General features: G+C 41.6%; 2 protein-coding genes across 3 annotated transcripts in view; both read right to left on the bottom strand.

The window, feature by feature from the left end:
• Window positions 1–19,362: 19,362 nt before the first annotated feature.
• Window positions 19,363–62,887, bottom strand: BTNL9 (butyrophilin like 9). 2 transcript variants are annotated; one of them, XM_025446698.3, is made up of 11 exons: window positions 62,652–62,887; window positions 58,020–58,154; window positions 55,837–56,184; window positions 54,283–54,564; window positions 47,754–47,882; window positions 47,503–47,535; window positions 47,185–47,205; window positions 29,069–29,089; window positions 28,810–28,836; window positions 26,076–26,102; window positions 19,363–25,056 (listed from the first exon to the last, which is right to left on the bottom strand). In XM_025446698.3, the coding sequence occupies exons 2-11, from the start codon at window positions 58,129–58,131 to the stop codon at window positions 24,431–24,433; spliced, it is 1,626 nt and encodes a 541-aa protein (XP_025302483.3). In that variant the 5' UTR covers window positions 58,132–58,154; window positions 62,652–62,887; the 3' UTR covers window positions 19,363–24,430. The 2 variants fall into 2 exon arrangements, with proteins under 2 accessions (XP_025302483.3, XP_048971911.1); XM_049115954.1 differs by lacking the exon at window positions 28,810–28,836 and having other exon boundaries at window positions 62,652–62,868.
• An 8,777-nt stretch (window positions 62,888–71,664) lies between these two features.
• The window catches only part of LOC112659690 (10 kDa heat shock protein, mitochondrial-like), a 9,804-nt gene continuing 9,379 nt past the window's right edge, over window positions 71,665–72,089 (bottom strand). The window contains exon 3 of the mRNA XM_035696973.2: window positions 71,665–72,089. This exon is cut by the window's right edge and continues 358 nt beyond it. Within this exon, the coding sequence (XP_035552866.1) occupies window positions 71,779–72,087 (309 nt within the window). The 5' untranslated portion in view covers window positions 72,088–72,089 and the 3' untranslated portion in view covers window positions 71,665–71,778.

The following is a 72,089-nucleotide window of genomic DNA, read 5'->3' as shown; positions in this document are numbered from 1 at the left end:
TTCTTGTTGTGATTTAGTTCTAATTTCAAGGCATTATGGTCTGAAAATATGCAGGGGACGATCCCAATCTTTTGGTATTGGTTGAGACCTGATTTGTGACCAATACGTGTTCTATTCTGGGGAAAGTTTCATGTGCACTTGAGAAGAATGTGTATTCAGTTGCAGGTGGATGTGAAATTATGTAAATATCTGTGAAATCCATCTGGTCCAGTTCTCTTGTTTCTCTGGAAATGTTGTCCTTAGAAAATCTGTCATTTACAGAAAGTGCCGTGTTTAAGTCTCCCAGTATAAGTGTATTATTATCTATGTCTTAACTTTGGTTATCAATTGATATCCTTGGCAGCTCCCACATTTGGTGCATAAATATTCATGATTGTTAGATCCTTTAAGTATGGTATAGTGTCCCTCTTCATCTCTTACTACAGACTTTGGGATAAACATAAATTTATCTGATATGAGGATTGCTACCTCTCCTTTCTTTTGAGGACCTTTTGAATCGTAAATGGTTCTCCAACCTTTCATTTTCAGCCTTGAGGTGTCCTTAGGTCTAAAATGGGTCTCGAAAGATGGCGGAAGAGTAGGGTCTCCAAGTCACCTGTCCCCACCAAATTACCTAGATAACCTTCAAATCATCCTGAAAATCTATGAATTTGGCCTGAGATTTTAAGAGAGAACAGCTGGAATGCTACAGTGAGAAGAGTTCACGCTTCTATCAAGTTAGGAAGACGGGGAAAAAGAAATAAAGAAACAAAAGGCATCCAAGGGGAGGGGCCCCGCGAGGGGCCAGGCTAAGGCTGGGGCGAGTGCCCCCAGGAGAGGAAAGCACCGCCCCGGAGAAGCAGGAGCTTCACCAATCTTCCAGGGCAGAAAGGCGCTCGCAGGGAGTTAGAGCAGGACCCCAGGAGGACGGGGATGCCCTCAGGTTCCCAGGGTCACTAACAGAGCACCTGTGCCCCGGGGAGAGTGTGCCACACGCCGCAGCCGAGCTCCCTAAAGGGCTGCAGCCGGCGAACAGCTGGACCGGGAACAACTCGGAGGGGCTTGGGCGAAGGCTCCACGTGGAGGGGTCTGCGTGCCCCGGGAGCAGCTCAGAGGTGGCTCCCGCAGAGGAAGAGGCTCCGCGCGGAGAGGGCTGCCCAGCCAGGAGCTCGAATCCAACAGCTCTGCTGGGGAGCACAGGGCACCGGGGACACAGCCCAGGATCCGGCCTCCCCCCCGAGACAGGCAGAGGCCAAGAGGACACAGGACAGCAAGGATGCTGCTGCCCCAAGCTGAGCAGATCAGCCGCCCGCCCCCGGAGCATCCAGGACCCTGCAGACAGAGAGCTCCGTAGTTACTGTGGGAGCTGAATCCAAGGCCCCAGAGCTGGCCACCGCCACTGTGGTTGTTCCTCCTGGGACCTCACAGGGTAAACAACCCCCACTGAGCCTCATAGTGGCCTCACCAGATAAACAGGATAAACATCACTCACTGAGCCCTGCACCAGGCAGGGGGCAGAGTAGCTCCCCCAAGTGCTAACACCTGAAAATAGCACAACAGGCCCCTCCCCCAAAAGACCAGCTGGGTGGAAGTTCCAAGGGAAGTCAAGGGACTTACAGTATAATCAGTATAATCAGAGGATACATCCCCTTGTTCTTTTTTGTTTTTGTTTTGTTTTGTTTTGTTTTGTTTTTATTTGCTTTTTGATTTCTGTTTGCTTCCCACACCCCTTTTTTCTTTTCTTTCCTTCTCTCTCTTCTCTCTTTTTCTCCTTTTCCCAGTACAACTTGTTTTTGGCCACTCTGCACTGAGCAAAATGACTAGAAGGAAAACCTCACCTCAAAAGAAAGAATCAGAAACAGTCCTCTCTCGCACAGAGTTACAAAATCTGGATTACAATTCAATGTAAGAAAGCCAATTCAGAAGCACTATTATACAGCTACTGGTGGCTCTAGATAAAAGTATAAAGGACTCAAGAGACTTCATGACTGCAGAATTTAGATCCAATCAGGCAGAAATTAAAAATCAATTGAATGAAATGCAATCCAAACTAGATGTCCTAACGACAAGGGTTAACGAGGTGGAAGAATGAGTGAGTGACATAGAAGACAAGTTGATGGCAAAGAGGGAAGCTGAGGAAAAAAGAGACAGACAATTAAAAGACCATGAAGACAGATTAAGGGAAATAAACGACAGCCTGAGGAAGAAAAACCTACGTTTAATTGGGGTTCCCGAGGGCGCCGAAAGGGACAGAGGGCCAGAATATGTATTTGAACAATCATAGCTGGAAACTTTCCTAATCTGGGAAGGGAAACGGGCATTCAGATCCAGGAAATAGAGAGATCCCCCCCTAAAATCAATAAAAACCATTCAACACCTCGACATTTAATAGTGAAGCTTGCAAATTCCAAAGATAAAGAGAAGATCCTTAAAGCAGCAAGAGACAAGAAATCCCTGACCTTTAAGGGGAGGAGTATTAGGGTAACAGCAGACCTCTCCACAGAGACCTGGCAGGCCAGAAAGGACTGGCAGGATATATTCAGCGTCCTAAATGAGAAGAACATGCAACCAAGAATACTTTATCCAGCAAGGCTCTCATTCAAAATGGAAGGAGAGATAAAGAGCTTCCAAGACAGGCAGGAACTGAAAGAATATGTGACCTCCAAACCAGCTCTGCAAGAAATTTTAAGGGGGACTCTTAAAATTCCCCTTTAAGAAGAAGTTCAGTGGAACAATCCACAAAAACAAGAACTGAATAGATATCATGATGACCCTAAACTCATATCTGTCAATAGTAACTCTGAACGTGAAGAGGGCTTAATAACCCCATCAAAAGGCGCAGGGTTTCAGACTGGATAAAAAAGCAGGACCCATCTATTTGCTGTCTACAAGAGACTCATTTTAGACAGAAGGACACCTACAGCCTGAAAATAAAAGGTTGGAGAACCATTTACCATTCGAATGTTCCTCAAAAGAAAGCAGGGGTAGCCATCCTTATAGAAGATAAACTAAAATTTACCCCGAAGACTGTAGTGAGAGATGAAGAGGGACACTATATCATAATCAAAGGATCTATCCAACAAGAGAGCTTAAGAATCCTCAATATATATGCCTCGAATGTGGGAGCTGCCAAACATATCAATCAATTATCAATCAATATCAATATCGACATATCAATCAGTTATCAATCAATAACCAAAGTTAAGACATACATAGATAATAATACACTTTTACTTGGTGACTTCAATCTAGCGCTTTCTACACTAAATAGGTCTTCTAAACACAACATCTCCAAAGAAACGAGAGCTTTAAATCATACACTGGACCACATGGATTTCACAGATATCTACAGAACTTTACATCAAACTCAACTGAATACATATTCTTCTCAAGTGCACATGGAACTTTCCCCAGAATACACCACATACTGGGACATAAATCAGGTCTGAACCGATACCAAAAGATTGGGATCGTCCCCTGAATATTCTCAGACCATAATGCCTTGAAATTAGAACTAAATCACAACAAGAAGTTTGGAAGGACCTCAAACACGTGGAGGTTAAGGACCATCCTGCTAAAAGATGAAAGGGTCAACCAGGAAATTAAGGAAGAATTTAAACATTCATGGAAACTAATGAGAATGAAGATATAACCGTTCAAAATCTTTGGGATGCAGCAAAAGCAGTCCTGAGGGGGAAATACATCACAATACAAGCATCCATCCAAAAACTGGAAAGAACTCAAATACAAAAGCTAACCTTACACCTAAAGGAGCTAGAGAAAAAAAAAAAAAAAGCAAAGAGATCCTACACCCAGCAGAAGAAGAGAGTTAATAAAGATTCGAGCAGAACTCAACGAAATTGAGACCAGAAGAACTGTGGAACAGATCAACAAACCAGGAGTTGGTTGTCTGAAAGAATTAATAAGATAGATAAACCATTAGCCAGTCTTATTAAAAAGAAGAGAGAGAAGACTCAAATTTATGAAATCATGAATGAGAAAGGAGAGATCACTACCAACACCAAGGAAATACAAAAGATTTTAAAAACATAGTAAGAACAGCTATATGCCAATAAATTAGGCAATCTAGAAGAAATGGACGCATTCTTGGAAGAAATGGACCCACAAACTGCCAAAACTGGAACAGGAAGAAATAGAAAACCTGAACAGGCCAATAACCAGGGAGGAAATAGAAGCAGTCATCAAAAACCTCCCAAGACACGAGTCCAGGGCCAGATGGCTTCCCAGGGGAATTCTATCAAACGTTTGAAGAAGAAACCATACCTATTCTACTAAAGCTGTTGGAAAGATAGAAAGAGATGGAGTACTTCCAAACTCGTTCTATGAGGCCAGCATCATGTTTGTTCCAAAACCAGACAAAGACCCCATGAAAAAGGAGAATTATAGACCAATATCCCTGATGAATATGGATGCAAAAAATCTCAACAAGATACTAGCCAATAGAATCCAACAACACATTAAGAAAATTATTCATCATGACCAAGTAGGATTTATTCCCGGGGCACAAGGCTCATAAAACAATCAATGTGATTCATTATATCAGCAAGAGAAAAATCAAGAACCATATGATCCTCTCATTAGATGCAGAGAAAGCATTTGACAAAATACAGCATCCATTCCTGATCAAAACTCTTCAGAGTGTAGGGATAGAGGGAACATTCCTCGACATCTTAAAAGCCATCTATGAAAAGCCCACAGCAAATATCATTCTCAATGGGGAAGCACTGGGAGCCTTTCCCCTAAGATCAGGAACAAGACAGGGATGACCACTCTCACCACTACTATTCAACATAGTGCTGGAAGTCCTAGCCTCAGCAATCAGACAACAAAAAGAAATTAAAGGCATTCAATTTGGAAAAGAAAAAGTCAAACTCTCCCTCTTCGCCGATGACATGATACTCTATGTAGAAAACCCAAAAGTCTCCACCACAAGATTGCTAGAACTCATTCAGCAATTTGGCAATGTGGCAGGATACAAAATCAATGCCCAGAAGTCAGTGGCATTTCTATACACTAACAATGAGACTGAAAAAAGAGAAATTAAGGAGTCAATCCCATTTACAATTGCACCCAAAAGCATAAGATACCTAGGAATAAGCCTACCAAAGAGGTAAAGGATCTATACCCTAAAAACTATAGAACACTTCTGAAAGAAATTGAGGAAGACACAGAGAGGTGGAAAAATATTCCATGCTCATGGATTGGCAGAATTAATCTTGTGAAAATGTCAATGTTACCCAGGGCAATTTACACGTTTAATACAATCCCTATCAAAATACCATGGACTTTTTTTCAGAGAGTTAGAACAAATTATTTTAAGATTTGTGTGGAATCAGAAAAGACCCTGAATAGCCAAGGGAATTTTCAAAAAGAAAACCATAGCTGGCGGCATCACAATACCAGTTTTCAGGTTGTACTACCAAGCTGTGGTCATCAAGACAGTGAGGTAATGGCACAAAAACAGACACATAGGGATCCCTGGGTGGCGCAGCGGTTTGGCACCTGCCTTTGGCCCAAGGCGCCATCCTGGAGACCCGGGATCGAATCCCACATCGGGCTCCCGGTGCATGGAGCCTGCTTCTCCCTCTGCCTATGTCTCTGCCTCTCTCTCTCTCTGTGACTATCATAAATAAATAAAAGTTAAAAAAAAACAGACACATAGATCAATGGAACAGAATAGAGAACCCAGAAGTGGACCCTCAACTTTATGGTCAACTAATATTCGATAAAGGAGGAAAGACTATTCACTGGAGGAAATACGGTCCCTTCAATAAATGGTGCTGGGAAAATTGGACATCCACATGCAGAAGAATGAAACTACACCACTCTCTTTCACCATACACAAAGGTAAACCAAAAATGGATGAAAGACCTAAATGTGAGACAAGATTCCATCAAAATCCTAGAGGAGAACACAGGCAACACCCTTTTGAAACTCAGCCACCTTAACTTCTTGCAAGATACATCCACGAAGGCAAAAGAAAGAAAAGCAAAAATGAACTATTAGGACTTCATCAAGATAAGAATCTTTTGCACAGCAAAGGATACAGTCAACAAAACTAAAAGACAACCTACAGAATGGAAGAAGATATTTGCAAATGATGTATCAGATAAAGGGCTAGTTTCCAGATCTATAAAGAACTTCTAAAACTCAACAGCAAAGAAACAATCCAATCATGAAATGGGCAAAAGACATGAACAGAAATCTCACAGAGGAAGACATAGATATGTCCACCACACACATGAGAAAATGCTCTGCATCACTTGCCATCAGGGAAATACAAATCAAAACCACAATGAGATACCACCTCACTCCAGTAAGAATGGGGAAAATTAACAAGGCAGGAAACCACCAATGTTGGAGAGGATGTGGAGAAAAGGGAACCCTCTTACAATGTTGGTGGGAATGTGAACTGGTGCAGCCACTCTGGAAAACTGTGTGCCGGTTTCTCAAAGAGTTAAAAATAGACCTGCCCTATGACCCAGAAATTGCACTGATGGGGATTTAGCCCAAAGATACAGATGCAGTGAAACGCCGGGACACCTGTACCCCTCTGTGTATAGCAGCAATGTCCACAATAGCCAAACTGTGGAAGGAGCCTCCATGTCCATTGAAAGATGAATGGATAAAGAAGATGTGGTTTGTGTATACAATGGAATATAACTCAGCCATTAGAAATGACAAATACCCACCATTTGCCTCAATGTGGATGGTACTGGAGGGTATTATGCTGAGTGAAGTAAGCCAATCACAGAAAGACCAACATTATAACTTCTCATTCATTTGCGGAATATAAATAATAGTGAAAGGTAATAGAAGGGAAGGGAGAAGAAATGGGTAGGACATATCAGAATGGGAGACAGAACATGAAGACTCCTAACTGTGGGAAACGAATTAGGGGTCGTGGAAGGGGAGGAGTGGGGGGCTGGGAGTGAATGGGTGATGAGCACTGAGGGGGGCACTGGACGGGTTGAGCACTGGGTGTTATTCTGTATGTTGGCAAGTTGAGCACCAATAAAAAATAAATTTATTATTTAAAAAATAGATAAAATGGGTCTCTTGTAGACAGCAAATTGATGGGTCTTGCTTTTTTATCCATCCTAAAATCCTGTGCCTTTTGAGGGAATCATTAAGCCTATTCACGTTCAGAGTTACTATCTATGATATGAATTTAGTGTCATTATAATACCTATTCAGTCCCTGTTCTGCAGATTGTTTCCTTGGACTTCCTCTCTTTTACAGAGTCCCCCTTAATATTTCCTGTAGAGCTGGTTTGGTGGTCACATATTCTTTTAGTTTTTGTCTATCTTGGAAGCTCTTTATCTCTCCTTCTATTCTGAATGAGAGCCTTGCTGGATAGAGTATTTTTGGCTGCATCTTCTTCTCATTAAGGACCCTGAATATATACTGCCCTCCCTTTCTGGCCTGCCAGGTCTCTGTGAGAAGTCTACTGTTAACCTAATACTTCTTCCCATTAGGTTAGATATTTCTTTTTTTTAATAATAAATTTATTTTTTATTGGTGTTTAATTTACCAACATACAGAATTAACACCCAGTGCTCATCCCGTCAAGTGCCCCCCTCAGTTCCCATCACCCTTTCACCCCCACCCCCCATCCTCCTCCTCTTCCAGCACTCCTAGTTAGTTTCACAGAGTTAGGAGTATTCATGTTCTGTCTCTCTTTCTGATATTTCCAACACATTTCTTCTCCCTTCCCTTATATTCCCTTTCACTATTATTTATATTCCGCAAATGAATGGGAACATACAATGTTTGTCATTCTCCGATTGACTTACTTCACTCAGCATAATACCCTCCAGTTCCATCCACGTTGAAGCAAATGGTGGGCATTTGTCGTTTCTAATGGCTGAGTAATATTCCATTGTATACATAAACCACATCTTCTTTATCCATTCATCTTTCGATGGACACCGAGGTTCCTTCCACAGTTTGGCTATTGTGGACATTGCTACTAGAAACATCGGGGTGCAGGTGTCCCGGTGTTTCAGTGCATCTGAATATTTGGGGTAAATCCCCAACAGTGCAATTGCTGGGTTATAGGGCAGGTCTATTTTTAACTCTTTGAGGAACCTCCACACAGTTTTCCAGAGTGGCTGCACCAGTTCACATTCCCACCAACATTGTAAGAGGGTTCCCTTTTCTCCGCATCCTCTCCAACATTGGTAGTTTCCTGCCTTATTAATTTTCCCCCTTCTCACTGGTGTGTGGTGGTATCTCATTGTGGTTTTGATTTGTATTTTCCTGATGGCAAGTGATGCAGAACATTTTATCATGTGCATGTTGGCCGTGTCTATGTCTTCCTCTGTGAGATTTCTCTTCATGTCTTTTGCCCATTTCATGATTGGATTGTTTGTTTCTTTGGTGTTGAGTTTAATAAGTTCTTTATAGATCTTGGAAACTAGCCCTTTATCTGATACGTCATTTGCAAATATCTTCTTCCATTCTGTAGGTTGTCTTTTAGTTTTGTTGACTGTATCCTCTGCTGTGCAAAAGCTTATCTTGATGAAGTCCCAATAGTTCATTTTTTGCTTTTGTTTCTTTTGCCTTCGTGGGTGTATCTTGCAAGAAGTTATGGTGGCTGAGTTTCAAAAGGGTGTTGCCTGTGTTCTCCTCTAGGATTTTGATGGAATCTTGTCTCACATTTAGATCTTTCATCCATTTTGAGTTCATCTTTGTGTATGGTGAAAGAGAGTGGTGTAGTTTCATTCATCTGCATTTGGATGTCCAATTTTCCCAGCACCATCTATTGAAGAGACTGTCTTTCTTCCAGTGGATAGTCTTTCCTCCTTTATCGAATATTAGTTGACCATAAAGTTGAGGGTCCACTTCTGGGTTCTCTTTTCTATTCCATTGATCTATGTGTCTGTTTTTGTGCCAGTACCACACTGTCTTGATGACCTGAGCTTTGTAATACAACCTGAAATCTGGCATTGTGATGCCCCCAGATATGGTTTTCATTTTTAAAATTCCCCTGGCTATTCGGGGTCTTTTCTGATTCCACACAAATCTTAAAATAATTTGTTCTAACTCTCTGAAGAAAGTCCATGGTATTTTGATAGGGATTGTAATAAACGTGTAAATTTCCCTGGGTAACATTGACATTTTCACAATATTAATTCTGCCAATCCATGAGCATGGAATATTTTTCCATCTCTTTGTGTCTTCCTCAATTTCTTTCAGAAGTGTTCTATAGTTTTTAGGGTATAGATACTTTACCTCCTTGGTTAGGCTTATTCCTAGGTATCTTATGCTTTTGGGTGCAATTGTAAATGGGATTGGTTAGGCTTATTCCTAGCTATCTTATGCTTTTGGGTGCAATTGTAAATGGGATTGACTCCTTAATTTCTCTTTCTTCAGTCTCATTGTTAGTGTATAGAAATGCCACTGACTTCTGGGCATTGATTTTGTATCCTGCCACGCTACTGAATTGCTGTATGAGTTCTAGCAATCTTGGGGTGGAGACTTTTGGGTTTTCTATGTAGAGTATCATGTCATCGGCCAAGAGGGAGAGTCTGACTTCTTCTTTGCCAATGTGAATGCCTTTAATGTCTTTTTGTTGTCTGATTGCTGAGGCTAGGACTTCGAGTACTATGTTGAACAGCAGTGGTGAGAGTGGACATCCCTGTCTTGTTCCTGATCTTAGGGGAAAGGCTCCCAGTGCTTCCCCATTGAAAATGATATTTGCTGTGGGCTTTTCATAGATGGCTTTTAAGATGTCGAGGAATATTCCCTCTATCCCTACACTCTGAAGAGTTTTGATCAGGAATGGATGCTGTATTTTGTCAAATGCTTTCTCTGCATCCAATGAGAGGATCATATGGTTCTTGGTTTTTCTCTTGCTGATATGATGAATCACATTGATTGTTTTACGGGTGTGTTTACGGGTGTTGAACCCGCCTTGTGTCCCAGGGATAAATCCTACTTGGTCATGGTGAATAATTTTCTTAATGTATTGTTGGATCCTATTGGCCAGTATCTTGTTGAGAATTTTTGCATCCATGTTCATCAGGGATATTGGTCTGTAATTCTCCTTTTTGGTGGGGTCTTTGTCTGGTTTTGGAATTAAGGTGATGCTGGCCTCAGAACGAATTTGGAAGTACTCCATCTCTTTCTATCTTTCCAAACAGCTTTAGGAGAATAGGTATGGTTTCTTCTTTAAACGTTTGATAAAATTCCCCTGGGAAGCCATCTGGCCCTGGACTCTTGTGTCTTGGGAGGTTTTTGATGACTGCTTCAATTTCCTCCCTGGTTATTGGCCTGTTCAGGTTTTGTATTTCTTCCTGTTCCAGTTTTGGTAGTTTGTGGCTTTCCAGGAATGCGTCCATTTCTTCTAGATTGCCTAATTTATTGGCGTATAGCTGTTCATAATATGTTTTTAAAATCGTTTGTATTTCCTTGGTGTTGGTAGTGATCTCTCCTTTCTCATTCATGATTTTATTAATTTGAATCTTCTCTCTCTTCTTTTTAATAACGCTGGCTAATGGTTTATCTATCTTATTAATTCTTTCAAAGAACCAACTCCTGGTTCTGTTGATCTGTTCCACAGTTCTTCTGGTCTCGATTTCGTTGAGTTCTGCTCGAATCTTTATTAACTCCCTTCTTTTCTTGGGTGTAGGATCTATTTGCTGTTTTTTCTCTAGCTCCTTTATGTGTAAGGTTAGCTTTTGTATTTGAGTTCTTTCCAGTTTTTGAATGGATGCTTGTATTGCGATGTATTTCCCCCTCAGGACTGCTTTTGCTGCATCCCAAAGATTTTGAATGGTTGTATCTTCATTCTCATTAGTTTCCATGAATCTTTTTAATTCTTCCTTAATTTCCTGGTTGACCCTTTTATCTTTTAGCAGGATGGTCCTTAACCTCCACGTGTTTGAGGTCCTTCCAAACTTCTTGTTGTGATTTAGTTCTAATTTCAAGGCATTATGGTCTGAGAATATGCAGGGGACAATCCGAATCTTTTGGTATCGGTTCAGACCCTATTTGTGACCCAATATGTGGTCTATTCTGGAGAAAGTTCCATGTGCGCTTGAGAAGAATGTGTATTCAGTTGAGTTTGGATGTAAAGTTCTGTAGATATCTGTGAAATCCATCTGGTCCAGTGTATCATTTAAAGCTCTCGTTTCTTTGGAGATGTTGTGCTTAGAAGACCTATCGAGTATAGAAAGAGCTAGATTGAAGTCACCAAGTATAAGTGTATTATTATCTAAGTATTTCTTCACTTTGGTTAATAATTGATTTATATATTTGGCAGCTCCCACATTCGGGGCATATATATTGAGGATTGTTAAGTCCTCTTGTTGAATAGATCCTTTAAGTATGATATAGTGTCCCTCTTCATCTCTCACTACAGTCTTTGGGGTAAATTTTAGTTTATCTGATATAAGGATGGCTACCCCTGCTTTCTTTTGAGGACCATTCGAATGGTAAATGGTTCTCCAACCTTTTATTTTCAGGCTGTAGGTGTCCTTCTGTCTAAAATGAGTCTCTTGTAGACAGCAAATAGATGGGTCCTGCTTTTTTATCCAGTCTGAAACCCTGCGCCTTTTGATGGGGTCATTAAGCTTGTTTACATTCAGAGTTACTATTGAGAGATATGAGTTTACTGTCATCATGATATCTAGTCAGTCCTTGTTTTTGTGGACTGTTCCACTGAACTTCTTCTTAAAGGGGAATTTTAAGAGTCCCCCTTAAAATTTCTTGCAGAGCTGGTTTGGAGGTCACATATTCTTTCAGTTCCTGCCTGTCTTGGAAGCTCTTTATCTCTCCTTCCATTTTGAATGAGAGCCTTGCTGGATAAAGTATTCTTGGTTGCATGTTCTTCTCATTTAGGACCCTGAATATATCCTGCCAGCCCTTTCTGGCCTGCCAGGTCTCTGTGGAGAGGTCTGCTGTTACCCTAATACTCCTCCCCATAAAGGTCAGGGATTTCTTGTCTCTTGCTGCTTTAAGGATCTTCTCTTTATCTTTGGTATTTGCAAGCTTCACTATTAAATATCGAGGTGTTGAACGGTTTTTATTGATTTTAGGGGGGGGGGATCTCTCTATTTCCTGGATCTGAATGCCTGTTTCCCTTCCCAGATTAGGAAAGTTTTCAGCTAGAATTTGTTCAAATACATATTCTGGCCCTCTGTCCCTTTCGGCGCCCTCGGGAACCCCAATTAAACGTAGGTTTTTCTTTCTCAGGCTGTCGTTTATTTCCCTTAATCTATCTTCATGGTCTTTTAATTGTTTGTCTCTTTTTTCCTCAGTTTCCCTCTTTGCTATCAACTTGTCTTCTATGTCACTCACTCGTTCTTCCACCTCGTTAACCCTCGTCGTTAGGACTTCTAGTTTGGATTGCATCTCATTGAATTGATTTTTAATTTCTGCCTGATTAGCTCTAAATTCTGCAGTCATGAAGTCTCTTGAGTCCTTTATTCTTTTTTCTAGAGCCACCAGTAGCTGTATAATAGTGCTTCTGAATTGGCTTTCTGACATTGAATTGTAATCCAGATTTTGTAACTCTGTGGGAGAGAGGACTGTTTCTGATTCTTTCTTTTGAGGTGAGGTTTTCCTTCTAGTCATTTTGCTCAGTGCAGAGTGGCCAAAAGCAAGTTGTACTCGGAAAAGGAGAAAAAGAGAGGAGAGAAAGAAGGAAAGAAAAGAAAAAGAGAAAAAAAAAGGAAGAAAAAAAAACGAAAAAAAAGAAAAAGAGAAAGAAAAAGAAAGAAAGGAGAAAAAAGGGTGGTGGGGGAAGGAAACAAATCAAAAAGGAAAACAAAACAAAAAAAGAAAAAAAAGAACCACGGGGGAGTTTCTTCTGATTCTGTGTACTTTAAGTCCCTCGGCTTCCCCTGGAAGTTGTCAGTCAGTCTAGCTGGTCTTCTGGGGGAGGGGCCTGCTGTGCTGATTTTCAGGTGTTAGCAGTTGGGGGAGCTGCTGTGGCCCTGCCTGGTGCAGGGCTCAGTGGGGGTTGTTTACTGAGTGAGGCCCCGGGAGCAACAGCCCTAGTGGCGGGGCCGCTCTGGAAACCTGGATTCAGCCCCCGCAGGAACTCCGGAGGTCTCCGTCTGCAGGGCCTGGAGGCTCCGGGGCGGGGCCGCTGATCTGCTCAGCTGGGGCAGGAGCGTCCTTGCTGTCTTGGGCCCTCCCGGCCTCTGCCTGTCCCGGGGGAGGCCGGATCCTGGGCTGTGTCCCGGCGCCCTGTGCTCCGGGACCTGCGCTGGTGGATTCGCGCTCCCGCCCCGCAGCCCCCTCCGCGGAGCTGCCGCCCGAGCCCCTCCGAGCTGCTCCTGGAACTGCGCAGCCCCCTCCGCACGGAGCCTCTTCCTCTGCCCGAGCCCCTCCGAACTGCTCCCGGGGCCGCGCAGCCCCCTCCTCGGAGCCGCCCCCGAGCCCCCCCCAGCTGCTCCGGGTCCCCCGTGCGCGCTGCAGCCCTTAGGGAGCTCGGCGCACTCTCCTGGGTGCGCAGTTGCTGTTACTGTCCCGGGGAGCCCGAGGGCATCCCCGCCCTCCTGGGTCCTGCTCCAACTCCCCGCGAGCCCCTTTCCGCCGGGGAAGGTCGGTGCAGCTCCTGCTCCTCCGGGACGGGGCTCTCCTGTCCTGGGGACACTCGCCCCGGCCTCAGCCCGGCTCCTCGCGGGCCCCTCCCCCTTGGAGGCCTTTGTTTCTTTATTTCTTTTCCCCCATCTTCCTGCCTTGATAGAAGCGCGAACTCTTCTCACTGTAGCATTCCAGCTGTTCTCTCTTAAATTCTCAGGCCGAATTCATAGATTTTCAGGATAATTTGAAGGTTTTCTAGGTATTTGGTGGAGACAGGTGATTTGGGGACCCTGCTCTTCCGCCATCTTGCCCCTCCCCCTTTGGTGAAATTTCTGTTCATGTCTTTTGCCCATTTGATGGATTGGATTGTTTGTTTCTTTGCTGTTGAGTTTAATAAGTTCTTTATAGACCTTGGAAACTAGCCCTTTATCTGATATGTCATTTGCAAATATCTTCTCCCATTCTGTAGGTTGTCTTTTAGTTTTGTTGACTCTTTCTCTTGCTTTGCAGAAGCTTCTTATCTTGATGAAGTCCCAATAATGCATTTTGCTTTTGTTTCTTTTGCCTTCATGGATGTATCTTGCAAGAAGTTGCTGTGGTTAAGTTCAAAGAGGGTGTTGTCTGTGTTCTCCTCTAGGATTTTGATGGAATCTTGTCTCACATTTAGATCTTTCATCCATTTTGAGTTTGTCTTTGTATATGGTGTAAGACAGTGGTCTAGTTTCATTCTTCTGTATGTGTGGGGCCTTGTTTCTTTAGTGATGTTCTGCTTAGGAGATCTGTCATTGGCTGACAATGCTGTGTTGAAGTTTCCTACGATTAGTGTATTATCAAAGTATCTCTTTACTTTGGTTATTAATGGATTGATATACTTGGTGGCTCCCACATTAGCAGGATAAATATTCATGATTGTTAGGTCTTCTTGTTGGATAGATTCTTTAAGTATTATATAGTGTCCCTACTCATCTCTTAGTACAGTCTTTGGTTTGAACTCTAATTTATCTGATATGAGGATTGCTATACCAGCTTTCTTTTGAGTACCATTTGAATGGTAAATCATTCTCCACCCATTCATTTTCTGGCTGGAGGTGTCCTTATGTCTAAAATAAGTCTCTTTTAGACAGCATACGGATGGGTCTTGCTTTTTTTTCCAGTCCAATACCCTGCATCTTTTGATGGTATTATTTAGTTCATTCACATTCAGCGCAACTATTGAAAGTTATGAATTTAGTGACATTGTATTATCTATCCAGCCCCTGTGCTTGTGGATTGTTTCTATGGGCTCCCTCTTTCTTTTACAGGATCCCTCTTAATATTTCTTGCATAGGTGGCTTGGTGGTCACATATTCTTTAAGTTTCTGTCTCTGTTTGAAGCTCCTATCCCTCCTTTAATTCTGAATGACAGCCTTACTTGATAAAGGATCTTAGCAGTATGTTTTTCTCATTTCATAGACTGTATATATCATGCCTGCCCTTTCTGACCTGCCATGTCGCTGTGAAGTGGTCTGATGTTAATCAGATATTTCTCCCTCTACAAGTTAAGAATCTTGTCTCAAGCTGCTTTACAAATTTTCTCTTTATCTTTGTATTGTGCAAGTTTCACTATTAAATGTTGACGTGCAAAAAAAAATAAATAAATGTTGACGTGCTGAATGGTTTTTATTGATTTTGGGGGTGGTCCTTTCTTTCTCTTGGACCTGAATGCCTATTTCCTTCCCAAGGTTAGGGACACTCACAGCCATCATTTGTTCAAATATACCTTGTGGTGCCTCTCTTTCTCTCTCAGCCTTCTCTGGAACCCCAATTAGACATATATTCTTCCTTCTCAAGCTATCATTTATTTCCTTAAGCCTTTCCTCATGGGTTCTTAATTGTTTTTCTCTTTTTTTCTCAGCTTCCATCCTTTCCATCAACTTGTCTTATAATTTTTTAAAATTTTTATTTATTTATTTATGATAGTCACACAGAGAGAGAGAGAGAGGCAGAGACATAGGCAGAGGGAGAAGCAGGCTCCATGCACCGGGAGCCCGACGTGGGATTCGATCCTGAGTCTCCCGGAGCCCAACGTGGGATTCGATCCTGGGTCTCCAGGATTGCACCCTGGGCCAAAGGCAGGCGCTAAACCGCTGCGCCACCCAGGGATCCCTCAACTTGTCTTCTATGTCACTCACTCTCTCTTCCACCTTATCAAACCTAACAGTTAGAGCATCCAGTTTGGATTGCATCTCAGATAAAGTATTTTTAATTTCAGCCTGATTAGATTTTAATTCTGCAGTAATTAAGTCTCTAGAGTCCTTTATGCTTTTTTCCAGAGTCACCTGTGACTTTTTAATTGTACATCTGAATTGAATTTCTGATGTCATATATAAATCCACATTCTGTAACTCTGTGGCAGAGTATTGCTTCTGGTTCTTTCTTTTGTGGTGAATCCTTCCTTCTAGTCATTTTGTCCAGTGCAGAGTGGCTGTATGAGTGATCTGAGTCAAAAATATCAACCATGATATAAGTAAATTACACCCTAGATGATTCCAAAGAGGTCAGAGACCAGAAAATAAAAACAAAAGTAGCACAAAAGAAAAGGACCACTAAAGTGAAAAACAAACTTTAAAACAAAATAGTAAAAATAAACCAAAACAAAGAAGAAAAAAAAAGAAAAAAAATAAAGGGGGGAGCATGGTGGTGGTGAGGAGTGATGGTGGAGAGAGAATGTAATCTCCCTGAGAGCACCTAGAGAGGTTGATCCTCTTGGTTCTGAGTGTATTTTGTTCTTTATGTTAAGAAGATGCTCATTTTCAAATTTATATAATCCAGCAGTACTTACATTAAGACCCAACATTGACCACAAAAATATAAAAAGATAAAGTGGGCAAAATGGGAAGGAAAAGAAAATATAGTTTCACAGAATGAACCAACATGGTGTTTCACTTGGTCCTGGGTGTATTTTGGTTGTTTGTTAGAAGGTACTAACCTCCACAATTGTAAAACAATATGAGACAGAAAAAACAAAAAGCAAAAAACAAAAACACATATCTCATATATCTACAAAAATTAAAATGAATATGTTGAAGGAATCCAAAAGTGAAAAATATATCTAAGACATGTAATTGTAGAAATATGAAAGTGAAAAACGAAACAACTTAAAAACGAAGAGTTGGTAAAATATTATATGTAGTTAAGGTAGGAAAGAGAAAAAATATTGGAAAATTTTAACCCAATATAAAAATGAGTTGTAATGGAAAGAAAAAAAAAGAAAAAAGGAAAGAAAGGAAAAGACCCTCTAGTTCCATATACTATTTTCCCTCAGTCCTGGAGCTTTGCAGTGCTGCTTGTTCAGTAAACTTGCTTTTCCCTTCTACTTCCAGCTGGTCTTCTGGGGTAGGGGCCTGCTGCCCTGATCTCAGCTGTGTGTGCCTTGGGGAAATGGTTCTGCCCTCTGCCAGGTGCCGGTCTCAGTGGGAGCTGTTTATCCTGTGAGGTCTTTGTTCCCTACAGGCCCATCCTCTCCTAGGTGCAAAGTGAAAAGAGAAAAAAATGGCGGTGGCCAGATTTCCAGCTCTGGAGTGTAGCTCCCCAGGAGTATCTAGCTGCAGTCTCCCAGTCCACCCTGGCCTAGTTGCTCCTGGAGGCAGGTGCGGGTGCACTGGCCTGCACAGTTTGCAGGGCACCCAGTGGAAGAAGAGTTCTCGGTTTCCTTTGCTCTCCTACTTCCAACTGTTCCAGGGTGAATGGAGTATCTCTGGCTTTGTCCACTTCAGTGACCTCGAATCTGTGGCCTTGTGCCACTAGACCCATGCTCCCAGGCAGCTCCCATGCTGCCTCTCCCGAAGGAATAGAGGGCAGTTGCCTCCATCCGTTGCTGTACTCTAGGGTGAGGAGAGCTCTGGAGCCAGTCCACCTAACTGACTGGCTTCTCCCAAATGCCCTGGAGGGGTGTGGTGCTGTAGCCCATTTACTGAGATTGGACCATGGTTTGTGGTGAGCTTTCTCCCAGGCACCCCTAGTCTTATAGTGTCTCTGGGAATCTTGATGCTTCACTGCCCCTCCTGGGATTCTGCCTAATTTCCCTGCTAAGCCATTTTCTGTCAGGGAAAACTCAGGCACAAATTTTTAAAGTTCCCCCTTGTCCAAGGCTGAGCTTTTGTGCCCTGAAGGCTTTCACAGCTCAACTTTTGCCTGGCTTGTCATGGCTCCCTTCCCACACTTTATTTATTTATTTATTTATTTATTTATTTATTTATTTATTTCACCTTCCTACCTTCCAGCTGTTCTCTCTTTACATCTCAGGTCAAATTCATAGGTGTTCAGGATATTTTGAAAGTTTTCTAGGTCAATTTGTGGGGCTAGATGAGTTGAGGACCTTACTCTTCCACCATCTTGTCTTGACTCTGCATTGTCCTTTGAAACAACATCTACTGGGTCTCTTGTTACTGTGTATGTATGAATGAGTCTGCTTTTATGCTTGAAATTTTTGTGTTGAGTATTTATTTTGAATTTGCATGATTATGCTTTAATTCTTCATAATTTCTTATAGAATTGATTTGCATTGATCATAAACTGTAAATTCAAAAGTGTGAAATAAGTAGGTGGGCTAAAAAAGGAACTCATTTGCTTTGTGGGGGTGCAGAGAACGGGAAAGACACTGGGTGTGGTGAATGGGTCATCAAATCTTGAGAGTGGAATGTTCATGTTGAGAGACAATTCCCTGTCCTCCATGGAGAGGAGGATTGGGGTACTTGCTATTCTCCTAAGCCAACTCTAAAAGAATTATATATAATTTGGAGGGATGTCCTCCCAAAAATGTTTGACATCTTGTTTGATATGACTATTGATTTACCCAGAGAAAGAGAAAATTGAAGGTTTAGTCCTTGGAGGTAGCCTGCCTAATTCCTGCTTAACATAGCCAACACACAAGGTGTGAGTTTCCTCTGTCAAAAGAATATCTCAGAAGCTATCTAAATTGAGCCACTTTGCCACACCATCCTTCCCAAGAATGTAGTCTGCCAAGTGAGGGGACCAACATCACAGGAGCATTGGAGTGTTCTGGCATGAATAAATGGAGCAGAGGTTAGGGATTCAGCTAAAGCTGGGGAAGCTGAAGAATGGGGAGGACTCAGGGAAGATTGTACCTGCACTGCTTCCTTCATCTCTCCTTCTTGTCTTCGTGTTGCAAGAATAGCAAAAGTCTTGTGAGGGAGGAAGTGGAGGCTTCTAGGGGCAGAAAAAACCCTCCCCATAGCAAGCACATAGGCTGCCAGGTGCCAAAATTATATATGAGACCAGAGTTTGCAAACTGGACAGATCACTTAGTAATTAAAGTTATGTGGAATCTGTTACTGAGAAATAAGAAAGAAGGATCCATGTAGGCAATCAAAGGCAGTGATTTAAAAACTATGAAAGACATGAAACATGTTACTGCCTTGTAGTGTTCAATCAGATGGTTTTGATTTTCAATTATATATTTTTAAAATATTTTCTTGTGATTGTTTCTCATTGGCATGAGGCAGAAGGAAAAAACATTGGCTTCCTTTTTTATTTTTTATTTTTTTGTATATTTTTTATTAAAGCTCAATTTGCCAAAATATAGCATAACACCCAGTGCTCATCCCGTCAAGTGCCTCCCTCAGTGCCCGTCACTCAGTCATCCCAACCCCCCGCCCACCTCCCTTTCCACCACCCCTTGTTTGTTTCTCAGAGTTAGGAGTCTCTCATGTTCTGTCACTCTCACTGATATTACCACTCATTTCCTCTCCTTTTCCCTTTATCCCCTTTCACTGTTTTTTATATTCCCCAAATGAGACCATATAATGTTTGTCCTTCTCTGATTGATTTACTTCACTCAGTATAATACCCTCCAGTACCATCCACATTGAAGCAAATGGTGGGTATTTGTCACTTATAATGGCTGAATAATATTCCATTGTATACATAAACCACATCTTCTTTATCCATTCATCCATCTTTTGATGGACACCGAGGCTCCCTTCACAGTTTGGCTATTGTGGACATTGCTGCTAGAAACATCGGGGTGCAGGTGTCCTGCCATTTCATTGCTTCTGTATCTTTGGGGTAAATCCCCAGCAGTGCTGCTGGGTGGTAGGGCAGTTCTATTTTTAACTGCTTGAGGAACCTCCAAACAGTTTTCCAGAGCGGCTACAAGAGTTCACATTCCCACCAACAATGCAAGAGGGTTCCCTTTTCTCAGCATCCTCTCCAACATTTGTTGTTTCCTGCCTTGTTAATTTTCCCCATTCTCACTGGTGTGAGGTGGCATCCCATTGTGGTTTTTTTGATTTGTATTTCACTGATGGCAAGTGATGCGGAGCATTTTCTCATGTGCTTGTTGGCCATGTGTAGGTCTTCTTTGGTGAAATTTCTGTTCATGTCTTTTGCCCATTTGATGGATTGGATTGTTTGTTTCTTTGCTGTTGAGTTTAATAAGTTCTTTATAGATCTTGGATACTAGCCCTTTATCTGATATGTCATTTGCAAATATCTTCTCCCATTCTGTAGGTTGTCTCTTAGTTTTGTTGACTGTTTCTTTTGCTTTGCAGAAGCTTCTTATCTTGAGGAAGTCCCAATAATTCATTTTGCTTTTGTTTCTCTTGCCTTCGTGGATGTATCTTGCAAAAAGTTGCTGTGGCCAAGTTCAAAAAGGGTGTTGCCTGTGTTCTCCTCTAGGATTTTGATGGAATCTTGTCTCACATTTAGATCTTTCATCCATTTTGAGTTTGTCTTTGTGTATGGTGTAAGAGAATGGTCTAGTTTCATTCTTCTGCATGTGGCTGTCCAATTTTCCAGAACAATTTATTAAAGAGACTGTCCTTTGGCTTCCTTTATTTTGCTTCCTTTTTAAATTACAAAAGCAATAACACACATTCTGTGTAAAAATTTTTGGTGCCACAGTAGCCATAGTATAAATGGACTATATTTTATTTATTCTCCTAATAGCAAGTGGATGGTATTCCACCCTTGCTTTCACTGCTTAATGAATATCTTCTTATATTTTCAGGTGTTGGTATGAATATTTCTATATATCAGATTCCTGAATTTGGAACTACTGGGTCAGAGGATGCTCACATTTAGAAATTGGCAGACATTAGCAAAATTGACCTCAAAATGTGCCAATTTATAAGCTCACCAAATATGTATGGAAGTATTCAATTCATGGGAACATTTGTCTCCCCATGTAAGATTCCCATGGGGCCCATAATAACTTGATTCCCACCCACTGTTGTAGTTAAGGTCCTCTCTCAGCTCTGCCTGCCCCTGTGAGTAAGCCACCCTAAGCTGCCTCAAGCAAGCGCATCCTCACTTCACGTTGTATTCTGTACACTGGATTGGGATACACACATAAGTGCCATGTTCACCATTTCCCAGTTTTGAAGAATAGCTCTATGGAAAATGTAAACAGTGGGGAGAAATGAACATATGGTGTCCTATTTTTAGAAACTTTTAAGAGAGTAATGAGGTTTGGATGGAGGCTTGGGTTTCTACTCTGAATATTCTGGCCCTTTGAGTGGCCTCCAGCATGGCCATTATGGTTCACAAAACATGTAACCGAAAGTCTAAGATCCTTCCAGCATTAAAGCTGGGCTTCCCCATTATTTAAAATGCACAAGTACAGCTATCAGCTATTTAAAAAGAATTTAACTTGCTTTCTGTATCAGCTATATGTTTGTTTTTCTTATTTAATGCATAAAACAATCTTAAAGGAATATATAATCATTGTATACAGTCAAGGAATGTATTTTTAATGTTATCATATAACATTTGTGAGTAGAACCCCAAAATGTTTGCACATCAATGCAAATGATTATAGAAAACCAGCTTTCTCTGAATATCATGCATAGTATGTTAACAAGGCTATAATTTTTTTTTTAGTTTTTGTTTTAATTCCAGTTGTAACATAGTGTTGAGTTAGTTTAAGGTGTACAATACAGTGATTCAACAATTTATACATCAACAGGTACTCATTATGACATGTTTCCTCCATAATCCCCATCACCTTTTTCACCCATCCCACCAACTCTTTCCACTCTGGTAACCATCAGTTTTTTTCTCTATAATTAAGGTCTCTCTTTTTGCTTGTATCTCTTTATTCCCCTTTTGCTCATTTGTTTCTTAAATTCCACATATGAGTGAAATCATATGTTTTTCTCTGATGTATTTCACTTAACATTTGTAAAATTATTTTATTATTTTTAAATTTTTTTAAAGTTTTTATTTACATTCTAGTTAACATAAAGGATAATATTAGATTCAGGTGTACAATAATATAGTGATTCAATACTTCCATACAATAGCAGTACTCATTACAGCAAATGCCCTTCTTAATCCCCATCACCTGTTTAACCCATTCTCCCATCGTCTGGTAACCATCAGTTTGTTCTCTATAATTAAGAGCCTCTTCCTTGGTTTGTCTCTCTTTTTTCCCTTTGCTCATTAAAACAAATGAAATTCCTCATAAGAATGAAATTGTATGGTATTTTTCCTTCTCTGACTTATTTCCCTTAGCATTATACTCTCTAGCTCTATCCATGTCATTGCAAATGGCAAGATTTCATTTTTTCATGGCTTAGTAATATTCCTTGTACATATATACACCCTCTGATTTATCCATTCATCAATTGATGGACATTTGGGCTGCTTCCATATCTTGGCTATTGTAAATAATGCTGCAATAAACATGGAGATGCATGTAACCCTTTGAATTAGTGTTCTTGTATTATTTGGGTAAATACCCAGTAGTGCCATTGCTGGATAAGATAGTCGTATTTTTAACTTTTTGAGGAAACTTCATACTATTTTTCAGGGTGGCTGCATCAGTTTGCATTCCCCCCGAGTGTAAAAGGATTCCTTTTTCTCAACATCCTCACCAACACCTGTTGTTTCCTGTGTTCATTTTAGCCATTCTGTTAGGTGTGAAGTGATATCTCACTGTAGTTTTGACTTGCATTTCCCTGATGATGATTGATGTTGAGCATCTTTTCATTTGTCTGTTAGCCATCTGTATGTCTCCTTTGGAAAAATGTCTCTTCCTGTCTTCTGCCCATTTCCTAACTAGATTATTCGTTTCTTGGGTGTTGAGTTTGATAAGTTCTTTCTAGATTTTTGTATACTAACCCCTTTATCAGGTATGTCATCTGCAAATATCTTCTCCCATTCCATAGGTTTCCTTTTTAGTTTTGTTCACTGTATTCCTTGCTATGCAGAAGCTTTTTATCTTGAAGTCCCAGTAGTTTCTTTTTCTTGTTTCCCTTGCCTCCAGACGCATGTCTAGTAAGAAGTTGCCATGGCCAATGTCAAAGAGGTTACTGCCTGTGTTCTCCTCTAGGATTTTGATAGTTTCCTGTCTCAAATTTAGGTCTCTCATTCATTTTGAGTTTATTTTTGTGTATGGTTTAAGAAAATCATTCAGTTTCATTTTTTAATGTTGTCCAGTTTTCTCAACCCCTTATGTTGAAGGGACTGTCTTTTTTCCATTAGATATTCTTTATTGCTTTATGGAAAAATAACTGACCACATATGTGTGGGTCCAGCCTCTCTTCTCTCCCTGAGTTTAGGGATGGATGAGAGGTAGGGGAAGACTAAATTTCAACCTTTTTAATCATGTACTTGGTTCTCCTGAAAACCAGCTCCACCCTTAGAGGGCTTTCCAGAAGTCATCTTATTAACACAAATGAGATGTGGTTGAAAAGTCCTTGTTATGACTATCAAGAGACATCTTGATAGCTCTTATCGCTTAGGAAATTCTAAGAGTTTTAGGAGTTTTGTGCCAGAATCTAGGTGGAAGACCATATATTTCTTATTAATCATAATATCACACCTATCTTGTGTTCTCCCTGCCTTAGCCTTGAAGTTCACCCCTTATCTAAGGAGACTTGGTTCTTTTTATTGGAACATAGTACTAAAAACTAAGTTCTGGATGCTAGGTGTGTTCATTGGTACTGGAATGTTATTGTTCCAAAGCTGTCAAAACTGACAGAGCTAGGAACCATATGCATGCACACACAAATCTATTTACCTATTTATTGTGTGTGTATGTGTGCTCCATCTAACTGTACATTATAAAAACCATGAGTTCACAGATCTACTCTTACATTTTCTTCTTTCCTCTTTCATATCTCTGTATTTCATCTCTGACTGAAAAACCTCTCAGCACACATAAGGCATTTTCTTATTTGTGAAATATCTTGTTGAGCAATTCTTGTCATTATTCATCCTTGTCATGATTCATTTGAAAGTTCAAATCATCCCATAACTGATCAGTGGAGCCTCTTCACCCTGGTTCTTATGGCTTTATCACTTTCTGAGCACATTTGAATACAAGATATTCCAGATTCACCTGTACCTTCTCTGTTCCAACCCTGGAATCAGCCGTTTCTCCAAGTTCATTTCAGTGGGAAATGTCATTTAAAACTGGGATCTAAGCCCCAGGTAAAATCACTGTTTATGAGGTATCATTGCTTCTAGACATTTTAGAGCTAGAAAACACATACAAAAAGTATTTTTTAAAAATATGTTAATTGATACCTCTTATCCAATCCAGTAAAGTTTCCCTCTACCTTTCCCCCAGTCCTGTTTCTTTCTGATCTCCAGTGCACGCCATGGCTCCCAACAACATAAATTTATTGTTCCTCCTTTGCTTAGTCCTACCATATACACAAAGGAGCTTTGGAATTCACTCTTTTCATTAAAGAAAATCACATACATATATGCATACATCTATAGACAAAGGTTCCTCTTTTTGTTCCTCTTCTCCGTGGTGAGTCCTTAGCCTTTGCCAACATTTTGGTGATGTTTCCTCCACTCTAGAGGAAGTGGGAGAGCAAATCCCAGCCAGGTATCTAGGAAGCTGCCAAGGACTCAAACCTGTAGGCAAGAGAGTGCCTCACCACAGGCCCAGGGTGGGATCCGAGGGCCCATAGGGCTGTAACCAGGCATCTCTCTCATCCTCTTCAAGGATGCATGTTCTTCTAACAGGCAATGGGCAGATGGTGAGGGGATCTGGGTGTTCACCACCGTCGTGAGCTCTGGGCCTGAAATACGCACAGAGTGTCCCTGAGAAGGTGTCGGTGAAGGTGAAGATATGGGAGCCGTCTGACACATTGAAGAAGGACAGTTTTCCTGCCTCCCAGTCCAGGAAGATACCCACACGCCGTGGTGGCACACGCAGGGTGAGCGCGATGCGGTGCGGGTCCAGGACAAAATACTCACTGTGGTTCCACAGCCCCATCACCCAGTAGCCACTGGCCGGGCTTAGTTGTGCTGGCCCCATGCGTGGCACTGTGGCCAAACACACACCCAGGAACCAGCGGCTGCGCCTGCCAACATGCACTTCCCAGTAGTGGCGGCCACCAGAAAAATGCTGACAGCTCAGCACACACGTCTGCTCAGAGAACCGCTGGGGGTCTCCCATCACAGGGCCAGGCACTGCTGTGCAGGAGGACACACTCTTGCCATCCTCGGAGACTTCCAGGCTGTGGTGGGCGGAGGCTGGATCAAGGGTTACATCCACTGTGCAAAGGCACATGGTTAGTACCTGTGAAGGGTGGTTCTGGGCCTTGTCTGTCCCCTTTTCTGACAGGTAAACCTCCTAGTGCTCCTGGTGGTCACTCCCACCCCTGAAACCACCCCTGTGTACTGAAGCAGCTTGCAAGGCACTTCTGAGCACCTGAAAGCCATAATAAGAATCATATTTCTTTCCTAAACTGGAAGTTTCCTGAATGCCATACCAGGTGCCATGGAGATCGGGAGATAGAAAAGTTTCTAGTCTCTCCCAATTCCTCAAGGGAAAGGGACTCTGGGCTGGTTCAATTCCTCACTGACACACCATTCTGTGTGACCTTGAGATCATCATGTGAGCTCTGAGCCTCAGTTTTTTTAGAAGATTTTATTTATTTATTCATAAGAGACCCACACTGAGAGAGGCAGGCAGAGATATAGGCAGAGGGAGAAGTAGGCTCTGTGCAGGGAGCCTGATGTGGGACTCGATCCCGGGACCATGGGATCATGCTCTGAGCCAAAGGCAGATGCTCAACCACTGAGCCACCCAGGCATCCCTGAGCCTCAGTTTTATAGCAATGTTATGATTTTAAAACTGAAAGGGGCCTCTGAGATCATCCAGTCCAGTGCCTTCCACTCAAATACTCCATCCCTCAAAGCACACCCATTTGATAGATGGGAGCCCTAAGGATCTCTTCTATCTAACGAGGGGTTCCTACAAACTGGCACTAGCAGCCTTCCTGCCAGATGGAAACAAATCTAGTAAAACCCAGAAAGTAATGTGCTTTTAGGACAATATATGTGCACATAAAAAAGCGCGTGTGTGAATGTAATCAGATGTATGCATGCAAGCATGCAGGCACATGTGTCATGTTGTGTATGTGCAAAAGTAGGCTTATGTGTTTGTGTGTGTAGGCTCCATACTTGGCTCCTGGACACAGCCTTCCTCCAATCTCAGTTGTCTCCTCTTCCCTTCTGTTTAAGATCCAACCAACCCAAGTCACAAGTCACAGTCCCTTGACTTCAGTTACCTGCATATTGTTGGGCCGCTCTCCACTCTGAAAGCAAACAGAAAGGGAAAAGACTCAAAGATCTGATTCAGAACTCTGGAACCTTGAAGGGAGGCTCAAAATGCATGAGGGGGTGCCACAAACCTAATGATCTCATTCCCACCATGACAGCTAATTGGAGTCCAGACTGGTCTGGGTTCACAATAGCATTTCTCTAGGAATTTAGGATTAAGTAGGTGGCAGATGTCAGTGCTGGGTTATGCCAGATCTGCAGGCAGTCTGATCTTGTACTGAAAAAAGGCAAGAAAACAAAGCATGTGGGCAAAGAGAACCAATACAGGTGGCTAGGATGCCCTGAAGGTTACACAAGATGTTTTAATCTCTGATCAGCAGAATAAGTCCAAGGAAGTCTGGCTGAACATGGCTTCTGTCCTAAAATGTCCTTTAGATATCCTGATTTGCCTCCTTTCATAACATGAACCATCCTGAGTGGATTTCTGTTTTATTTTATCTTATTCTATTTACAACAGAGCGATCAACAAGTCACAAAATAGCAAAAGTTTATTGCTTCTATTAAGTTTTCAGAGCTCCATAAATTTACAGCAGGGGCTTTAAATCCTGGTTTTACATCAGAATCATTAGTAGACTTTTCAAAACATATAGCTCTTGCATAGTATAACTCAATTCTATAAAGATGTTTATTCTTTCTAAATTTATCTAAAAAGGAGGTGAATGGGTGACAGGCACTGAGGGGGGCACTTGACGGGATGAGCACTGGGTGTTATTCTGTATGTTGGCAAATTGAACACCAATAAAAAATAAATTTATTATTAAAAGAATAAAATAAAATTTAAAGCAATCCCATATAAAACTGCCTTGGGATTTTTAAAGGAATTTTGTAAATTAATCCTAAAATTTGAAATGGACCTAAAAAGGTCCATTCATTTTCAAAAGGAAGCATAAAGGAGGAAAACTTGTACTTTTGGGTATTATAACAGTAAAAACAATGAAGTAATAGGTGGTCAAGAGATAGACTCATCTACATATGGGAACCAAATATGAACTAAAGGCAGTACCTACATCAATAGGAAAATCATGGATGGTGTGGTAGACGTTACTAGGAAAACTCACTCACCATGTAAAGAAAAATAGCTATATCAGCTATATCCTCACATAGCACCAAATAAAATGGCAAATTTCAGGTGGATTAAAGACATACATATAACACATGTAAAGTGAATAGAAGAAAGTGGAAGAGAGTATCTTTATGACCTAAGTGTGAGGAAGGCTTTCTTCCACAAAACTTCAAAAAAGACATGCCATAAGGTACAAATTTGATGAATATATATCTGTATAAAGATATATGTGTGTACACACACACATATATGTCTTATTGATTCAATAAAAGAAAGATAGCAACCTCATACACATACATATATACACATCAACAAAGTTTCAAAACCACAAGTCATTAGGTAAAAATTTGATGACTTAGATTTTATCAAAATTAATGGTTTCTTTTCAATGGAAAACCATGGACACACACACACACACATAAACATATACATATATGTATGTGTGTGTGCTAGTGTATGTGTGATATATGTGATATACATAAGTATCAGGTTCCCTTGAATCAATAAAAGATAGCAAACTCATACTAAAAACAGCAAAGGGGACACTGAGTGGCTCAGTTAAACTTCTGATCCTTGATTTCAGCTCAGGTCTTCATTTCAGAGTCATGAGTTTGAGCCCCACGTTGGGCTCCACATTGGGCATAGAGTGTACTTTTAAAAAAATGGCCAAAGGACAGGAACTGTCAACGTTCAAAAGAGGAAGCCCCAAAAGTCAAATAGCATATGAAGGGATGCCCAAACTTCTTAGTATTCAGAGGAATGCAGACTGAAAGAACAATGAGCAATCACTCATCCCCATTGACTGGCTAACTAAGAAATCTGGCTTATATGGGATGTGGACACATGGAGCCTCCATGCACTACCAATGGCAAGATGATAACACTACCTTCGGGGGATCCCTCTATCCCACTTAGTGACATATTTCCCATTGGCCAGCAATTGCCTTCCTGGGTATACATCCCAGAGAAATCGCCACATAAGGCCAGAAGGTGACAAATTTGAGGCCATTCATTCAGCATTGTGTGCAGTGATGTGGAGTTGGAGGCAGGCTGGATATCTATTCCAAGAAGGTAGCTGACTAAAATGGAGTATACTGCAGCAAGAAGACACAGACCAGATATGGTAACAGGGGTGTATATTAAAACAGGGATGAGTAAGAAAAGCAAGGACTAGCACAAGATGGTAAACATCATTTAAAAAACTGAAATGCTTGTGCATGAAGCAGAAATTCACCCTTTGCAAGCATACAAAATAAAGATGTGCATTAGACTATTTGCTTTATGTGGGGAATGGAGGAAAGGACAGGGGAAAATATTTGCAGAGAGACTAACATGCCCACTCTAGCCCCACAGGTCAGAGTCTTTGAGGGTGGGCACAAAGATCCAGGTGATTCTGATGTGCAATCAGAATTGGCACCAATGGTTTTAATATGCTTACATCTCAGGACAAATGTAAAGTAAATAGGAAAGTAAAACTTGAATATAGCCTCTACTAAGTGACATATTTTAATACATGCCATGTGCCTGTGGAAGAAACTAGAATAAAGTTGGTTAGTCAGAGTGAGTGACTGGGATGTTGGATGTAAAGTGGACAGTGGGAAGGAGATGGACTTCACTCACCAGCCTGGCCTTCAGCCCTTCTCCAGTCTGAAGCAGCCATGGAAAAACAGAATTAAAAACACCAGGTCAATGCTGCTTCCCTGCTCACACATTGCATTTTGCACTCCCCCCGCCCTTCTCCCCTTTCTCCTGCCACCCACATGGCTAGCAGTGTTCCAACCTGGCTATCATACCTGGTTAGGAAATGAGATGGATATATATGGAAAATCAGATGCTAAAAGGTAGACAGGAAGAAATAACCTGAAGAGGGGTCACTTACCAAGCTCTGTCTGAAGCCTCTCTGTAAGCAAAATACACAGAGAAAATGTCAGTCTTTGGGTGAGGGAAACCACCTTCCCAGGGCAGTTAGGCCACTAGGAGGAGATTTCTTATTCTTAAACCACTGCTCATCTCAATCCCATCTTAGTCTCTGTACCACTCATCTGCATGATTCTTATGACTCATCCTATTCTTTGTTCTAAGGCAGAAATCTGCCTGGGGCTAGAAAAGGAAAACAGATCCTGGTACTGAGGGGTCTCTTCCCAGGGGTAATGTCTAGTTTGAGAGGCTACAGTTCATTTACCCTGGATTCAGAAACTTTTCCTGGGGAGGAGGTCTTTCATTAATTCAGGCACTGAGCACAGCCTCTGTGATCCTCAGGGTCACTTACTGTGTCCATTACTTAAAGGACTGGGAAAATTATAAAGGGAAACAAACCATGAGGCTCCTAACCCTGGGTAACAAACAAAGGGTTGTGGAAGGGGAGGTGGGGGGGTGGGGTAACTGGGTGACAGGCACTGAGGAGGGCCTTGATGGGATGAGCACTGAGTGTGATAATATATGTTGGAAAATTGAATTTAAATAAAAACAATAAAGGACTGAGAAGATATCATAGTCAATTATCTCCCCTGGCCAGATATTAAGACTTGGATATTTTGTCACTAGGAATGCATTGCTTTGACTTCTCCACTCAATGCCTTGTTTTAAAAGTAAATCATTCTGCCTAGGAGCTTGGGAAGTTAGTGAAGTAGGAGGACTCTGAGCTCACTCCTTCACATGTTTTCAACTAGATATCATCCATATCCAAAGACTGGCAAAGAGATCTGAAGACTGGCAGAAAAAAAATTCACAACTAAATATAGAGACAAAGCTTTATCTGAAAGATTAAGATGGTCAGAAAGATGGAGGGATGCTCCCTGCACACATGGAGAGAGTAGGGAAAAGGGTCCTCACACAAGGAGGACTGATCCTCATAACATTTGGTTTTAAAAACCAGAGGGGTTGAGTTATGTGAGTTTATAAAACCAGTGGGATTTGGAAGCTGGAGCATTTTTTTGTTATTGTTTGTTTGGGTTTTGTTTTTGTTTATCACAAGTGAAAGAACAGGACAAGGACAAGGCAGAGAACTAAACAAAACAGATAGAAGTAACATGTCTGATAGAGAATTTAAAGCAATGATCCTAAGGAACTCACTGGATTTGAGAAAAGACTGGAAGACATGACTGAGTTCCTTAGCACAGAAATAAGAAGAAACAGCAGAGGGCAAATGAAATGAAAACATGCTTGATGGAGCAAACAGCAGGCTGGAAAAAGCAAAGGAATGAATTAGTGACCAGAAGACAGAGTAACAGAGAACCAACAAGCTGAACAAAAGAGAGAGAGAAGAATTATGCAAAACAAGAATAGACCTAGGGAACTCAGTAACTGCATCAAACATAATAACGTTTGTATTATAGGAGTCCCAGAACAAGAGAGAGAGAGAAAGGGGGACAGAAAATTTATCTGAAGAAATAATAACTGAAAACCTCCCTAAACTGGAGGAGGGAACAAATATCCAGCCTAGGAAGTACAGAGAATTCCCATCAAAACCAACAAGAGCAGATCGAACTAAGACTTACAGTAATTAAATTCACAAAATACAGTCATAGAGGAGGTAAGATGGTGGAAGAGTAGGGGAACTCATTTCATCTGGTCCCCTGAATTTAGCTAGATAACTATCAAATCAGTATGAATACCCATGAATTCAACCTGAGATGTAAGAAATGAATTGCTGGAACTTGACAAGTAGAAAAGCGACCACTTTCTGCATGATAGGAGGTGCAGAGAAATGAATCCAAAGCAATATATTGGAAGATTAATGGTGGGGGGAGGGAGCCTCCATAAGCCAACTACTGGAAAGTAATACAGCCCCAGAGCACAAAATCAGAACCCTTAGAAGTCTGCTCTAGTGAGAGACTTCCCTGCCTGAAAGGTGCTCTGGTGGTGAAATAGGGAAGAATCTTGGTTGAGACAGTGTGGTCTCAGGACCCTTGGAGTCACAGAAAGAACAGGGGTTCCTGAGCTGGTGAGTTCCCAAGCATTGGAGTGGGGAAACTGGTTATTGTCAGCGAGCCAGGGAAGGGGCTCTCAACTCAGTTTACCATAAACCACAAGCCATGGGCTGATTGGGTGACCACTCTCCATGTGAGGATTCTGCAAAGGACAGGAATACAGGAACCCTCCACCTTCCCCTGGGAAGGGTGGACTGGATGGGCACATGACTAGGCAATAGCTCTCAGTGTGGGGACCCTGTAAAGGACAGTGATGGGGCAACCCCCCCCTTCCCCCAGGTGGGGTGAAGCGGGTATGCAAATGATCAGGCAACTGTTCTAAGGACCAAGTCACTACAAAGTGCAGAAACAGGGGACCTTCTGCCTTCCCCAGGAGGATCAGTGTGGGTGCGCACCACAGGAGTCTGCAGGATTTGGCATACACAAAAGTGAAAGCAAATGGTTTACTGAAGAGAGGGGACTGTGATCTTTCTGCTCTGGGGCTAGAGATCAGGGCACAGCCATTTTTGTTTTGGTCCTCTAAAGGGGTGTATAAAGCCCTCAGGGAACAAAAAGCCACACAGATCAACCAAAAAGAGCTTACACTGAGACCAATCATCCAACAAAAGGGAGTGTGCAACTCTGCCCAGAAAAATCACCATAGCAGGCACGTATCAGGAGGTTAGCTGGAACAACAGGCCTGAATAGCAGGTTTATGGACCTCGAAGGAGTGCAAAACTCCAGCATTAGGGGAAAACAGTATAAAGAATTTGTGGTATTTTCTCATAATTCATTTATCTTTCGGTTTAAAATTTTCCTTTTTATCTTTTTTCAACTAGTTTCTTGTTTTATCAACTCTTATTTTAAGTCTTTTTAAAACTTCTATGTTTTACATTTACATTTTCTAGATATATTCTTCATTTTTGGCTTCCTTTCACTCTTCAATTGAATTTTGTATATATGTGTGACTTTTGCTTTCTTTAAAATTTTGGGACTTAGAGTCTTCTAACGCATAGACCAAACTATATTCAGGACCAAGTGAATCACCGTTTTGTCCACTTGTGAGATTACATTCACTCTCCCTCCCCCAATGTTTTCTCTCTTTTTTTTAACCCCTTTTCCCTTTTCTTTGTCTTTTTTCTTTCTTTCTTTCTTTCCTTTTTGTTTGTTTCTGATCTCTTTGGATTTGTCTAGTGTGTATTTCACTTGGGTCATGATTGATATTTTTGACTTTGTTCACTCATTCATCTATTCTTCTTTGGGCAAAATGACTAGAAGGAGGAATTCAAAACAAAGAAAGAACCATCACATCATGTGATTATGAGCACTGGGCATTATACACAACTAATGAATTATTGTAAACTACATTTGAAACTAATGATGTATGATATGTTAGCTAATTGAATTTAAATTTTAAAAAGGATGCTAAAAAAAGAAACAGAGCCAATACTCTCTATCACAGACCTAATAGATATGGATATAAGTAAAATGTCAGAGCTGGAATTCAGGATAACAGTTATAAAGTTACTGGCTGAACTTAAAGAAAGCATAAAAGACTCTAGAGAATCTTAGTACAGAAATGAACTAATCAGGCCCAAATTTAAAATGCTCCAAATGAGATACAGTCTAATTTGGATGCTCTACCAGCTAGGGTAAATGAGGCAGAAGAGAGAGTCAGTGACATAGTAGATAAATTGATGGAAAAGAAGGAAGTTGAGGAAAAGAGATAAAAACAACTAATGGATCATGAGGGGGAATTTTCAGAAATCAACGATTTCAAAATATGAAAAAATATTAGAATTATTGGTGTCCCTGAAGAGGAATAAATACCCACCATTTGCTTCAACGTGGATGGAAATGGAGGGTATTATCCTGAGTGAAGTGAGTCAATCAGAGAAGGACAAACATTATATGTTCTCATTCATTTGGGGAATATAAATAATAGTGAAAGGGAATATAAGGGAAGGGAGAAGAAATGTGTGGGAAATATCAGAAAGGGAGACAGAACATAAAGACTCCTAACTCTGGGAAGCGAACTGGGGGTGGTGGAAGGGGAGGAGGGTGGGGGGTGGGGGTGAATGGGTGGCGGGCACTGAGGGGGGCACTTGACGGGATGAGCACTGGGTGTTATTCTGTATGTTGGTAAATTGAACACCAATAAAAAATAAATTTATTTAAAAAGTCCACAATAGCCAAACTGTGGAAGGAGCCTCGGTGTCCATCAAAAGATGAATGGATAAAGAAGATGTGGTTTATGTATACAATGGAATATTACTCAGCCATTAGAAACGACAAATACCCACCATTTGCTTCAATGTGGATGGAACTGCAGAGTATTATGCTGAGTGAAGTAAGTTAATCGGAGAAGGACAAACATTATATGTTCTCCTTCCTTTGGGGAATATAAATAATAGTGAAAGGGAATATAAGGGAAGGGAGAAGAAATGTGTGGGAAATATCAGAAAGGGAGACAGAACATAGAGACTCCTAACTCTGGGAAACGAACTAAGGGTGGTGGAAGGGGAGGAGGGTGGGGGGTGGAGGTGAATGGGTGACGGGCACTGAGGGGGGCACTTGAGGGCATGAGCACTTGGTGTTATTCTGTATGTTGGCAAAGTGAACACCAATAAAAAATAAATTTATTATAAAAAAATTAAAAAATAAATTTATTTAAAAAAAATGACCCAGGGGGAGAGGAGGGCAGAGTATATTTGAGCAAATCAGAGCTGAGAACTTCCCTAATCTGGGGAAAGAAACAGGCATTCAAGTCCAAGTGGTAGAGAGGACCCCCTCCCAAACTCAATAAAAATAGATCGACACTCTGGCATATCTCTGAAGCTTGAAAATTTCAGAGATAAAGAGAAATCAGATAAGAGAAAATATGAAAGCAGGTTGAGACAAGAGGTTCTTAACCTATAAGGGCAGGAACAGTAGACTGGCATTAGACCTATCCACAGAGACCTGGCAGGCCAGAAAGGGCTGGCATAACATATTCAAGGTACTACATGAGGAAAAAACGACATCAAAAATACTTTATCCAACAAGGCCATCATTCAGAATGGAAGGCAAGATAAAGAGCTTCCAGGACAGACAGAAACTGAAAGAATATGTGACCACCAAGCCAGCCCTCCAAGAAATACTAAAGAGGATCCTGTAAGCAAAGAGGGAGCCCAAGAGCAACATAGGCCAGAAATAAACAGAGACAACTTGCAGAAACAGAGACTGTACAACGACACTAAATTCATATCTTGCATTATTTACTCTGAATGTGAGTGGGCTAAATACTCCACTCAAAAGACACAGGGTATCAGATTGAATAAAAGAGCAAGACCCATCCATATGCTGTCTACAAGAGACTCTTTAAACCTAAAGATACCTTAAAACTGAAAATGAGGGTGTGGAGAATGATTTACCATGCAAATAGACCTCAAAAGAAAGCTGGAATAGCAATTCTCATATCAGATAAATTAGATTTTAAACCAAAGACTGTAGTAGGAGATGAAGAGAGACACTATATCATACTTAAAGGGTCTATCCAACAGTAAGATATTAAAAATATAAATAATATAAATATTTAAAATATTTATAATTGTTAGATCTCCCAATCTAGGAGCAGCCAATTATATAAACCAATTAATAACCAAATTAAAAAGAAAACACATAGATGATAAGGCATTGGTAGTAAGGGACTTCAACATCCCACTCATAGCAATGGACATATAATCTACTAAACAGAAGATCACCAAAGAAACAAGGACTTTGAATTACATACTGGACCAGATGGACTTCACAGATACATAGAGAACATTCCATCCTAAAGCAACAGAATAGACATTCTTCTCAATTGCACATGGAACATTCTCCAGAATAGACAACATACTGGGTCATAAATCAAGTCTCAACCAATACCAAAAGACTGGGATTATTCCCTGCATATTTTCAACCACAGTGCTTTGAAACTTGCACTCATTCAGAAGAGGAAAACTGGAAGGAATTCAAACACTTGAAGGTTAAAGAGAATCCTACTAAAAAATGAATGAGTCAATCAGGAAATTAAAGAACTAAAAAGATTTATGCAAGTATTGAAAATGAAAGTACAACTGTTCAAAACCTTTAGGATATAATAAAGGTGGTCTTAAGAGAGAAGTACATTTCAACAGAAGCCTCTCTCAAAAAAACTAGAAAAATCTCAAAAACACAAGCTAAACTTCCAACTAAAGAAATTAGAGAAGAATAGCAAATAAAGCCTAAATCAAGCAGGAGAATAGAAATATTAAAGATTAAAGCAGAAATCAATGAAATAGAAACCAAAATAACAGTAGAACAGATCAACTAAAGTAGGAGGTGGTTCTTTGAAAAAATTAATAAGATCAATAAACCCTTGGCCAGACTTATTAAAAATGAAAGAGAAAGGACTCAAATTAGGAAATCATGAATGAAAAGGGAAAGATCACAAACACCACCAAGTAAATGTAAATGATTTTAAGAACATATTATGAGCAAGTATATGCCAATGAATTAGGGCAATCTGGGAGAAATGGATGCATTCCTAGAAAATTATAAACTACTAAAACAGAAACAAGAAAAAATAGAAAACCTGAACAGACCCATAACCAGCAAGGAAATTGGAGCAGTCATCAAAAACCTCCCAAGAAACAAGAGTTCAAGACCAGATGGCTTCCCAGGGGAATTTTGTCAAACATTTAAAGAAATAATACCTATTCTACTGAAGCTGTTTCAAAAGATAGAAATAGAAAATATCTACAGTCATTCTATAAAGCCAGCATTATCTTGTCCCCAAACCAAAGACCCCATCAAAAAGGAGAGTTACAGACAAATATTCCTGATGAACTTACCAAGAAATGAGCCAATAGGATCCAATAGTACATTAAAAGGTTTATTAACCACAACCAAGTGTGATATATTCCTGGGACGGAGGGTGGTTCAACATCCCCAAATCAATTGTGACAGATCACATTAATAAAAGAAAAGATAAGAAACATAAGACCCTCTCAATTGATGTAGAAAAAGAACTTGAGGGATGCCTAGGTGGCTCAGTGGTTTAGGGCCTGCCTTCAGCCCAGGGTGTGATCCTGGAGTCCCTGCCTGAGTCCCACATCGCCTTCCTGCATGGAGCCTGCTTCTCCCTCTGCCTATGTCTCTGCCTCTCTTTCCCCCTGTGTCTCTCATGAATAAATGAATAAAATCTTAAAAAAATAAAAAGCACTTGACAAAATACAGTATCTTTTCTTGCCAAAAACTCTCCACAGTATAGGGAAAGAAGGAACATACCTCAATATCATAAAAGCCATCTACAAAAATCCCACAGTGAATATCATTCTCAAAGGGGAAAAACTGAGAACTTTCACCCCTATACTTAGAAACACAGCAGGGATGCCCACTCACACTCTCACTGCTGTTGTTCAACATAGTACTGGAATTCCTAGCCTCAACAATAAGACAGAAAAAAGAAACAAAAGGCATTTAATTTGGCAAAGAAAAACTCTCTTCACAGATGATATGATACTGTATATGTAGAACCCAAAGACTCTGCCCCCAAATTGCGAGAACTCATAAAGCAATTCAGCAACTTGGCAAGATTTAAAATAAATGCACAGAAATCAGTTGCATTTCTATACACCAAAAATGAGACAGAAGAAAGAGAAGTTAAGGAATTGATCCTATTTACTATGTGGGATAAAATCCCACATCAAGATCCTCATTGGGAGCCTGCCTCTCCCTCTGCCTATGTCTCTGCCTTTCTCTGTGTGTCATAAACAAACAAACAAACAAACAAACAAACAAACAAACCTGGAGGGTATTATGCTGAGTGAAATAAGTCAATCGGAAAGGGACAAACATTATATGGTCTCATTCATTTGGGGAACATAAAAATTAGTGAAAGGGAATAAAGGGAAAGGAGAGAAAATGAGTGAAAATATGAGTGAGGGTCACAAAACATGAGAGACACCTAACTCTGGGAAATGAACAAGAGGTAGTGGAAGGGGAGGTGGGCAGGGGGCTGGGGTGACTGGGTGATGGGCACTTGGTGGGATGAGCACTGGGTGTTATGCTGTATGTTGGCAAATTGAACTCCAATAAAAAATTTAAAAAAAAAGAAAATAGAATTTCAACATCAAAAAAAAGTCCCACACCAGGCTCCTCACGGGGAGCCTGCCTCTCCCTATTTCTCTGCCTCTCTCTGTGTGTTTTAAACAAACAAACAAATAAATAAATAAATAAAATCTTTAAAAAAACCTAACATAGGAAAAAAGAAAAAATATTCCAAAAATATATGGAGGAAAAATTTTATTTTTTTTTAATTTTTATTTATTTATATAGTCAGAGAGAGAGAGAGAGAGAGAGAGGCAGAGACACAGGCAGAGGGAGAAGCAGGCCCCATGCACCGGGAGCCCGACGTGGGATTCGATTCCGGGTCTCCAGGATCGTGCCCTGGGCCAAAGGCAGGCGCCAAACCGCTGGGCCCCCCACGGATCCCTGGAGGAAAAATTTTAAAAGGAGCAAACAAAAGAAATCAATAACTTGTAAGTGAAAATAAATACGAGTCTCAGAACATTTTCAACAGAAGCTTTGCAAGCCAAAAGAAAGTAGCCTTTTTTCTTTTTTTTGAAGTGCTGAGTGGGTAAGATATGCAACCAAGATACTCTATCCAGAACTCTGAACTCTGACTATTGTTCAGACTAGAAGGAGAGATAAAGACTTACCCAACAACAATTAAAGGACCTCATGACCACTAAACAAGTGCTTTAAGAATTGTTAAAATAGAGGAGGGGCAGGATGGCGGAGGAGTAGGGTCCCCGAGTCACCTGTCCCCACCAAATTACCTAGATAACCTTCCAATCATCCTGAAAATCTACGAATTCGGCCTGAGATTTAAAGAGAGACCAGCTGGAATGCTACAGTGAGAAGAGTTCGCGCTTCTATCAGGTAGGAAGACGGGGAAAAAGAAATAAAGAAACAAAAGGCCTCTGAGGGGGAGGGGCCCGCGAGGAGCCAGGCTGAGGCCGGGGCGAGTGTCCCCAGGACAGGAGAGCCCCGTCCCGGAGGAGCAGGAGCTGCACCGACCTTCCCGGGCGGAAAGGGGCTCGCAGGGGGTTGGAGCAGGACCCAGGAGGGCGGGGATGCCCTCGGGCTCCCGGGGACACTAACAGACACCTGCGCCCCGGGAGAGTGCGCCGAGCTCCCTAAGGGCTGCAGCGCGCACGGCGGGACCCGGAGCAGCTCGGAGGGGCTCGGGGGCGGCTCAGCGGAGGGGGCTGCGGGGCGGGAGCAGCTCGGGGGGCTCGGGGGAGGCTCCGCGGAGGGGGCTGCGGGGCGGGAGCAGCTCGGGGGGCTCGGGGGAGGCTCCGCGGAGGGGGCTGCGGGGCGGGAGCGCGAATCCAACAGCGCAGGCCCCGGAGCACAGGGCACCGGGACACAGCCCAGGATCCGGCCTCCCCCGGGACAGGCAGAGGCCGGGAGGGCCCAGGACCGCGAGGACGCTCCTGCCCCGAGCTGAGCAGATCAGCGGCCCCGCCCAGAGCCTCCAGGCCCTGCAGAGGCAGAGCTCAGTAGTCACTGCGGGAGCTGAATCCAGGGCTGCAGAGCTGCCGCCGCCACTGGGGTTGTTCCTCCTGGGACCTCACGGGGTAAACAACCCCCACTGAGCCCTGCACCAGACAGGGGGCAGAGCAGCTCCCCCAAGTGCTAACACCTGAAAATGAGCACAACAGGCCCCTCCCCCAGAAGACCAGCTGGACTGACAACTTCCAGGAGAAGCCAAGGGACTTAAAGTACACAGAATCAGAAGATACTCCCCCGTGTTTTTTTTTTTTTTTTCATTTTGATTTCTGTTTGCTTCCCCCACCCTTTTTTCCTTTTTTTTCTTTTCTTTCTCTTTTTCTTCTCTTTTTTTCTTCCTTTTTTCTTTTTCCCTTTTCTTTCCTTCTTTTTCCCTCTCTTCTCCTTTTCCCAATACAACTTGTTTTTGGCCACTCTGCACTGAGCCAAAGGACTAGAAGGAAAACCTCACCTCAAAAGAAAGAATCAGAAACAGTCTTCTCTCCCACAAAATTACAAAATCTGGATTACAATTCAATGTCAGAAAGCCAATTCAGAAGCACTATTATACAGCTACTGGTGGCTCTAGAAAAAAGCATAAAGGACTCAAGAGACGTCATGACTGCAGAATTTATTTATTTATTTATTTATTTATTTATTTATTTATTTATTTTTATTTATGATAGTCACAGAGAGAGAGAGAGAGAGAGAGAGAGGCTGAGACACAGGCAGAGGGAGAAGCAGGCTCCATGCACCAGCAGCCCGATGTGGGATTCGATCCTGGGTCTCCAGGACCACGCCCTGGGCCAAAGGCAGGCGCCAAACCGCTGCGCCACCCAGGGATCCCATGACTACAGAATTTAGATCCAATCAGGCAGAAATTAAAAATCAATTGAATGAGATACAATCCAAACTAGAAGTCCTAATGACGAGGGTTAACAAGGTGCAAGAACGAGTGAGTGACATAGAAGACAAGTTGATGGCAAAGAGGGAAACTGAGGAAAAAAGAGACAAACAATTAAAACACCATGAAGACAGATTAAGGGAAATAAACGACAGCCTGAGGAAGAAAAACCTACGTTCAATTGGGGTTCCTGAGGGCGCCAAAAGGGCCAGAGGGCCAGAATATGTACTTGAACAAATCCTATCTGGAAACTTCCCTAATCTGGGAAGGGAAACAGGCATTCAGATCCAGGAAATAGAGAGATCCCCCCCTAAAATCAGTAAAAACCGTTCAACACCTCGACATTTAATAGTTAAGCGTTCAAATTCCAAAGATAAAGAGAAGATCCTTAAAGCTGCAAGAGACAAGAAATCCCTGACCTTTATGGGGAGGAGTATTAGGGTAACAGCAGACCTCTCCACAGAGACCTGGCAGGCCAGAAAGGGCTGGCAGGATATATTCAGCGTCCTAAATGAGAAGAACATGCAACCAAGAATACTTTATCCAGCAAGGCTCTCATTCAAAACAGAAGGAGAGATAAAGAGCTTCCAACAGGCAGGAACTGAAAGAATATGTGACCTCCAAACCAGCTCTGCAAGAAATTTTAAGGGGGACTCTTAAAATTCCCCTTTAAGAAGAAGTTCAGTGCAACAATCCACAAAAACAAGGACTGAATAGATATCATGATGACCCTAAACTCATATCCTTCGATAGTAACTCTGAACGTGAACGGGCTTAATGACCCCATCAAAAGGCGCAGGGTTTCAGACTGACTGGATAAAAAAGCAGGACCCATCTATTTGCTGTCTACAAGAGACTCATTTTAGACAGAAAGAAGGACACCTACAACCTGAAAATAAAAGGTTGGAGGACCATTTACCATTCAAATGGTCCTCAAAAGAAAGCAGGGGTAGCCATCCTTATATCAGATAAACTAAAATTTACCCCGAAGACTGTAGTGAGAGATGAAGAGGGACACTATCTCATACTTAAAGGATCTATCCAACAAGAGGACTTAACAATCCTCAATATATATGCCCCAACTGTGGGAGCTGCCAAATATTTAAACCAATTAATAACCAAAGTGAAGAAACACTTAGATAATAATACACTTATACTTGGTGACTTCAATCTAGCTCTTTCTACCCTCCATAGTTCTTCTAAGCACAACATCTCCAAAGAAACGAGAGCTTTAAATATACACTAATGATACACTAGACCAGATGGATTTTGCAGATATCTATAGAACTTACATCCAAACTCAACTGAATACACATTCTTCTCAAGTGCACATGGAACTTTCTCCAGAATAGACCACATACTGGGTCACAAATAGGGTCTGAACCAATACCAAAAGATTGGGATCGTCCCCTGCATATTCTCAGACCATAATGCCTTGAAATTAGAACTAAATCACAACAAGAAGTTTGGAAGGACCTCAAACACGTGGAGGTTAAGGACCATCCTGCTAAAAGATAAAAGGGTCAACCAGGAAATTAAGGAAGAATTAAAAAGATTCATGGAAACTAATGAGAATGAAGATACTACCATTCAAAATCTTTGGGATGCAGCAAAAGCAGTCCTAAGGGGGAAATACATCGCAATACAAGCATCCATTCAAAAACTGGAAAGAACTCAAATACAAAAGCTAACCTTACACATAAAGGAGCTAGAGAAAAAACAGCAAATAGATCCTACACCCAAGAGAAGAAGGGAGTTAATAAAGATTCGAGCAGAACTCAACGAAATCGAGACCAGAAGAACTGTGGAACAGATCAACAAAACCAGGAGTTGGTACTTTGAAAGAATTAATAAGATAGATAAACCATTAGCCAGCGTTATTAAAAAGAAGAGAGAGAAGACTCAAATTAATAAAATGAGAATGAGAAAGGAGAGATCACTACCAACACCAAGGAAATACAAACGATTTTAAAAACATATTATGAACAGCTATACGCCAATAAATTAGGCAATCTAGAAGAAATGGATGCATTCCTGGAAAGCCACAAACCGCCAAAACTGGAACAGGAAGAAATACAAAACCTGAACAGGCCAATAACCAGGGAGGAAATTGAAGCAGTCATCAAAAACCTCCCAAGACACAAGAGTCCAGGGCCAGATGGCTTCCCAGGGGAATTCTATCAAACGTTTGAAGAAGAAACCATACCTATTCTACTAAAGCTGTTTGGAAAGATAGAAAGAGATGGAGTACTTCCAAATTCGTTCTATGAGGCCAGCATCACCTTAATTCCAAAACCAGACAAAGACCCCACCAAAAAGGAGAATTACAGACCAATATCCCTGATGAACATGGATGCAAAAATTCTCCACAAATTACTAGCCAATAGGATCCAACAGTACATTAAGAAAATTATTCACCATGACCAAGTAGGATTTATCCCCGGGACACAAGGCTGGTTCAACACTTGTAAAACAATCAATGATTCATCATATCAGCAAGAGAAAAACCAAGAACCATATGATCCTCTCATTAGATGCACAGAAAGCATTTGACAAAATACAGCATCCATTCCTGATCAAAACTCTTCAGAGTGTAGGGATAGAAGGAACATACCTCGACATCTTAAAAGCCATCTATGAAAAGCCTACAGCAAATATCATTCTCAATGGGGAAGCACTGGGAGCCTTTCCCCTAAGATCAGGAACAAGACAGGGATGTCCACTCTCACCACTGCTATTCAACATAGACTCGAAGTCCTAGCCTCAGCAATCAGACAACAAAAAATATTCAGGGCATTCAAATTGGCAAAGAAGAAGTCAAACTCTCCCTCTTCACTGATGACATGATACTCTACCTAGAAAACCCAAAAGCCTCCACCCCACGATTGCTAGAACTCATACAGCAATTTGGCAGCGTGGCAGGATACAAAATCAATGCCCAGAAATCAATGGCATTTCTCTACACTAACAATGAGACTGAAGAAAGAGAAATTAAGGAGTCAAGGCCATTTACAATTGCACCCAAAAGCATAAGATACCTAGGAATAAACCTAACCAAAGAGGTAAAGGATCTATACCCTAAAAACTATAGAACGCTTCTGAAAGAAATTGAGGAAGACACAAAGAGATGGAAAAATATTCCATGCTTATGGATTGGCAGAATTAATACTGTGAAAATGTCAATGTGACCCAGGGCAATTTACACGTTTAATGCAATCCCTATCAAAATACCATGGACTTTTTTTTCAGAGAGTTAGAACAAATTATTTTAAGATTTGTGTGGAATCAGAAAAGACCCCGAATAGTTAGGGGAATTTTAAAAACAAAAACCATATCTGGGGGCATCACAATGCAGATTTCAGGTTGTACTACAAAGCTGTGGTCATCAAGACAGTGTGGTACTGGCCCAAAACAGACACATAGATCAATGGAACAGAATAGAGAACCCAGAAGTGGACCCTGAACTTTATGGTAAACTAATACTAGATAAAGGAGGAAAGACTATCCACTGGAAGAAAGACAGTCTCTTCAATAAATGGTGCTGGGAAAATTGGGCATCCACATGCAGAAGAATGAAACTAGACCACTCCCTTGCACCATACACAAAGATGAACTCAAAATGGATGAAAGATCTAAATGTGAGACAAGAGTCCATCAAAATCCTAGAGGAGAACACAGGCAACACCCTTTTTGAACTTGGCCACCGTAACTTCTTGCAAGGTACATCCACGAAGGCAAGAGAAACAAAAGCAAAAATGAACTATTGGGAGTTCATCAAGATAAGAAGCTTTTGCACAGCAAAGGATACAGTCAACAAAACTAAAAGACAACCTGCAGAATGGGAGAAGATATTTGCAAATGACGTATCAGATAAAGGGCTAGTTTCCAAGATCTATAAAGAACTTTTTTAAATTTTTATTCATTTTATGATAGTCACACAGAGAGAGAGAGGCAGAGACACAGGCAGAGGGAGAAGCAGGGTCCATGCACCGGGAGCCCCCACGTGGGATTCGATCCCAGGTCTGCAGGATCGCGCCCTGGGCCAAAGGCAGGCTGCTAAACCGCTGCGCCACCCAGGGTTCCCTATAAAGAACTTCTTAAACTCAACACCAAAGAAACAAACAATCCAATCATGAAATGGGCAAAAGACATGAAGAGAAATCTCACAGAGGAAGACATAGACATGGCCAACATGCGCATGAGAAAATGCTCTGCATCACTTGCCATCAGAGAAATACAAATCAAAACCACAATGAGATACCACCTCACACCCGTGAGATTGGGGAAAATTAACAAGGCAGGAAACCACAAATGTTGGAGAGGATGCGGAGAAAAGGGAACCCTCTTGCACTGTTGGTGGGAATGTGAACTGGTGCAGCCACTCTGGAAAACTGTGTGGAGGTTCCTCAAAGAGTTAAAAATAGACCTGCCCTACGACCCAGCAATTGCACTGTTGGGGATTTATCTCAAAGGTGCAGATGCAATCAAACGCCGGGACACCTGCACCCCGATGTTTCTAGCAGCAATGTCCACAATAGCCAAACTGTGGAAGGAGCCTCGGTGTCCATCGAAAGATGAATGGATAAAGAATATGTGGTTTATGTATACAATGGAATATTACTCAACCATTAGAAAAGACAAATACCCACCATTTGCTTCAACATGGATGGAACTGGAAGGTATTATGCTGAGTGAAGTAAGTCAATCGGAGAAGGACAAACAGTGTATGTTCTCATTCATTTGGGGAATATAAATAATAGTGAAAGGGAATATAAGAGAAGGGAGAAGAAATGTGTGGGAAATATCAGAAAGGGAGACAGAACATAAAGACTCCTATCTCTGGGAAACGAACTAGGGGTGGGGGAAGGGTAGGAGGGCTGGGGGTGGGCGTGAATGGGTGACGGGCACTGAGGGGGGCACTTGACGGGATGAGCACTGGGTGTTATTCTGTATGTTGGTAAATTGAACACCAATAAAAAATTAATTTATTAAATAAAAATAAAAATAAAACACAACCTCATACATTTGAATTTTAAAAAAAAACTATAAGAAAATGTATGATTCCCAGTTTATAGATAAATAAATTCAGATATTGAAAGTATAAAAAAAAGACAGAAAAGACCGTGAATAGGCAACGCTATCTTGAAACAGAAAAGCAAAGCTCGAGTAATCAAAACAGTATGGTACTGGCGCAGAAATCAATAGAGAGCCTAGAAATGAACCTACACCTATATGGTCTATTAATTTTTGACAAAGCAGGAAAAAATATCCAATGGGAAAAAAGATAATCTTTTCAACAAATAGTGTTGCAAAAACTGGACAGTAACACGCAAAAGAATGAAACTGGACCACTTTCTTAAGTCACACACAAAAATAAATTCAAAATGGATGAGAGACTAAAAGTGAGTCAGGAAACCATAGAAACATTTGAGGAGAACACACCAATAACTTCTTTGACATTGGCCGTAGCAACTTCTTCTAGATATGTCTCCTGAGTCAAAGTAAACAAAGGAAAAACAAACTGTTTGGACTTCATCAAATTAAAAGCATCTGCACAGCAAAGGAGACAATAAACAAAACTAAAAGATGACAGAATGGGAGAAGATATTTGCAAATGACATATCTGATAAAGGGTTAGTATCCAAAATCCAGAAAGTACTTAAAAAATTCAACACCCAGAGGATCCCTGGGTGGCTCAGTGGTTTAGCGCCTGCCTTCGGTCCAGGGTGTGATCCTGGAGTCCCGGGATCAAGTCCCACATTGGGCTCCCTGCATGGAGCCTGCTTCTCCCTCTGCCTGTGTCTCTGTCTCTGTCTCTCTCTCTCAGTCTGTGTCTCTCATGAATAAATAAATAAAATATTTTTTAAAAATTCAATACCCAAAAAACAAATAATTCAATTTAAAAATGGGCAGAAGAAAAAAATCCCCCATTTTTCCAAAGAAGACATACAAATGGCCAACAGACACATGAAAAGATGCTCATCATCACTTATCATCCAGGAAGTGCAAATCTACAATGAGATATCTCAAATCTACAATGAGATATCTCATACCTGTCAGAATGGCTAAAATCGACAACACAAGAAGCAACATAAGTCAGAGAAAGACAAATATCATATGATTTCTCTCATATGTGGAATTTAAGAAACAAAACAAGCGAGGGGAAATAGAAAGACACACCAAGGGTATTATTCTGAGTGAAATAAGTGAAATAAGTCAATCACAAACATTATATGGTCTTATTCATTTGGGGAATATAAAAAATAGTGAAAGGGAATAAAGGGGAAAGGAGAGAAAATGAGTGAAAATATCAGTGAGGATGACAAAACATGAGAGACTCCTAATTCTGAGAAACGAACAAGGGGTAGTGGAAGGGGAGGTGGGCGGGGGGTTGGGGAGGCTGGGTGGCAGGCACTGAGGGGGGCGCTTGACAGGATGAGCACTAGGTGATATGCTATATGTTGGCAAATTTAATTCCAATAAAATTTTTTAATTAAAAATAAATAAAAATAATATCTAGGTTTGCGCAGAAAAAAAAAACGACAAACCAAGAAAAAGGCTTAATTATCAAGAACAAAGTGATGGTTACCAGTGGGTGTGTGGGTTAAAGATGTGATGGGGATTAAGGAGAGCACTTGTCTGTATGAGCATAGGGTGATATATGGAAGTGTTGAATCACTCTATTGTACACCTGAAACTAAAATAACACTGTATGTCAACTAACTGGAATTAAACACTTTTTAAAAAGGTACTGTCTCCTGGGAAAGGCAATGCTGTACACTAATTCAGACTATGGTGTTAATTACTCATTATAGTTGGCCTTCCACAAGATTAAGGGGACTACAAACCAAGCTTCTCTAATCTCATAATTTCTTCTGGACGTTTACTGGGACATACGAAGTGGTTCTTGAGGTCTTCCCCACCCCACCTGCCCCCTTGGTAGCCTTTTCCTCCATGCTACTCTTCCTTTGGATTTACTGTCCCCTCCTCTGTACAGACACACACAGCCCATGGTTTCAAGGTCTTGAGTCCCCTGGAGGAAAAGTGAACCTGAAAAATTAGTCACACTTTGGTGCAAATTAAAGGTACCTTCCTTCGCAGTGGCATTTGAATTAAAAAGAGAAAGTCGGGGGCTCCTGGGTGGCTCAGTGGGTTAAGTGCCTGCCTTAGGCTCAAGTCATGCTCCCAGGGTCCTGGGATGGAGCCCTGGGACAGTGGGCTTCCTGCTCAGTGGGGAGCCTGCTTCTCCCTCTCCCTCTGCCACTATCCCTGCTTGTGCTCTCTCTCTCTCTCTCAAATAAAATCGTTTTAGAAAGAGAGAAAGATACCTAGGAAGATGAACCAGTGGGAGTAAAACGTTTAATGGTGGAACTGCAAACAAATTGTATAATTTGCAGGAAAGGGGCAGGCAGGGTTCGTCTGAGGGTCTGAAGTCAGTCCTCAGCTGCAGATGAGTCATGTGGGAGTGGAGAGATGGGAAGTGCACACGGATGGCTCTAGAATTAGATTGTTGCCATCCTCTCCACTGGGAGCCTAAACCTACTGAACACCTTCCACAGCTCACTCATCTGGTTACCCCGCTAGTCCGCAGCCAGAACTGTGGGCGTGGCACCCAGAACTTACCCAAGTTCGCTGTGAGTATCTCTGGAAAAGAAACGAAGAAAAAAGGAAAAATCTCAGTTGATGAACACTGAGGCCTCACTTCCTCCGAAGTGCACAGACTGGGCCCTCGTGCGCTCTGGGGAACCTGGACGGACCGCATGCATTGGTGCTTACCGAGAGCGCTCGGTGGCAGGGGAAGCGGCAAAGCAAATCAGCACACGGAGTTTCTGTCCCGCTTCCAAGCGCCCGGGTCTGAAGCACCCAGCAAAGTTCTCCTCCCCGCACCACTTTCTGCTACTTGGGGAAGCGGGCAAAGAGTGTGCCTTTTTCCCAGCTTACCTTTGTCCTTGTCAGCCTGCTCCTTCAGTTTTTCTGGAAGAACGGAGGAAGGGGACCGTGCGTGACGGTAAGCGCTAGCCTTTCCTCTCCGTGTCCCACCCAGCTCCGCGTTCCCGCAGGAGGTCGCCCCCGAGCTACCCCCACCGCCCGCCTCCAGCGCCTTCCTCCAAGCAAAGCCGGCGCCAGGCGGGAGACCACCTCCCACCTCCCACCTCCCACCTCCCACCTCCCACCCCCAGCTGGCCCTGTACCTTGGGACCTCCGTTGCTTCTGAAAGAAGTACAGCGCCAGAGTCACGAGGAGAGCCAGGAGGAGCGACAGGCCCACCAGAATCCCGAGGAAAGCCCTCTTCCAAGGGGAGTTTCCGGGTAAAAATACGTCTGGAAAATACCTCACAGGGAGTTGCTTCACTTTAGGCGCCACTAAACACTAAGTGATAAGCCTATTCTGGACCCAGCGTCCCGGAAATCATTCCAAGGTGGCAGGCGTTAAGCCTCCTGGGCAGCACCATAGCAATCCGTAAAATGGGCATGAGAGCGGCCTCACTGGGCGCCCTTCCCAGGTAGGAGAGCCTGAGGAATGGTAGGGGACTTGAACTCGCTTAGCAGAAATGGAAAATGCAAACTGAAGGACATGGAAGGAACCCCCACCCTCTCCCCCAGCTTTTGACCATGGCCCTGCCGGCCCTAAACTTCTCTCTATAATTGCCCTATTTCTGAAGAACAGGAGGTCCAAGGTGTTGGTATCCAAAAGCCAGTGAATTATTGCTATCTCCACGGTCAAACCCACAAGTCATTGTTCTTGCAGACATTTGCTTCTACTTCTCATCACCCTTTGGAAGAATTGTTAGCAGAAACCACCCATACCCTAACTGCCAGTTCCCTCTTGTCCTCTCCAGACTCGCTGGGGAGACTTTGCCCTCAGGCAGGCAGTGGCCCAGGCCACCTCTGCCAGGGGCAGTAGGCAAAGAGATACATGCAAGATGGAAAGTAACCCTGTAGAAATACAAATCAAAACCACTTTACACCGGTGAGAATGGCTAAAATTAACAAGACAGGAAGTAACAAATGTGGTGAGGATGTGGAGAAAGGGGAACACTTTTACCCTGGTGGAAATGCAAGCTGGTGCAGCTACTCTGGAAAATAGTATGGCAGCTCCTCAAGAAGTTAAAAATAGAGCTACCCTATGACCCAGCAATTGCACTACTGGGTATTTACCTCAAAGATACAGATGCAGTGAAACCCCAGGACACCTGCACCCCAATGTTTATAGCAGCAATGACAACAATAGCCAAACTGTGGAAGGAGCCTCGATGTCCTTCAACAGATGAATGGATAAAGAAGATATGATCTATATGTACAATGGATATATACAATGGAATATTATTCAGCCATCGGAAAGGACGAATACCCACCATTTGCTTCGATGTGGATAGAACTGGAGAGTATTATGCTAAGTTTTGAAATAAGTCCATCAGAGAAAGACAATTATCATATGGTTTCACTCATATGTGGAATATAAGAAATAGTGAAAGGGACCATAAAGGAAAGGAGGGAAACTGAGTAGGGGAAAAATTAGAGAGGAAAACCATGAGAGACCTGGGACTCTGGGAAACAAACACAGGGTTTTGGAAGGGTGGGGAATGGGTAGCTGGGTGCCGGTCATTAAGGAGGGTACATGATGTGAGGAGCACTGGATGTTATACTATATGTTGGCAAATTGAATTTAAATTAAAAAAATAAAATAAGTTATAAAAAAAGAGACAGTAACCCTTTAGAAAATCTTGTGGAAATTTAACAATAATTTGGTGTCTGTTGGAGATAATTATTTAAAAAATAATTTTTATCTCAGCTTTATCTTGGTGGTCTTTTTAGAAATACATTTTTCTTCTTTAACTGCAGTAAAATATTTGACAAAATTCACCATCTTAACCATTTTTAAAGGTACAATTCAGTGGCATTAAGTTGCTTTCACATTGTTGTGGATTATCATCACCATCCATATCCAGAACTCTTTTGGTCTTCCCAAACTGAAATGAACACTAACTCCTCATTTCCTGCCCACCCCCTCCACTCTCTGGCAACTGGCAACTTCCAGTCTACTTTCCATCTTCATGAATTTGAATACTCTAGGTACCTCCCTGTAAGTGAATCAAACAATATTTGCCCTTTGGTGTATGGCTAATTTCACTTAGCTTTATATGTTTTTGTGCTTTTCAAATTAGTTTTTCTGGTAGTGCATTTTTATTGTCTTGTACAAAAAGTATTGGGCCACAGGGCCAATGTCCCTCACTACACATGATTTGCAAAGCTCAGACCTATAAGTCAAGTACATGAGAAAATGCTCCACATCACTTGCCATCAGGGAAATACAAGTCAAAACCACAATGATATACCACCTCACACCAGTGAGAATGGTGAAAATTAACAATACAAGAAACAACAAATGTTGGAGAGGATGTGGAGAAAGGGGAACCTTCTTGCACTGTTGGTGGGAATGAAAACTGATGCAGCCACTTTGGAAAACTGCGTGGAGATTCCTCAAGAAGTTTACAACAGAGCTTCCCTATAAACCAGTAATTGCACTGCTGGGGATTTACCCCAAAGATACAGATGTAGTGAAATGCCGGGACACCTGCACCCCAATGTTTATAGCAGCAATGTCCACAATAGCCAAGCTGTGGAAGGAGCCTCGGAATCCATCGAAAAATGAATAGATAAAGAAGATGTGGTTTATATATACAATGGAATATTATTCAGCCATCAGAAAGGACGAATACCCACCATTTGCTTCAACGTGGATGGAACTGGAGGGTATTATGCTGAGTGAAATAAGTTAATTGGAGAAGGACAATAATCATATAGCTTCACTCATAGGAGGGATATAAAAAATAGTGAAAGGGATTATAGGGGAAAGGAGGGAAAATGAGTGGGAAAAATCAGAGAGGGTGACAAAGCATGAGAGACTCCTAACTCTGGGAAACGAACAAAGGGTAGTGGAAAGGGAGGTAGGCGGGCAGATGGGGTGACTGGGTGACGGGCGCTGAAGAGGGCACTTGATGGGATGAGCACTATATGTTGGCAAATCAAACTGCAATAAAAATAAATAAATAAATAAAAGTAAGGAAAAGAAAACATTTCACATATGTCCTTTTTTTGTAAGTTTCCTTATAGATTATTTTTGCTGCATTCCCCCCTATCTTTGTACTGTGACTTTTGGTCTCTTCTTTCCATGTAAAGACCCTTTTAATATTTCTTGCAAGGCCAGTTTAATGGTCATGAACTCCTCTAGTTTTTGTTTGCCTGGGAAACTCCTTATCTCTCCTATTCTGAATGTAGCTTTGCTAGATAGTGTATTCTTTCCTGAAGATTTTTCCCATTCAGCACTTTGAATATATCATGTCATTCCATTCTGGCTTATAAAGTTTCTGTTGAAAAATCTCTTGCTAACCTAATGGCTCCTTTGTAAGTTACTGACTACTTTTATCTTGTTGCCTTAAAGATTTTTTTCTTTATCACTATATTTTGGAATTTAATTACAGTATTTTGGGGATCTCTGGGTGGCTCAGCGGTTTACCGCCTGCCTTTGGCCCAGGGCGCGATCCCACGTCGGGCTCCCAGCATGGAGCCTGCTTCTACCTCCTCCTGTGTCTCTGCCTCTCCCTCTCTCTCTTTCTCGGTCTATCATGAGTAAATAAATTTAAAAAAATAATTACAGTATTTCTTAATGTGGGTCTCCTTTTGTTGATTTTGATGGAGTCCTCTGTACCTCCTGGGTCTGGATATCTGTTTATTTTCCCAGCTTAGGGACGTTTTCAGGAATTATTTCTTCAAATAAATTTTGTGCCACCTTTTTTCTCTCTCTTCTTCTGAGACTCCTATAATATGAAGTTACTAAGTTTGATGGAGTCATTGAGTTCCGTAAGTCTATTCTCATTTTTTTCCATTTTTTTTCTCATTCTTTTTTCTTCTCTTGTGTTCACCTTGTTGCTTTCCATTACTCTATGTTCTAGGTCACTACTTCATTCCTCTGCTCCTTCATGCTTGCTGTTTTCATCAAGCATGTTTTGGTTTCATTTATTGTGCCCTCTGCTATGTTTTTCCTTATCTCTGTGTTAAGTGCTTCATTCATGTCCTCCAGTCTTTTCTGAAGTCCAGTAAGTACCCTTATGATCATTGCTTTAAATTCTGTATCATGCATGTTACTTTTATCTGTTTCACTTAGATCTCTTCCCTGGCCTTATCTCATTCTTTCATTGTGATAAATTTCTGTCTCTTCATTTTATCTCCCTCTTTGTGTCTATTTCTGTCTGTTAAGAAAGTTTTCTGCTATTGAAAATAGTGCTTTGTGAAGAGTAGGTCCTAGAGTGCCCTGCAATAGAGTGTCCCCCATTTCCCAGGAACTGGCACTTCAGGGAAACATACTACGTGCTTCACTTATGTCTTGCTGTTGTGTTTGAATCACTATCTTTTCAATGTAGTTCTCTACCCTCACTCTCTTCCTGTTGTGGTTGTGCTTGCTCTCTGTGATGTTAGTGGAACCCAGGCATGCTAGTTCTGAGCGGATGTACCCACTGGGGAACATGGGAGTGGTGGTGGTATTAGCAATATTTGCATTGGGCCACTAGTCCAATGCCAGATCCCCTAAAGCACTATGGTGGCTGGGGGCTCTTGCCAGACTGGTTGGGAGTATAAGGCTGGTGACAATGCTCAATGATGGCTGGGTGCAGCTGGGCCTGGCATGTGATGATGGCTGGTGATGCATGGCTGGGCACTGCACTGCAGCCTGGCATGGTGTCTTGTGGCAGTTATGCATCTGTTGGCTGGGCAGGGTGCATGTTCAGCTTTAACAAAATTTGCCCTGAGCTCTGGGTTGAGACTGTGTGTCTGTGCAGTCTTACTCCAGCACCTGTCTCTGTGTTTATGCTGGGATTGGGGGTGGGAAATAGTGCCTGCCAGCTCCCTTATTTTTAGAGAAGTCCCCCAACACCCTCTGAAATCAGTATAAATAGATATGACTCCCATTTACCCCAGCTTTGTTAAACTGCCTTTTCTTTCTTTTATTAATAATAAATTTATTTTTTATTGGTGTTCAATTTGGAAACATACAGAATAACACCCAGTGCTCATCCCGTCAAGTGCCCCCCTCAGTGCCTTTTCTATGTTGCCTCTCTGTGCAGGCTACTGTCTCTTTAAAGGCAGCGACCCACCTGTCACTTGCACTGCCAACTTACCCAGTGCTGAGTCAGCTGACTTTTAAAGCTCTAGGCTCCAGGGGCACCTGGGTGCCTCAGTGGTTGAGCATCTACCTTTGGCTCAGGACATGATCCTGGAGTCCTGGGATCGAGTCCCTCATTGGGCTTCCTGTGAGGAGCTTGCTTCTCTCTCCGCCTGTGTCTCTGCCTCTTTCTCTGTGTCTCTCATGAATAAATAAATAAAATCTTTTTAAAAATAAAAGATAAAAAAATAAAGCTCCAGGCTCCAAATCCTATTATTTTTACAAACTCACAGAATGCACTCTATTTAGTTTTTAATGACAAACATTATGGGAAATAGTCTTCCCGGTGGAAACTCCTTGGTGTGAGGGCCCATTTTTCTGCCTTCTCCATGTATGCATCGTCCCACTGCCTTTCTGGATGTGGATGATATCTAGCTGTGAACATGGGACAAGGTGAGCTTAGGATCTTCCTACTTCACCATTTCCTCAAGCTCCTTATGTTTTTTCTTTTTCTTTTTTAAAGATTTTTATTTACTTATTCATGAGAGAGAGGGAGAGAAAGGCAGAGACATAGGCAGAGAGAGAAGCAGGCTCCATGCAGGGAGCCTGATGTGGGACTCAATCCTGGGCGCTTAACCACTGAGCCACCCAGGCATCCCTGTTTTTTTTCTTTTTAATAACATTCTCTTATCTCTAGTTTACCTGATTGTAAGAATACAGCATGTAATACATATAACATACACAATCTGTGTTAAGCTTCTACTTATATTAACAGTCAACGTATATTATTTATTAGTAGTTAAATTTTGGGGAGTCAAAAGTTATATGTGGATTTTCAAACATGCAGGGCTGAGGTTGGTCAGCACTCTTAACCCCCTGAATTGTTCAAAGGTCAATTGTAATAAAGTTATTGATTTTTACCAATGTGAAGTATGGCCCATAGGTTAGGTTTTTCCTCAAGACTTAAAACAACTGGTTTTAAATCATTAAACCCTCAAAATAAGACTTTGGTCCTAGATAATGGCCTCACCCTTCAATTCACTGCCTATCTTCTTCCCTAACCTACTACTTTTAAATCTACACGCGCACCGCACAACACCTTAGCACCGTTCCCTGCTTCGTTTTTCTGTACAGCAACTAATGTCTTCTAACCTTATAATTCACTCTTTTGTTTGTATTTTCACCACAGGAATGTGAACCTTAAGGCAAGAGTTTGGGGCACATTGTAGATATTTACACCTATCATTTGAGGGATGAAATTAGGAGCATATGAGCTCTCATTATGATCTCTAATGAGTAGTTCCTGGGTTTTAGGGCAAAACCTTTGGTGCATAATGATGATTCCCTGGGGCTTCCCCAGCATACTGTTTGGGTGAGAGGTAAGCTGTTGTACTCTTAGTAGGTTCCTGATATCCAAAGGGCTGACTTTTCAAGTATCAAGGTCAGTCCACCCCAGAGACAACCGGGCCCCAGTACCATTGTGCTCCTTTAGATGGCCTTTGGAACAATGCACATGGAGCACATGGTGAGCAGGAAAATTAGAGTTAGTCAGTATCCACTAACCTGCTATCTGGATGGTGAACTCTTTCTTTTGGATCAGGAAGGAGTTCTGGATGGAGCAAGACACATTGTTGTGGGCATCCCCTTGGACAACCACGGACGTTTCCAGATTGAACAGGCTCTGGGCATCCTGGACAATGGCTTCCATCTCTGGAGACAGGCACTGTCCTTTATGATCTTTCCACTGTGCCTGGGGTTTTGGGTACCAGCCACTGGAGCTGCACCTCAGCTGAATGCCTCCCTCCTTGAAGCCCTCAAGGGAGATGTGAGGGTCTGAGCCAAGCCCTGAGAGAGGCAGGAAGAGTGGGAAAGATCAGGCTCCCTCCCAGAAGTTGTACAGGAAGTTAATGCCACTGTGCAATGTCTGCAGTCATTATAAGGTATCACAAACTGTGACTGCTTTTAACACCCATGTGGGTTCACAGCCCTCAACTGTGGACTATAAATGGCAGTCTAAATTGGTGGTGGCATGTGGGACATGTGGACAGCAGTACCCCAAGGGACATTTGGAAATACTGTGGGGGGCCATTTGGCCAGAAGGGCTACTGGCATTTAGTCATATTATGCAAGAGACAGTCCCCTGAAGTAAAGAAAAATCCCACTCCAAATTTTCATAGATTGTCCTCTGTCTCTCATGAATCCCACCATAGTTTAGGTGCCTGTATCATACACACTCCTGCATCTTCCCATCCTGTGGAGCTAACCTCACATTTTGAATATGCAAAACATTGATATGTTTAAACAGCCATAATGTAACCTTTGTCCATCCAATGCTCCCTCCTCTCCCTTAAGTAACCAATTTCATTAGTTCCTAGTGTATCCCTTCCTGTGTTCTTTTTGTGCAATGTTTCTTCTTTCTTACACAAAAGGTTACATACTATACAACCTCTTTTGTATCTTGCTTTTATCTCTTACCAATATCCTAGAAATCACTCTACATCACTTCCTAGAGCTCCTCTTCATTTTTTTCAGGTTCATAGAGTGGATCAGTCCATTGTGTGATGGACCATACTCAACACTTTTGCTTAGATAAAGCACTGTTGTATAATTACAAATGATGCTGTGATGATTAAACTTATATGTACACTTTTTTCATATTGGAGCTATAGGAGGCTTATCTTCAGGTAAACTCCTAGAAGTGGGGTTGCAGTTCAAAGAGCAGATGTACAGGCAGTGCTGTTAGCTGCTGCCAAATTCCCATGCACTGGAGTTTTGCTTTGAGCTCCAGGGTACAGATTTCTTCTTCCCCACGGCTCTACCAAGTGTGTATGCTCAACCTGTTGAATTTTTGCCAGTCTCAGAGGTAAAAAAAAATCCATCTCAGTGTAGCTTTAATTTGCTTTTCTTTCATGATGGGTAAGGATGATCATCTATTTGTATGTTTAAGGGTCATTTGTGTATCTTTTTTTGAACATTTATTTTGTTCATTTTGTAACAAATTTTCCTTTTTAAATTAAAAAAAAATTAGATGTGTTTTCCCTTTCTCTGTCTACTATTGAGCAAAGCAGCTGTGTCCAAACGGGCACTTTTCTCTATCACTTTCGCCAAGTCACATACCTGCTACCTCTAGCTCCCAGATCGCTTCCCTGGAGAAGTTGGTGGAGAGGAAACGGCATCCATACAGGCCCTCATCAGCAGGAATGATACCATGGAGCTTTAGGTTTACCATACCATCCATGATAAAATCCTTGATGAGTTTGGTCCTGTTCTGGAACTGCACCATCTGCTGGCTGTGGAGCTCCTGCCCACCACGGTACAGGTGCACCACATCAGAGGTCTGACTCCGGAACCAGCGGATCTCCATATCCTCGGCATCCAAGTATGGTGACAAGTAGCATGAGAACTCCACCTCTTCCCCTACAAGTGCCAGGATGGGTTCCCCAGGGCCTATGACCTTGACCTCCTCTAGGATGAGAAACCAGAATGACAGCCAACATCAGCTCTCTTCAAAAGTAAGTTTTTATAACATATCTTTACAGCTCAGGAATCTACAGTAAACCATTCAAATGATGAAAGACACTTTACAGGACAACTGGCTCAAGTAGTTGTCATGAATATGCCAGATTAAAATATACACAAAGGATATTACAACCAGATACAATGTGTGGTGCTGGACTAGTAATTAGTTTGAACCAACCAGCTGCAAATGTCCTTTTGGAGACAGTTATGTAAATATAGCCAGGACATTAAATGAAAAGGAGTCTTTGACCAAAAAAACCAAGTTAAAAAATATGTATACTATTGTTCTCTTATTTGATTAAAAAATGACATATTTGCATGAAAACATATGTAGGAAAAAAGGTCCAAAATGAGATGTACCAAATGGTTGATGGAATGCATGATGGGAATAAATATTTTCTTGTTTTTTCCTTGTCTGATTTTCTAATTTTTTTATAATGCACATGTATAGCTTCTGTAATAATAAAGGGTATTAATATAATCTGTGGGGGCTCCTTGCTTCATGTGTTTTCCTATCTGAAGGCCAAATCTTTTTTTTTTTTTTTTTTTTTTTTTTTTTTTTTTTTGCAATTTTTTTTTATTGGTGTTCAATTTACTAACATACAGAATAACACCCAGTGCCCGTCACCCATTCACTCCCACCCCCCGCCCTTCTCCCCTTCTACCACCCCTAGTTCGTTTCCCAGAGTTAGCAGTCTTTACGTTCTGTCTCCCTTTCTGATATTTCCCACACATTTCTTCTCCCTTCCCTTATTTTCCCTTTCACTATTATTTATATTCCCCAAATGAATGAGAACATATAATGTTTGTCTGAAGGCCAAATCTTATCTTCAAGATTTTGATTAAAATTTTCTATTTGATAATCCTCTTAAATGGTGCCTCTTAAAACATGGCTCCATGGCTCCTCTACTCCCTGTTTTCTTCAATTCCCATGAGTTACTATTCCTGTTGCAGTCCCTTTGCATGTGTTGTTTATTCATGCCATTCAAGTTGCCCTCACTTTTCTTTATGGCTTCGTCTTTTCTTGTACCTCCTTTTCTTCCTTTGAAGCTCAACTAAAACCTATTCCCAAAGCTCCCTCTTCATGGATCCCTCCTATACTTCACTTTGCTTATAGAACATAGTGGTTCTTTTGTTTTTGTTCACTCCATTTGAGATACCTTATTGCCCACTGGGTATAGCCCCAATACCCTCCTTACTAGCTGTTTTCAGGTTGTCTCAAGCTGCTTCTTCCCTTATACTTGATGCCTGGCCCTCTTCCTGGGGTATGGCCTGCCTCAGTTTACCCTCCATCTGTCATCTTGGAAATTAAATATCCTTCAGGGGCCTACTCAAGCAGTACCTCCTCTCTAGGGTTCTTCTTGGCTTTTTGGAAAAAAAATAAATTTCTCTCTTAGTTGCAATCACACATCTCTGGTTAATGTTTATCTTGCAGTCATACAGCTGAAAAGCTTTTATGTCATTTCTGTCCCCCTCTCTTGACCTTTTTGAGGACCTGGAATGTACCTGGTCATTTTGGTTTCCCTAGTTTCCAGCACAGGGAATCAGAGAATTGCATTTGCCTAATTAGTTTATACTCTCTGTTGGTTGCTTCTTTCATGAGAGAAGTTAAGCCTGAGATCCTTCCTGCCCTTCAGAAGCTGCAGCTTATATGTGGGAGTGGAGCACCTGACATAGCCTGGTAGACCGTGGATCTCAGCTTGGGAGCACCTGGGAGGCAGGTGGGCAGAAGCTGAGGTGCTCATGGCCTGGCTGGCTAGGCCACAGGTTTGACATACTACCTGAGTTCAGCTCTACAGGCTGGAGGAGAAGAGTCAGATGGGTGAGGAAAAAGACACCACTGAGCATAGGAACTTGCTGGGAGAGGTCCAGGAAGACTGGGAAATACATCATTTCTTCTCAGTGGTGGAGGCCACCTAGAAAGGAACAGAGAGATGCTGGAGTGGATGCAGGAGAGCTGGAACACAGCCCAGCAGGCCCAATGTCTGTGCTGCTTCAATTTTTTAAAATAATAGTTCTTACCAATCCCAGGGCTTGGCTTCTTTTAAACTATAGCCAGATGTGAGAGCTGCATCTAATTTTACCAGGTGTCACTGCTAGTGGTGTGTCTGACCTTGCTTGGACTCATGGAGCTCCAAGGGTACAAGGCCAAAGGGTCCCAGAGGAAGCAACTTCTTAACTTTGCATTGTTTAGAGCCAGGAATAGATCCACAAATTGTGTGTGAGTTCAGCTGAGATTAAGTGACTTTTCCCAAACAAAAGGAAATCTATAAGGACTCTCAGAGGCATTTTTGTTCTCCCTGCTCCACTTCCTTTTGGCCTAGAACATGAAGTTCACAAACAGAGGAACGCACGCAGAGATCTGACCTTTCAGAAGGGGGATGCTTGCCTGGCAGCAGCCTGCCAGCTCCAACCACAGCTGAAACACCTTCCTCTAGGCCTGAAACCTCAGGTGGAGCCTCCAAGAGGTCATCTAGGGTCTGTCCCTCTCCCTGCAAGACTGTTTCTTCTAGGCCACATTAACAGAGTTGTCCCATCTAGCTATATCCCCATTTGTGGTCCATTTGACCCAGCCCTGGCACAGGCAAGGACCGTCCCCTTTCAATCCTGAAACCCCCTTGGGACCTGTGGTGACATCTCACAGACTGATAGCCAGTGAGCATGGGCAGCCCATATGTCTTGGGGTACATTCAAGCCTCTCCACATTTCTCCTCTGTTTGGTACTGGGACTTTAGACAGATTCTATAACTGACTGAACCTTGATTTCTTTGCCCAAGCAATGGAAGAAATTGGTTCCAATTCAGGAGGTCATTAAGCCTTCCTTAGGTTGGCTAGGTGCTCTTTAATCAATAAAAACCAGTACCTTCTGCCTCTGCCTCTACCTTCCAAACATGCTTTCCATCTTCTTTTAGAGACTGCACACTTCCCCTTTCTCTCCATCATAGCACCCACAGGGGGAAGGCAGATTTCTTCAACCCCCAGTCTCCTCTTCTCCCTTCTTCTGCCACCTCACCCTTTTCCTTCATTCTCCTCTTCCTAAAAACATGTTCTTGGTGTCCTGTGGCTGCAAAGTCCTATTCACACAGCAACAGCATCGCCAGGGTGTAGACGAAAGACTTTTTTTTTCAGGTTAATCTATTTTATTCAGTGAAGATGAACAAGCTCTCTATTACCTCAAAAATGTATATAATTCTATTTTTTTAATTTATTTTTTATTGGTGTTCAATTTGCCAACATATAGAATAACACCCAGTGTTCATCCCATCAGTGCCCACCTCAGTGCCGTCACCCAGTCACCCCGACCCCCTGCCCACCTCCCCTTCCACCACCCCTAGTTCATTTCCCAGAGTTAGGAGTCTTTCATGTTCTGTCTCCCTTTCTGATATTTCCCATGACGAAAGACTTTAAAAGTTGCTGGGATGCCCCCAGCTATGGTTTTCTTTTTTAATATTACCCTGGCTATTTGGGGTCTTTTCTGATTCCAGACAAATCTTAAAAACAGATGTGGATGGAACTGGAGGGTATTATGCTGAGTGAAATAAGTCAATCGGAGAAGGACAAACATTATATGGTCTCATTCATTTGGGAAATATAAAAAATAGTGAAAGGGAATAAAGGGGAAAGGAGAAAAAATGAGTGGGAAATATCAGAAAGGGAGACAGAACATGAAAGACTCCTAACTCTGGGAAACGAACTAGGGGTGGTGGAAGGGGAGGTGGGCGGGGGGTGGGGGTGACTGGGTGACGGCACTGAGGTGGGCACTGACAGGATGAGCACTGGGTGTTATTCTAAATGTTGGCAAATTGAACACCAATAAAAAATAAATTTATAAATAAAAAAAAACAGACACATAAATCAATGGAACAGAATAGACAACCCAGAAGTGGGCCCTCAACTCTATGGTCAACTAATATTTGACAAAGCAGGAAAGATTATCCACTGGGAAAAGGACAGTCTCTTCAATAAATTGTTCTGGGAAAATTGGACAGCCATGTGCAGAAGAATGAAACTAGACCATTCTCTTATACCATACACAAAGATCAACTCAAAATGGATGAAGGATCTAAATGTGAGACAAGAATCCATCAAAATCCTAGAGGAGAGCACAGGCAACACCCTTTTTGAACTTGGCCACAGCAACTTCTTGCAAAATACATCTATGAAGGCAAGGAAAACAAAAGCCAAAATGAATTATTGGGACTTCATCAAGAGCAAAAGCTTCTGCAAAAGAAACAGTCAACAAAACTAAAAGACAACCAACAGAATAGGAGAAGATATTTGCAAATGACGTATCATCAAGTTCCAGACTCCGAGAAGACAGTCCAGCCTCTCTTGCCTGATGTCAAGAAACTGGCAGCAAAGGACTCCAGAGCAGGAAGACCACCTGGCTCTGCATTTTTTCTCCTTCTCCCTGTTTCCTTCTCTTCTCTTTTATGTCTCGGTATTTTCTTCTGGACTTTCAAGATAGAGCCCCATGAAGGCAAAAGCCATGATGGTATATCAGCACCAGCTAGTACTTTTCAACACAAGAGGGGCTCAGAGGGCATTTATGAATCCATTTAGATAAGTCAGATTTTGAAGATTTAGTCAAGACTTGTGTTAGATGGTAAGTTGGGTTCTCCTACCACACAGTGACAGAACATTAGACAGGCTCACAGGTGGGGGCAGGTGTGTCTCACAGGAGGAGCACACACCACACTTCCCTGGGCTAAGAGGCTCCTGGGTGACAATCCGTGTATTTCAGACCCTGGAATTACTAGTGGGACCTCAGTTTTCTATTGTGATACAACTATGTGAATTCTATCACTGAGGAGGTTGCAGGGGAAGGAGGTCATGAATACATATACACACAGGCCTACATGTGCTTATGCCCACAGTAATAAAGACTAATATGTGTTGAGCACTTAGTATCTGCCAAGCACTTACTTATACTAGAAGTATTTATTATTATTATTATCATTAACAGGTCCAGATCACAGACAAGGAAACTGAGGCACAGGAAGCTAGGCAATTTGCCCACACATACAGCTAGGAGGTGGTGGAGAGGGGTTTCTCCTAAGCTCTGCACTTGTGCGGATACAGATTCCTCACCAGCTGTGCTGTGTGTCAGAGCTGGATTCACCTCCTGTTTTCCTATCCTCCAGAACATGACTCGAGTTAGGGAACACCTGACCACAGATGACAGCACTCACCCCAAGAGCATCTCACATGCACTGAAGAAGCAGACTGAGTGCTTGGGTCTCAGCCACAAGACCAAACAAGCAAGCATGAGCAACCAGCCTGCAAAAGAATAAAAATCCCAAACTCCTACTGCTGATAAAACAACTTAAAACTGAAGTCTCCCTAAGACCTTACCAACAGCATCTTCTTGGATAGGACGTACATGTGCTGTGTTCCCCTTGCTTCCAATGCACAGGTATTGAAAAGCTTTTAACTTGGAAGGAGACTGATGATTTCCTGAAGTGATTTCAGAGGGGTTGAGTGCTCCTTTGTACCCTATAGGGACCCCTCCTGCCCACCTGCTGCAGAGGTTTTGCTGGGGACAGAGTCTGGACCCACTGGATACTGGGGGGAGATGGAGACCCAGGGAGGAGAAGGACAGCCAGAAAGAGGTCTCAGACTGGAGGTAGCCTTTCCGGGGCGGGGGGGGGGGGCGGGGGACACATATTCTCTATACTCTTCTGGGAGCCTCTGGAATGTCCCTTGAAGATACAGAGCAATAAAGGTCATACACACTGATGATGAGGAAAAGCCGCCACCCTCCACTCAGGGGAATCCTGTTCCTTTACATTTTCTCCTTGGCATCTCTCTAACCCCATTCCACTCTTCTCTTTTCGCAACTCCAATTCTTGAACTACACTCTCTTAATTTGCAGTCCCTGAGCTCTTGGGTATCTCTTTAAAGCTTTTTTTTTTTTTTTTTTTTTTTTTTTTGCTCTTTCCACTTCTGTGACCTTGAGCTGTGTAACAGCAGAGCGTTTGTCCTTCTCCCATTCCTGCTTCCTAAGCTGTACACCTGCAGAGGACTCTCCCACTCTCTCCCCCTCCAGTATCCACTGCAATGTTTTGCCCTCCACAAGCTTTCAGTTAATGCTCACTGGCTTACTCTGGTTTGATTTCTATTGGTCCAGAAGAGGATTTCCACTGTTAGTCTCAAAGGTAGATGAACTGCCCCAAGAAGGAACCTCAGGGAGGCTGGAGGGAAAATGGGGTATGTCAGAATCCTACCTTCTCGGGTGAACCTGCCTGAATGAATATCTCCCCTTAGCCACACTTGAAACAACCCATCCTGCAGCCAGGTTCAGCCTATGAGGTGATGCCAACCCATCTTGTCCTCTCTCCAAAGCCATCATTTTCTGCTTCCCATTCCTGAAAGGTGGAGGTTTAGACAGGTGTTGAGAGTGAGCCACATACCTGGCAGGTAGCAGCAAGGGGTCTGAAGTGGCAGATGGTTCCTGGTGAGCTCAACTCCCTGCAAAGGCAAGGCTGTAGTAAAACGTCTTGGTCCCAGGTATTAAGGTCCCCTGGACATGAGCTGGCAACTGAATTCAGGGAGCCAACTCATCTGTGGCAGAATTATCCACCCCCCCCCCCACCTTAAGACACACACTGCTTGCTCTGCCTTTTGCTATAAAAACCAAAGTGGTCAGAACAAAACAAGGAAGTCTCTGTCACATCCTGTCTCTGTAAGAGAAGTCATGAATTAAATTTCCATGGACAATATATCCCTAAGGTATTAGAAGGAGAGGAAAGGTAGCTGGAAGCTTTGAAGACACTGAATTGCAGAGACTCTGAGCCGGGAGAAAATGCTCCAATTGGCTTCCTGGGATCTTTGGGACCCCAGGGAGAGGATGGCCATCCCCAGCTAGCCCCTCTCTCCTCAGTGTCACAGTGAAAGATGTAGAGACTAGACTGGACTATGCATGAAGGGTTGGTGCCCAACTCCTAACCAGCTATGCCCTTCTCGGCATGGTAAGGGAAGTAAGGAAGATCGCCTTGGAGTATTGCCATAAGTAAAACCTGCAAGAGCTAGTCATATACAACTTGGAAATAGGGTAGGGGCACTGTAGTGGGATTTCTCTAATGGAATGGAGCTCAGCAAAGAAGCAAGCACTACCTCACACCACCACAGTGCCACAGGCCACAGTGCAGCCACCTGGTTGAACCCCAGACTTATATCTCTCCTAGGGGACAGGTCGGAGCTGCGGCACAGTGTAGTTCATTCACATGCAGGACACTCTCAAAGACTCCCAGAATTGCCTGATTTTTCCAAAAAGAGAATGACGTCTGAATTCCCGGGGGGCTCTCAGTGGGAAGGGAAGGATTTCTGTCTGCCCTTGGACAGTAGAGAACCTACTCTATCCAACCCTCTCCATCGTGTCATTTACAGCAACTCTCCTTGGCTTACACTAGCCCTTCCTAGGGGGTTGTCTAAAGGAGCTTGGGAGTGGGGCAGTGAGAGAACCCCCTCTGCAGCACGAGGATCATCCTCAAACACAGCATGGGGCCCAGAGGAGAGGGAGCAAAAAGTCATGCTTAACTAATAAGTGGATGAGTTAATCCTTCCCTGCCCAGGAAAGATGGCAGAAGAAATGTTAGTAAGAGGGGCTTAGCATGAACTTGTGAGTACAGAGGCAGGCTTGGGAAGGCTGGGGAGTCATCTCCTCTCCTGAGTTTGAAAAAACCTGTTTTCCCTAATTTTCATGGAGAACTGTGTGTCATGCCTATCTCCACCTCTCTTCTCAGTGCTTCTCTCTCTATTCCCACCCCTGATCTTTACCAGGCAGCACCTGCAGCCATCATGCTCTTTCATATGGCATTCTACCCATCTCTTCTTTCTGCTAATCCATACTCTTTTCCCAAGATCCTTATTTAAACTGCTTCTTCCAGTGTCTGCATGGGTGAACTCCACCTTTCTTTGTGTACACATCTCTTCTTTCTCATTCTTCAAGTTGCCCCTAGAGTTTGAACTTGTGTACCTAATAGGGGCATACTTGGCAAATGTCTTTGTGTGGTGGTATTTTCATCTACAATTTTGGAATTTAGGGATCAAGTTTCCTTAGCCTTTGGCATTTCTCATACACCAGCAAATTACTGCTTTCAAAGGAGACTAGTCAGTTGCATGGATTGACATACAAAAGAGGAGACAGTTATCACATAGATGCACTTTGCTCTGTACTGTTCACGGTCAGAAAGAACAGATTTGCTAATTTCTCATCACCCACTCTCCCCATCCCTCTCAGCCCAAAGCATGGTCCTCTGAGCTTCCTCATTACATAACTTCCTTTGTTGTTCTCCAACAAGCTCAGACTGAAACTCCTGTGCCTGTTAACTGGCACACACCCACCATTGTACTTTTGTCCCACTAACAGTAAATATTGCACACACACGCATTGAGAAAGTGAAGGAAGTACACTGTCTGCTCTCAGAGCTGCAGGTGCACATCTTTAGCTGGGTCCTGGGGTGAGGTGTGGAGCAACAAGGGCTGCACACACTGCCCAACCAGCAAAGTGTCCAAGGTTAATGGGAATTTCTGGGATGATTTGGAGTGTGCTGCCCAAAGGCATCAGCATTGAGCACTCCCACCTCAGAAGACTTCCTTTGTGGTAGAGCTAGCCAGCACCCTATCATAATATGCAGAACGGTGTAGAACGAGACTTGATTGTAAAGAAGCCCCCAGCTGAATGTAGGCCCTATGAGAACAGTGTTCACATGAGTTCTTTCTATTTGGAGGAGGGAAGTGGATGAACTCCGGTTAGTATACCTTGATTATGCTTTTTGAGAGGGCCAGCTCAAGCTTACAGTTGGACAGAGAGTGAATTATATAAAGAGATTGTAATGAAAAAAAAAAAAAGATTAGGCTGTTCTTAAAGATGGTGCTTCACACCATGGGCACCAAATCTGTGCTTCCTACCCCAGCTCCAAATGGGCTTCATTATGTCATCTACACTATTGCTGAGCCATTCTCGTATTCCTAGAATAAATTCTACTTAGTCATAGTGCAGTACTTTTACAATATTCTCTATTTGCATACTAATATTTAAGATCAGCTTTTCTTTTATATTCATCAGTGAGGTAGGATATAATTTCCTTTCATTTGTCTTTCTCACCACTCCCCACCCCCAGCGTTTTTCTCATTCAGTTTGGAATAAAGATTGTGTGGCTGGGGCACCTGGCTGGCTCAAATGGTGGAGGATTCAACTCTTGACTTCAGTGCCATGTGTTTGAGCCCTATGTCAGGTGTGGACGTTACTTAAAAATAAAATCCTAAAAAAAGTAAAAGGAATGTGTAGCTGTCTTAGAACAAGTACGGAAACTTTCCATCTTCTCTGCTAAGAACTTTTTTTTATGTGCCACAGAACTGTTGTTTAGAATTAACTCAGAGCCATCTGGACATGGGCTTTGGGGACAATAGATGTGTAACTATTGTAAAACTGTATACTGATAGTGTCTATTCAGATACAGAATACACAAACAAATCATATTGGATCTTTTATATTCTCCTGGAAAATTATTCATTTTGCCAGTGTTTTCACATTTATTGGTTTAAACTATGTGTGGTAATCTCATGATGAGTAAACCTCTATACCTATTGTTTCTGATGTTAATGTGTTCCTTTTTAAATTCCTTCTTTCTTTTGAAGTCCTGCTTAAAAGTTTGCTTTATTCACTTTTTGGATAAAAAGCTATTGTTTTCATTGAGCCTATTTCATTATTTCTCTGATAGCTATTTTCATCTTAGATTTTTTCTTTTCTTTCTTTTGGAGGAAGTAATTTTATTATCCTTATTCTGACATTTTGGTTGATATGCCCATGATCTCATTTATTTTGTATCAGAGCTTTCTAATAAGTACACATAAGACAAGTCATTATTCTCTGTGTATCTCTTAGACCACATCCCATATATAGTTTACTCATTGTTGTTTATTATCAAGTAGGCTGTAATTTTAGTTTTGTTTTCCTCTTTTTAAAAAAGAGGAAAATAAAAAAAGGATTTTATTTATTTATTTGAGAGAGAGCAGGAGGAGGGAGAGAAACAAGCAGACTCCTTTCTGAGTGGGGAGCCTGACATAGGGCTTGACCTCAGGACCCTATGATCATGACCTGAGCTGAAACTTAGAGTCGGAGGCTTAATTGACTGAGCCACCCAGGCGCCCCTCTTTTCCTCTTTAATGCAAGAATTACTTAGAAGAATACTTTTTGAATGTCCACTACTTTTTTTTTAAATAAACTTTCTCTGTGATCTTGTTTTAGATATTACTCTAAATAAGTTACTATATACAATGTATGTAGAATAATGTCTGGCACATAATAAGTGTTTGGTCTTTTTTTAAAGATTTTACTTATTTATTCATGAGAGACACACAGAGAGAGGCAGAGACACAGGCAGAGGGAGGAACAGACTCCCTGTGGGAAGCCTGATATGGGATTTGATCCCAGGACCCTGGGACCAGGGCCTGAGCTGAAGGCAGACACTCAACCACTAAGCCACCCAGGCATCCCAGTGTTTGTTCTTTTCATCATTATTATGATCTATTATAAGACACATGGGATTTTTTTCTTCCGGAAGATAAAGCCTATCTTTTAATAGGGTGCCTTAATTTGTCACATTTGTTGTGGTTACTGATTTTCTTGGACTTATTCTCCCTTATTTTATGTTTCTATGAAACATGCTTTCTTTTGTGTATTGTCTTTCCTGACTAGATGGGTCATGGAGTTCTTTCTTCCTGCCCCTTCTAGTGGTTTGAAAGTTCTATAATCTATTTTTATCAATACTTCTCCTTAATAATTTATACATTTATATATTTTTTCTCAATGTCTAGAAGTATGGTAACTTCTGAATGAGACAAAATATTGAGCTTGCCTTTCTTTCTCTTCCTTTATTTTCTGCTTTTCTTCCTCCAAACTCCTAGGTTTGTGGAAACCATCTGAAAATTTCATTTCAGGTGCTCTTGCATATAATTTACCTTCTACTTTAGGAACTACTTTCTAGAAATTACATTAAAAATCACAGCCACATTAACAGCAGTTATGGTAACAATCACCACTTGGGAAATGTTGTTGTTCATCTTGGTTTCCTGTTACATGACTTGTCCATCTTTCCTTGGGTTTATTTTGTTTCAAAAAATCCGCCAGTATTTTATTTCTATAAATTTCTTTTGGAAATATAATTTCTCCGATTCTCTTCATTTCTGAAGATTTTCTTTCACTCTCTTAATTGGAAGATGATTGCTTAAAAATGTAGATGTGACCATGGGAGGAAAGAGATCATAACAGAGTCAAGTGGGAAGAGGAGTGGGAAGTTACAGGGTAGGATAAAGGAGATGATCCTCATCCCTCAGAGCAGAGAGTCAACAGACAGGGAGTGGTTATGTAAACACATACTTTAGACATGTGAGAGGTAAGTGAAATGGAGGAGTCACTTAGGTTAAGGAGTTTTTTAAAAGACCTGAGAGGCCACTAGAGGTCACCAAGGAGCTGGGCTTTATGCACATTCTTACCAGATGAAACCATAAACTTTGAAATGAGCTAAACTGTAAATATTCCAAGGACTCTGCCCAAACACCTGCAACTTGCTACAGTAAGAGACTTTGCTTAGTGATAGCCTCACCAACCAAAATGAGTTTTCTGCTGCCAACAGAAACCAAGAGTCTTTGGAAACAACCCATACAAACATTTCACTTTGTCTTTTGAAAATCGCTGACTTTTGTTCATTAGGGGGGCACAATTTGTATTGCTTCCCAAATCTGTGCTTCCCAAAATGTAATTCTGAGACCTCAAATAAATGCTTTTGTTTTATTTCAGCTCTTCCTTTTTTCTCATTCAACACACATAAGGAAGTAACTACAGAAAAATCAAAATTAAAAGCCACAAAGTTCTCCCTCTGGGCGAAAAGAATGAGATGGGTAGAAGAGAGAAGGAGAGAAGGAGGTTAGGGGACTGTTGCTTTTTATCACAGTGCTTTTTCCCGGTTTCATTCTTCAGAAATGAACCTGCCTTACTTTCATTAGAATAAGTTTTTTAAAATACAAAGAAAAATACAAAGGAGCTTCCTGCTTCCAACCAGATCTGGGATGTGAAGTTAGATTTTGTGTGTAAGTGACTTAGCTAGTGACCCCAGCTGCATAACTTTGAAGGCTTTGTCTTCATTCCTGATTTACTGATTGGGAATATATTGGTGAGTCTGACTCCTGATCCAGTGCTCTGAAAAATAGGTCTATTGAAGCCAGTAAGAGAACATTTTTTTTTTATGCATAAGATTCTGAGTGTATTCTAGAAGCTGAATTAGAATCTGGGTTAGAGTCCCAGACTTCTCTGTTCAGAAGACATAAAGCCTGTGTTAAAGGCAAGCTTCTTTGTTTGCTAGATACCATTAAGAATATGGCAGCTTTTCAGTCAACTGAAATTTCTCCTTCCCAAACCCTCACTAACTATATGCTTCATCAGTATGGCAATTCATTCTATTTACTTCCTTTTCTGTTGGCATTACTTTACTAAGGGTAATTTGCCATTTCGATGGCTCCTTTGGGAAACTTAGTATCTCCCCAAACTGTCTCATCTAAGATGTATCCTCTCTCTCTCTTTTTTTTTAAAGATTTATTTATTTATTCATGAGGGACACAGAGAGAGAGAGAGAGAGAGAGAGAGAGAGAGAGTGGCAGAGGGAGAAGCAGGCTCCTCGAAGGGAGCCCGATGTGGGACTTGATCCCGGATCTCGGGATCACCACCCGAGCCAAGGGCAGGCGCCCGACTGCTGAGCCAGCCAGGCGTCCCAAGATGTATCCTCTCTCATCCCTTCATGCCTTCATCCTTTTATCACCTCCAATCTTCTCTTCAGCTCCCTTAGATCTTTTGATATGTCACCCTTCATACCGCTAACTCCTGCATCCCTCTGCTCACAGACCTTCCCTTCCCATTCTAGCTCCTCAACTCCTTGTAATCACTCAAACTCTATGCTCCCCCATCAGGGGTCTCAAAGACCCAGGGATCCCAAAAGCAATCACTTATTGCTGAAAAGGAAAAAAACTAATTGGAGGTAGACTGGCTATTTTACCCACTCATATGGGATTTGGATACACCCAAATGTCTAGTGTCTCCTCAATCCCTTAGCCCAGATTAGCTCCACAGCTTCTGTAAGATTACATATTGGGGCAATGACAATCTTAAAACTCTCCTCCCACAAATACAGTGAAGAGTTTTAGCCCCCATATTGAGCCTGTAACTGTCACTTCTTCCATCTATCAGAAACACAATTTAGATAAAAATATAAAGAAGGGCAGGGGCAAGGACAAACACTTATACACAGTAGGGAGTTTTGTATTCTGTATTTATACCTGACTCCTGGTTAAAATTTTAGAATGAAAACCACAGAATCTCTACTTATGTCTATCTGTATGTATATGTGATATTTTCCCACCTCCAGATGGTGTTACCAAATTAATTTATAAAATTCCTTAAAGAAACTCTATCTTCATTGGTTTAGATAAAAGTAAGTGCTTATATAAATTAAATATTCCTAAAATTCCTGGGAATATAGAACTATTTTTCAAATTCACTTGATTTGAGTAAATCTTTGATAAAGATTATTTTGATATTGTAGGTTTCATTAGAAAACAACCATGTCTTCCTAATTGTTAGCATTACATAAAATACAGGCATACATTCTTATTTTACTTGGACTTACTAAGCAGATAAGCAAATATTATATCTGTTAAGTGTATAAGACTATAAAATTATAAATTTGACTTTAATTAAATAAAGTCATTCTATCAAACCTTATTTCAACAAAAACTTATGTCTACTTAAAAGTAGTTTCCAAAATCATTTTGTATCATTATTGAGATATAATTGACATATGGTGTTATATTAGTTTCAGGTGTACAATATAGTGACTTGACAATTCTATACACTGAATTTAGTGTAATAACTTCTAGGTCTATCCATGTTGTCACAAGTGGCAAGACTGCATTTTTTATGGCTGAGTAATATTCCTGTATGTGTGTATATGCCCATGTGTGTGTGTTACACCTTCTTTATTCATTCATCTATTGATGGACATTTAGGTTGCCTCCATATCTTGGCTACTGTAAATAATGCTGTGATGAACATAGGGGTGCATAAATATTTTTGATTTAGTGTTTTCATTTTCTTTAGGTAAATACCCAGTAGTAAAAGTATTGGATCATATGTAGTTCTATTTTTAATTTGGGGGGGAACTTCTATACTCTTCTCCACAGTGACTGTGCCAATTTACATTCCCATCAATGCATGAGTGTTTCCTTTTCTCCATATCCTCACCAACACTTGCTATTTCTTGTCTTTTCGATACTAATCATTCTGACTTGTGTAAGGTAATATTTCATTGTGGTTATGATTTGTGTTTCCCCAGTGATGAGTGATATTGAGTGTTTTCATGTGTCTGTTGACCATCTGTACTTCCTCTTTGGAAAGATATCTATTCAGGTCCTCTGCCCATTTTAAAATCAGGTTATTTATGTATTTATTTTTTGGTGTGGAGTTGTATAAGTTCTTTATATATTTGGGGTATTACCCCTCATCAGATATATGATTTGCAAATATTTTCTCCCATTCAAGAGGTTACTTTTTTGTTTTGTCAATGGTTTCCTTCACTGTACAAAAGCTTTTTATTTTGGTGTAGTCCAATAGTCTGTTTTTGCTTTTGTTTTGTTGCTTGAAGAAACATATCTAGAAAAGTATTGCTAAGGTTTATGTCCAAGAAATTATGTCTTGTTTTAGGAGTTTTTATGGCTTCAGGTCTCATATTTAGGTCTTTAATCCATTTTTTAGTTTATTTTTGTGTATCATGTAAGAAAGTGACCCAGTTTTTAAAAAAAGTGGCCTAGTTTTTATCCTTTTCTATGTAGCTGTCCAGTTTTAGCAACACCATTTATTGAAGAGACTGTTGTATATTCTTGCGTCCTTTGTTATAGATTAACAAAGGAACAAAGGAACAAAAATTCTTGCCTCCTTGGTTATAAATTAGTTGGCCATATAAGCATGGGTTTACTTTTGGGATCTCAATTTTGTTCTATGATCTATGTTCTATTTTATGCCAGTACCATAATGTTTTGACTACTATAACTTTGTAGTATATCTTGAAATCTGGGATTGTGGTAATCTCCAGTCTTGTTCTTCTTTCTCAAGATTTCTTAGGCTATGTCTCAATAAGCATGTAGGCACTGAAATTTAAAATACAGTACCACTTACAACTGCTCAAGAAAAGAGAAATACCGTGATATAAATCTCCCAAAATATGTACAGGACTTATCTTCTATATACAATGCACATAACTGAATTGTTTTTGTATTCTTGGAATACAAAAGTGATGCATAACATTTTGGTGTTTGCAAGTTGTCAGGAATGTGAGGGTCAGGAAGGGAGGTGGTCACTTTTTTTTATCATTAGTTTGAATACCATTAGTTTATTATAAAAGAGAGACATGAAAATTATTTACAATGATGCAAGATTTCACTACTTCACTGGAATGGGCAGTTTCGCTTCATCCCGTTTTAAGAATGATTTCAGTCCACATACTTTCCGAGAATGTCACCATCTCTAAATAAGAAATAGTCCTTGTCATCTAGGACTACTTTGGTGCCTCCATATTCTGGGAGAAGAACTTTATCTCCAACTTTCACACTAACTGGTTGAATCTCTCCACCCTTTCCTTTGGAACCCGATCCAACAGCCACTACTGTTGCTTGCGACACTTTCCCTTGAGATTTTTCTGGTAGCATGATACCTCCTTTGGTTACAGTTTCAGCTGCACTCCTTTCGACTAAAACCCAGTCAAAGAGGGGAAGAAACTTCCTAAACGCCTGCCCTGCCATGC

The sequence above is a fragment of the Canis lupus genome, chromosome 11 (genome assembly GCF_003254725.2).
Source record: "Canis lupus dingo isolate Sandy chromosome 11, ASM325472v2, whole genome shotgun sequence".
Classification (NCBI taxonomy): Eukaryota; Metazoa; Chordata; class Mammalia; order Carnivora; family Canidae; genus Canis; species Canis lupus.
Note: the sequence above shows the minus strand (reverse complement) of the source record. Positions and strands in the feature narration are given on the sequence as shown.

Excerpts from the sequence above, each read along its gene's own strand:
- BTNL9 (XM_025446698.3), bottom strand. The coding sequence starts at position 58,131 with ATGATGTATTTCCCAGTCTTCCTGGACCTCTCCCAGCAAGTTCCTATG. Across the intron at positions 47,206-47,502 it reads GCAGGCTGACAAGGACAAAG|AGATACTCACAGCGAACTTG; the intron begins GTAAGCTGGGAA and ends TTTCTTTTCCAG. Across the intron at positions 25,057-26,075 it reads AGCGGCCCAACAATATGCAG|TGGATGTAACCCTTGATCCA; the intron begins GTAACTGAAGTC and ends GCCTTTGCACAG.